This window comes from Silene latifolia, chromosome 2, assembly GCF_048544455.1.
Source record: "Silene latifolia isolate original U9 population chromosome 2, ASM4854445v1, whole genome shotgun sequence".
Taxonomy (NCBI): Eukaryota; Viridiplantae; Streptophyta; class Magnoliopsida; order Caryophyllales; family Caryophyllaceae; genus Silene; species Silene latifolia.
Window position 1 is genome coordinate 136,746,638 of NC_133527.1, and position 72,089 is coordinate 136,818,726.

Consider the following 72,089-nt stretch of genomic DNA (forward strand, 5'->3'; position numbering starts at 1 on the left):
CAAGAAAATGATTGACAATTATCGAGACTGGCCAAGTAAGATACCATTTGCCTTATGGGGATATCGCACATCCGTTAGGACGCCCACTGGGGCCACTCCTTTCTATTTAACTTAGTGCAACCAGTTGAACTAGAAGTTCCATCCTTGCGTATTGTACTCGAAAGTCAAATTCCAGAAGCTGATTAGAAGAGAGATAGGTATAAAGAACTCATCCTCTTGGATGAACGAAGGTTGCGCGCATTACACAATGTGCAAACATATCAGGCACGTATCAAACGAGCCTTCAACAAAAGGGTTAAGCCTCGAAATATCAAATAAGGAGATTTAGTCCTGAAATCGGTTAGAGCTCTTTAACATGTCGATCCACGTGGAAAGTTCAAACCCAACTGGGCCAGACCATTCTTGATCAAGTCAATACTCCTGGGGGGTGCGGTTAGAATCACAGACTTAGATGGGAATGAATTTGCCAATCCAACTAACCTCGACCAACTGAAACAATATTATGCCTAGAATAGGGACAAAAGCGCACCTCGCGTGACACTACGTGTCGCTCATGCGGCACGAAAAAAAAAAAAAAAAAAAAAGGCCCCTGGTCCGCTGAAAATAAAGCTTATGTCATTGTTGCTCTTGCATTCTGACAAATCGTCATCCTCATATCATTAAATAAATTGAATTGTGCTTTAGGAGTAAGTAAAGCTCATGCTCATTTTCTTGTTCATTACAAGCTCTTGTTTAGAACAATTATTCTTTTACATTTACTTGAACTACGTGCAAGGGTTTGATTTCATTTTTTAAAATGAATACGTAGGCAATCCTTCATAGGATACAACCCATAATTTATTTTAAATGTAAATAGAAGGACATTTGCATATGCATTTGGAATTCAACAAGAATAATAAAAGAAAATCACAACGGTTTCATAACCAATTAATCTTTTATTCATTTCCCTCCATGAATAATAATAGTACGCCACATAATATAAAAATGCTAAAATAAATAGGCTAGGATTCTAAAAACCCCACCATTTTATTACAAATAATAATAATAATAATAATAATAATAATAATAATAATAAATAATAATACGACTTAGGCTATTCTTCCATTTTTCCCTTGCCTTTGTCATTTTTGTCATACTTCTTATCTCGACCACGAGTTGGGCGCTCCTTCGCTATCTCAGACCTAATCACCAACGGTCTCTCTCGCAGTCTAGCCTTACCATTTCGACGACAGGATAAGTCTTCGGTTTCTTCGACGGATGAACAACTCGGAATCCTGCTTCTTCCTCTCCCTCGGTCAAATACTTCTCTTTCTCCTTCGCTGCATCACAAATCTTGTAATCAACAGGCTCGCGTTTCCTTAGCTTCTCACGCTCCTCAGGAGTAGTAGCCTTCCTCCACTACAAGTAGGAATCCGACACCCACAGTGAACTAACCGAAGAGTTTAGGAACCACATGTTTCTTTGAGCCCATTTGAGAGCCCACTCTCTACAACTCTCGGCGGTAAGTGCCACTGCAGTTTGAGGAACAGTATCGAGCTTAGGAAACTTCTGTTTTAAGTCAACCTACCTCATCAGTCTCTCCGAGAAGATGCATACCATGAATTCCAAGCCAGGAATGCGCACCGATCGAGTAGGATCCAAAGACGATACTCCAATAACGGACATAAGATGCCACCATGGTACAATCCATCTGATCAGGGGACCATCCTCATTCTTCAACTTGTTCTCCCAATAGTTGCAAACCCGGGTAAAGTCCACCATATAAAGCCTGGTCCTCATTGTAATAGAACGAGCATAGTACGCAGGAACATTAGTTGGGAGCTCGATCAACCGCAGACGCTCCATGAGCCAAACCTACCAAAGCATGAATTAATATCCAAAAAAAAAAAACAAGAAAAAAAAACGAAACAAAAAAAACATAAACGAAAAAAAAAAGAGAAAATAATAAAAGGTTGTATTTTTTACCTGCAAAATTATGGGACTTCCAAAATAAGGGAGGTCCCTGTTAGCTTTCCTGTTATCCAATCCCAATAGGATCTCTCCTAAACACAGGCAAGCTGGGCTCCTGCGCAGCTCCATTTGCTCAACCAAGCTTAAATAACGAGGATCACCTCTCACCTCCTCATCAACATGCCCTTGGAGGACATAACCATGCAATAGGCAAAACCCGAATGCCCTACGCCTCGCCACATAAGAAATCGAAGGGTCAGCCCTGTTTATAAATCGATCAATGAAATCAAGCATTCGGACTCCTTTTGAGGTCACAAGACGGTCAACCTCAGCTTTAGTCAGTCACAGCAAGTCTCTAAATTTGTTTTTGTACCCTTGAGAGCTAGAAGATATGGCAGGCATACTTTCCGGGTCCCATCCACCAATTGCAGCAATTTCTTCGGGAAAAGGACAGATATCACCTCCAGGGAAGGCAAACACGTGGAAATTAGGGTCCCAATATTCGAGACAAGCATCCAAGAATGGTTTCACAACTTTCACCAATTTCAAGCTCAAGATCGACCCCAAATTGAAAGCACCCATATCATGCTTCTCGACATTTATTCATTCGTTTGTCCATTCTTTGAGACGGATTTCCAAGGTACCCATGTTGTATGAATTTTCTATATAACTAGAGAGTTTTTATGTAATAGACGGAAGAAAGACGGAAGAATTGTATGAATAAAACCTTCATCGACGTCTATATTTATACCAAAAGTTGTTTCCAAAAATCTGTCAGAACAGACGCACTGGGGAAATGGCGCAGTAGGTGTTGCGCCTCTTCAAAGGGTCGCGGCTCATGCTGCGCCTCTTCCTAAGAGGTTTTCTGTGATTTTCCGCATGGATCTTTCCTAATTCATTTTAGCATAATTTCCTATTCGTATAGGTTATTATTTTGGTAATTCCGTCAAATTACCATAATTTCGAGTTTCCTAATCTTACAGGCACGCTTTTCGAGGCGAAATTGGCATTTTCGTCAACCAAGCACACTTACCCATTTTTTTTTATTTTCTTTTGGGGGAATCATTTCACCCATTTCATATTTTATTTCAAATTTACCCATTTCTTTTCATTTTCCTTTTTGGGGGAATCATTTCACTCCCGTTTCACACTTCATTTCAAACTTATACGTTTCTTTTTTCGTTTTTTTAGGGGGTAGCCCTCCCTACCGTCCGGTCATTTTCGGCAAATGTTTTGCATTTTCAGGTCTTTTCCTTGTTTTGCACTAGTTAGGCCATATGTACAAATATATGTTTTATGTGCAATTTCTATGTAAATTTCGGCAGCATGATGGCGTAAACCATCATCTACCAAATCTGTTCGAAGCTAACCTGCAGGTAAAAACAAGAAAACCCAACAGCAAAGGACTCAGGCCGTCATATATACAATCAAAAGGTCATATGTACATCAAACTGGGGGCTCGTGCCCGAAACAAAGTCCAAAAGTCCAAAATGAAAGTCCTAAAATATACAAATTGTATGCGGTACAGCCAAACAAAAGCAACAAAAGCAACTACTACTGGTCGACACCTAGCTCAGCAACTTTCGCCTCGAGAGCAGCAATCTCAGCGTCGCGGACCTCCAACTCCCTCAACAGGCGAGCCGCCTCCTCCTGGGACTACGCTAGATCCCTCTCCAGGTCGCGCTCCCTCTGCAAATAACAAAGTAATGACTCATGTCAATCATTTCAAATGCAAAGAAAATTAGAAAATTCAAAAATGAAGTAAACGAAAGGTTCATGCCTAACGTCCTCGACCACCAGCAAGTGCCTCGATAGCGGTAGCCCGTAGCCAGTTAGCTACCCTCCACAAAGCCACGAATCGAGATGGTACCACCTGCATTTCAACAAACAAAGATTCTCAATAAATGGAAAAAACAGACAAAAGTATTCTTATACGGAAGCTAACTGAGTCGGAAAATTTACCCTCCGAATCAAATGCTGCCACTCGTCCAGGCCAGCATCTGTCACCGCCTCACCAATGTCACGAAGCTCGGAGATCGTCGTCATCCCCGTCGCGTCAGTGTACTCGAGGGTCTCGGGGTACGCTGGGGGCTCGACGCCAGCCGTCTCAATTTCACTCAAATGCTCAATACTCAATGAAAATTCGAAATGCACACATGGTTATATTCCTTATACTACCAATTATCCATTTCTAAAGTCAATTTCACAAGGTAAGATCATTTGGGGAAAAAGCCCCAAATTTTCGACAATAAGGGTCAAAAATCCTAGATTTGTCTTCTCAAATCAAGACAAATATGGAAGTTTAATGCACAAATAAGACACATACCTCGATTAGTCATAATTAATGCAAGTTTTTGATCAAATTTTGACGGAAAATGGTTGGAATTTGAGAGAGTTTTGAAGAAATTGTGATTTGTTATTATGAAATAAAACACGATTCTGTCGAGTTTTTACTCGGACAGGGACAAACCCAGGAAAGGACGCAGCAGGTGATGCGCCTCTTCCATGGGTCGCAGCTCTTGCTGCGCCTCTTCCTCAGCTTCCCTTCAATTCAATTTTCGAAAATTCGTTACAAGTTTGTTATTTGTGGGCCCATCTTGGTGCGCCTCTTTCTCAACACCATATATCATATATTTGGTCCATTTGATGTTTATTCTTCATCCGGACCCGTATTTTCGAGTAGACTGTGAATTGTCGCAGTACTTTATCAAGACTTCGCTTGCCACAACGAGCGAATATTCTCTGACAGGTGTTTTGACACACCTCAATTATGATTCCCCAGCGAGAGTTCATGACATCCGATTGTTCTTCTCGAGACATGCAAATTCAACCTCAAGTTTTGCCGGAGTTCGCTTGAGACCGACGCAAGCAGATTTCCCCCAGCAGTTTCTACCGACGTCCTAATGCCCTTTAATATTACATTTTGTTTCCCCTTGGAGTCCGACAGAGTAAGAAGTCTCAAGGAGTCTCAAGTATGATCTCTTCTTATGGCTGGCGAGCTTCCTTACGTAGTCTAATGGGTTTTAAACGACCCTCCCCGATAGTCGACAAACTCTAAAATGTTCCCGACGACAGGTCCTTGGCTCAGACCCCTTGAGCCACCTCGCGTCGCCATAGTCGTCAGGTTGTAATCTTCGATTGACCAGATGGCTATACTTTGACTTTCGCCTTGTGCAAACCTCAGTCAAAGTGGGGGCTCTGTAGATACCTAATTTCTGCACTCCCGCAAGCCACCCGGTGATGATATGGCCGCAATTTTGGTATACGGAACGATTTATGACAATTCGTAAGTTTATCGTCAAGTGATAGCTCAACTACTTGTGTTTACCCCTTGGTCGTCATCTACGCGCAGTTACGGTCGTTTTGATAGTAATTAGAGTACATTTGGAGTCCGGGACAAAAACCGTCTTCATTTTCTAATAACCGTTTAAAATGCCGAGTCAGAATATTCTGGAATGTTCCGGATATTTCTATTCCATATTTCCATCTTTTAAATCTTTTGGCAAAGTATTTTCCGAAATTATATTTTAAATAATAAGGAAATTAAGATCAACCGCAATTCCATAATAGAAACGCGGAAAATCTTTCTTCCGCAGGAGGAAACCTCTAGGGAAAGGACGCAGCACCTGCTGTGCCTCTTCCAAGAGCCGCAGTGGTTGCTGCGCCTCTTCCCTGGCTCCTTTCTGCGTATTTTGAGATCTTTTCGGGATTTACTTCCAAAGTTTTACCGAAATCCTAATTCCTCCGTGTGATTAGTATAAATATAGGGACCTTCGTCCCTCATATTTCTCACGCGAGTGTCCGCCCTTCTCTTCTCCCTTTGCATTCTAAGACCGTGCTCTTGCTTATTGGTGTCTACGTGCTTGAACTTTCGACCACGTAAGCTCGGATCCAGGGCCGGCTGGAAGGGTGTACAACCCGTGCGATCGAACAGGGCCCCCGATTTCAAGGGGCCCAATATCTGGAAATTCATCGTGGTTTTTATATATATAGCATCTAACGTGTTATATTGCATCAATATTTCTTCGGCAAATTGTATGAAGTACTGACTTGTACACAGTAGTTCCCGAGTTCGACTCCTAACAGCTGCGTTTTACATGTTTTTTTATTTATCTCAAATAATGAGGTGGGTAGGATTCGAACTTGGGTCTATACGTAAAAAGTCTGAGGATTGAGGAACATACCATCTTAACAACTATACTTCATGCTATTGAAAAGATTTTTAATTTCAAATAAAATGTGTGCCTTTGTTTGATTGTTTCTTTCTTTCTTTCTTTCAATTTTCAGATGACATTTCTGGTTTAATTAATTTTTAAAGGGTTTTTACTCTATCTAACTCTGCCATATTCATCATGTTCATATTATTATATAAATAGCATAAAATAAGGCATATATGCCATCTTCACTATCTTCTACGGAATAAATCAAACAAAATTTTTAAAAAAAAATCACACAATATTTTGCTTGAATTTAAATTTTATTTCATGAATAACCTAAAACTATTAGGGGCCTACTTTTGAATTTTGCACAGGGCCTCGAAAACGTCGGAGATGGCCCTGCTCGGATCGTTCTGAATACCAGCCTCGTTTTGCATGACCGACCAATTTGACCAACTACACCATATTCAATCAATTTGTTTTTTAATTCCTTTTTCAAGGGCACTTTCATATTTGCATAGATCGAGTCGAGTTTACCACTAAAAGACGATTTAGTTAAATCTCGTGACGCTAACATGTAAGTCTGAGGGTGTAAATCCCACCTTTGATTATTGTATTTTTCTTTTGTATCAAATTATTGTAAGGTTTACGTCGAAAGCATATTTAAAATCGATTTATAAAACCTTTTATTCAAACCCTTTTACGGATTAATGGGAGACAGATGTCGAGAAGAAATGCAGCAACTGTTGCGCCTCTTCGAAGAGACGCGGCATCTGCTGCGCCTCTTCCTAAGGCTGCCGCAGTTCCTGCTTTTCTTCTTCTTCCTTCGTCCTCTGTTAACTTGTCTACTTTCTTTCGTCTTTTCTTATTTTTCCTTTATTCCGTTCCTATACTAATTTTAATACATAGTTCGTTAATAATTTATCACTTTTAATTTCCGACTTAAATCCCTTGTAATCAATATTTGCGGGTTTTTGTCATCAAAATCAAATCCGGGTTTTAGAGATTCGATTCATCCATATGAAGTCTCTGGAATTCACCTTTGTATATTTTCGTCTGTTCTTTATCACTTAATAATTTGTAAATAAACTTAATTCAATCGTATTAATAAACCTAATTAATTTGTTCTAATAAACTTAATTTGTAATTAGTAATTAATTTGTTCTAATTAATTTGAGTCCGTCCTTTATTGTTTTTATGACCCTCTCATATGTAAATAACCTATTAAATTACTTTTACTTGAGTCAAATGTCAATAATCGAGCATTAATTCATCAACGAATATTAACAATATGCAGTTCCGGCTTCACAGCCAGAACTCACCTCAGAAACAGACGCAGTGACCACTGCGCCTCTTCCAAGGGACGCAACTTTGCTGCGCCTCTTCCGGGTTAAGTTCTGTCTCTGAACTTCCGTTGTTGCTTTGACCTAATTCGTTAGTTTACGTATTAATCAACTATTACCCGTATTATGACCATTAATCATTATAATTATTGTAATTTTTAATTATTATATTTTCTCGTATTCTTTATTATCGTTTGTTTGTATGCTTACACATGTAATCAACCTTAAATCCTACTTCGACCTATTGTGTGCTAAATTACATGTTTCACCGACTTAGTTAATTCTCACATGTTAAGATTAATTTATTGGATGTTGCATTGCATGCATATAATCGACAACATATCAAGTATAGATGATTCTCCCTAATCATTAGTAGAGGCCGCTATCGAGGCGGGCGGGATTAGGTGTTCGATCAAAAGAGCTTCCTAATACGTACCCTTACCCCTTACTCCAGATCTCTGTGAACATCCGTGTTCATTGGCATCCACGAGAGTCATTCTAGACATAGAATGCTAAGGGTAACGAGTTCTTAGTGTCTATGTCATTACTTTGTGTCTTGACATGACGCGAAGTATTCGAACGGTTTCCAATTTTCCATAATAAACTGGTGCGACTCCACAAATGCAAACGCTTGTTTCCCAAGAGAACCCGTGGGCCCGCGTCCACACTTACTCGATCGAGTGGCCCCTACTCGATCGAGTACCCAAACTACTCGATCGAGTAACCTCGACTAGATCGAGTATCCCACAAACAAAGCTTGCCACATCACAAGACATCGCTCGTATTGTTTCCAAAGGTCAAGACATGTATCCTAGGACGGTCAAGGTTGGTCAACGGGTCCCTAAAAGGGCGGGTATTACAGCGTCCTCATCATCTACCTTAACATCTAAATTACATAAGTCAAGTAAAATAGAGTTAAGACGGTCTTGATGGTCTTTGAGAGACGTACCTTCTTGCATACGAAGACCAAACAAATGCTGCTTAAGAAGCAATTTGTTGGTTAGAGTCTTTGTCATATACAAAGATTCCAACTTCAACCACAAACCTATAGCAGTTTCCTCATCAGCAACCTCAACCATAATGTGATCAGATAAACATAACAGAATTAAAGAATTAGACTTCTCCTCCAAGACTACTTTTGCATCTGTCTTTGTTGTTTTTGCTGCATCAGACGAACTACCTGCTGAATTTGCCTTTGAGATAACAGACCAGACGCCTTACTGTCTAAGCAAAGCTCTCATCTTTAACTGCCACAACCCAAAACTATTTCTCCCAGTGAACTTCTCAACATTCAAAACATTCGTTCCCGACATCTTTTCACCTGAAAATAAAGAAACCCAAATAACGCTTAAAAGACAACTAACGCGGAAGCAGATCCCAAATCAGAATCTTAGCTCTGATACCAATTGTTGTAACGCAGGCGTCCCGTTACCCAAACAGTTAATTGATAAGGTGATAAGAACAATAAATAACAAATGTAATTAAAGTTGACACAAAGATTTACGTGGTTCACCTGTAAAATAATTGACTACGTCCACCCTGCGAGGAGATCAAATTTCACTATAGTGGAGAAAATAGTACAGCAGTAGATCGTCACACACGCGCTCAATATGAGCCAAAAGTATTACCATATTCTACCAACAAATATAGTAGTCTCAAAGGAACAAAAGAGACTACCCCAATAAGACGAAGGAGAAATAACATTGAGGCCTACCAAGATCTAAACAAACTCCTCCAATCTTCAAAGACAGACGAACAACAATAATAGAGCCCGGAACAAATTGAGTTTTCTTCTTCAGAAGGAACCTCATAAATCGGCCCTCTTTATTATGCTCTCAAATCTCTCAATTAATTAACCTAGAATAAAACTTGGATCTTTATATATTTATTCCACCCAAGATAAAATATGTAGACTAATAAAGAATAAACTAATAGAAAACTAGTTTTAAGCCCGTGCAAATTGCACGGGTCTGCTTACTTGAAATTGTTAAAAGTACATTATAACAAATCTAAAATTCGATAACTATTAAAATCTAAAATTCTAAAAATACATTATAACAAATAGAATTTACACATAGCAAAAAAAAATCTAGTAAAATTACAAACATTTTATAATTTGTTTGCAAACTATATTAGCTCTTGTATTAGACGTACAACTACTACTATCACAAATCAAAAACTTCAACGGTTGCTTATTAATAAACTGATATTTTCATATTTAAGTAAACCGAAAAAAAATAAAAATAAACAACATATACGTTTTCCTAAACATTTATCGAAATGAAAATCTTAACCCGGGACCAATTAAATATGATATAACTTTTATAATAACTTAGTTTTTATAATTATGTCAATATAATTAATGTAACCATTAACTATTTTTAAAATATTATTTGTTTTGAATTAAAAAATGGTAGAAGAAAAGGTGTTATAAACAATTTTTTGACTCGTATTTTGACACAAACTCGACCTGTATCACATATCACCCAACCTGTATTTGACCTAACATGTATTTGTCCTAACCCATATTCTGACCGAACTCATATGACCCGACCAACGTCTGACCCGTTTGAAAGGTCGACACCCAAGATATCGTCAACATAATTTACGAAAAAAAAGAACATAAACGAATAAGCCAAATTAAAGAGATCAACCTAATATAAAAAAAAAATTGGGCCAAACCAAACAACCTATAACCCCAGTCCAACAATAGTGTATTAATTATTTAATTTAACCCATCTCTCATCCTCCCTAAAAAGTCAATGCTCAAACAATTCTACCCTAATCTATTAGACCCGCCTCCTTCCCTCCTCGTCTCGCACAAATCAAAACCCAATATCAACTATTCGACTTGCCTCAAATCTCTAGTTCTCTCCCACCTACTCCGGCCTTGACTCACAACCATCATAAATTATTCTTGAGCTAATTTTGTAAGTTTCGACATACATGGGGTCCTATTTTTTCTGCACAAAATCGTTTCTTTTCAGTCTTTTTAAAATCAAGTTAAATAAGAGAAGGTAAGAAAAATGTGTTTTGTGTGGGGTATTTTATCTACGCAAATTTTATTTTCACATGGGACATTTCAGATCTTTCTTGCACTTTTAATTCATATGTAGATTTGTGTGGTTATATTATTTTTTTAATGCATTGAGCAATTAAATGTTGATTTTAACAAATTGCAACGGTATTGTTATAAAAGTCTCATCAAATCTGTCGTTTTTTAACAATATCATTATTATTTTTATATTTATTTTTAATTCAAAATCTACTTTTAAAAAACAAAATTAGTTGGATATGAACGTATTCGTTGCTATTAATTAAATAAATACAATCATATATGTTTATTAGATAAAAACCTAACCAATGTGACTTTAAACTTTGAAAAGAAGGATTTTTATGTTTTTTAAATTAAATTTAGATGTTAATATTTTTCAGGAATTTGGTTTGTTGAGACATGCAAATATCAAGTTGTATTGTGTTATTATTATTGTTATGCCCATTGACATTTTGATCACATAAATCACATTTTGATATATTTTTCACAATTTTTTTATAGCGGTGATTTAATTTTAAGGTGACATTAATTACTATTAATATTTGATTAATTGATGTCTTTTTGTAATTTGACCTACTACAAAAATCACCTAAACCGTTTTCAAAAGAAAAATCACATAAATTAAATATTGTACGGAGTATAAAATAAATAATTGCAAAATATGATAAAAGTAGAATGAATAAAACAATATGCGTGGTTATTCTTATTTTAAGTACCGGCAATAAATCAAAATGAAAGGTTAAACAAAAAGGAACAGTTAATTTAAATGTTGATGCATAACTGTAAAAATTGACTGGCCCCACAAAAAAAATGCAGAAAAATTTTGGTGATTGATGACGTGGGTCTCTAAAAATGCAGGAAATGTTAATGTATTTATTAAGATAAGATTAAGTAATTAATTTCCTAATCTCAAGCATACCTACGGAAACTTACTTACAAAGCTAATACAAACTAGGAAAAACTAAGAGGGCTCCACACGCACTAATTTTCCGAGAAACATAAAGCAATGTATAAGAGTGACTCGCCCGTGTTACGACTGCATCTTGTCTTACCTTATTTTATTCTGTCTTCGACCAGTGGCGGACCCAGGATGCAAATGTCGGGGATGCACTTTTCAATAGAGCCATTAAAACTGAAGCGAGCCCCGTCGATCAAACTAGGATATACAAAATGAACATTGAATCATAAAACATAAAAATTCAAAGTGCCGTGCTTACAAGTTACAGATTCACCAAAATTTTAATTGATTTAAAGTAACTAAACTTTTAATCGTTTCTAAGAGAGATTTCACCCAAAAGATGATGAAACTTTATTGGACTTTTTTAGTAAAATTCTAAAACGACTCTCCATACTTTCATCGATCTAAACTAAAACATAATATATATATATATATATATATATATATATATACTAGGTAGTATCCCGCGCTTCGCGCGACCTGTTTTAAAATTTTGTTATTATAATTGAAGAAAAATAATATAATTCATATATGACCTTTCGTATTACTTATAAATAAAAATAAGTTAATTTTTTTAGGTTTAATTTCAATGTTTATAAAATAAAAATACATACAATTTTAATTAAAACAAATAAGTGATAATTAATTATGCATGATCAAAATTTTATAAATAAATTTATGACTGATCAAATATCATATTAATTAAAATAAAACTTATTCGAATAATGCAACAATCAACATTAAGTTCTCAAATTATATCATTTCACGATACGTTAAGCTCCAAATTGATTAATATTTGTTTAAAATGATGTGAATATAATTTTAGGTAATTTTTAGTTTTTTATGTATAACGTATGATATTTATGTATCAAACATATAGGATGAAAACTCAACTTATTCAAATGATTTGATTTTATCTTGCATGTGCTACGTGTCAACATATCTATAAGAAATTTGTAACTTTTGTTTTCTTAAAGAAATATATATAATGATGTTTAAGAGTTTACTGTAAATAAAATAGGTTGAACTTTTCTAAAATATTATTTGTTTAGATTTAACTTCAAAATATTTAAAAGATAACATATAGATAATTTAACTAAAAGTAATATTTAGTTAGTCATAATCAATATTTTATACTTGACGTATATACATATTTAATTGAAAATATTAAAGAAAAATGTAACGTATTTTCTACTTTTTTATGTCGTTTATAATACTATATTACTTGATAATCATTACTTTTGTTTTGATTATTCAAATGTACTCGTGATCACTGTGTACATACATACTTGTATACATACTCATTTTCACACTGTTTAATCCTATCAAAATCTCATATGTATTTCAATTTCTCGCAATATAATCTTTTTCATTCCACACTACTAAAACTTATTTGCGAAAGTGGTAATTAAGCTCCTTACTTTGTTTAATTGTGAAATTAGGCCCCAATAAGTTTCATTTGAAGCAATCAAGCCCCTTGAATTTCACCAAAAGTGAAATTCAACCCCATTTCACCAAATTCTTATATTAAAATAATTGTATATTAGTATTAAACAATTTATTAAATACTAAAAATTACTAATTACTACTTTACAAATTTCTATATAATTTACTAATCATGGAAGAACGCTTTTACATACATATTTAGTAAATTGTTTACAATTTATATAGTATTCGCACATATATAATAAATTGTCAATATATTATAAAATTTTAAAAAAAAAATTCTCAGTATTTAGTATAAATATGAAAGTTCTAATTATAAAACAAATTTTTTTATATTTTATAAATTGTATTAAAAGTGGTTTTAATATAAGAATTTGGTGCCATTTTAAAAAATGGGGTTGAATTTCACTTTTTGTGAAACTTATGAGGCTTGATTGTTCCAAATGAAACTTATGAGGGCTAATTTCACAGTTGAACAAAGTTAAAGGGCTTAATTATCACTTTCGCAAAAACCTATCTCTTGTAATTTTCTTTAAGTTCTATTTTTAACAAATACAATAACTCTTCCAAATATGTTTTTTCTTAATGTATTTAATGGTCTAAATTTTATCACTTTCCCAAAAAAAAAAAAATTTTGCGTAAATATAAATCATTGTGAGACACTCACTTTAATCATCTCTAAATATCAAAATATTTCAATAAATATAATGAAAATTATACTCAATTGAAAGCATTTTTCGCAATGAACGTAATTATTTACATTTTAAAATTTCTATCAAGATAATTTTTTAATAAATGTAGGATCAGATCATCGTAATTGTTCTGCGTAATTTTATAATACATTTATTAAACTCTAATTAATATTTTGTTGAGATTTATGTTGCATTTATTATGTTTATATTTAATGTTCAGCTGTAATTAATACGTGTATTTAATGCTGGGTTGACACGTATCGCATCCACAATGCTTCAACCCATTTTATATATATATATATATATATATATATATATATATATATATATATATATATATATATATATATATATATATATATATATATATAATTTTTTGAAATTTGTAAAAGAACATGAGCACACGTCCGCGACAAAACTAGTTGTTCCCTCTACTTAGGGCTCTATAATTACCAATTTTGCAATTAGGTTACATAAAATTAAGAATATAAATTGTACTAACAATGTGGAGTAACTGGAGTAACATTAACACCGTAAATAGGCCATAAAAAATTTAAACAAAATTATTAATAAATCATATTCATCAAAAAGAAAACTTGAAATATATAAATATAGATTACAAAATTTGAAATTGGAAATGAGAGATGCAACAAAGTAGTAGACGGGTTACGTGACTTTTGGAGTAATTGAAGATGGAAAACGCAAAAATGAAAGGGGTAGGGAAAAATATATTGAAAAAGCCAAAACGGGTGTTGTGTAGGTTCGAACACACGAACTTCAACTGAAAACCATTAGTTCTATCCGTTGTGACACGCTGATAATAATGATTAATATGACACACGAATAATATAGATATCGTTTATTACGTTATTTTAAAACAAAAAAAAATCCAGAAATTGAGGGTGCGCACGTGCGGTGCTGTGCGCACCCCCAGGTCCGCCACTGTCTTCGACACAAATTCAAGGCACAAATTCCTAACAACTTCACATACAAAAGAAGAGCGCAATATTGTAAAACTCAAACAAATATAATGCATAAATTTGAGTCTATTTCTGACAAGGGTACACATAGGTTACAATGAATAAAACTAAATACATGATCCACCGTGTAAACAATGTTCTTTCTTAGAAAATTTCTTCACATCGCCAAACATACTATAAAATAAAAACGTCTCGTGAACTTCACGGGTACAAGTACTAGTGTTTCCTTAAATACTTTACCTCTTTTTTTTACAACTTACACCATTGCTTTTTTTTTCTTGTGTTGTTAGCTATCCTGTTAAGTTTTTTAGGACAATAGCTAAGAGAAAAGTAATGATAGTGTTGAACAAAGAGTGTATTTTCTAAAATAATGTTCTTGACATTTGGAGTCACATCTTTGATACCATTAACTTGCATGACTAGATTCAAACAATCGGTGTTGGTGCCATCAATAGGTAGAAAACCAAGATTGACCGCTTGAAAAATTAAATATTTAAGTGGCATAATCTCTGCTTGAACTGCATGAAAAGCCCCAAAACTTAGATTTTTCAATTTGCGAAATACTGGCATGCCATCAAGAAGAATCCAACTCGCGGTTGTTTTATAGCCTTTCTCCAGGCGCATCATATTTTTAATCTTATATGCGTAGCACTGATGCGGTCGTTTCTACACCAAAAATAAAATACCTAAATTACTGCTAACGAAGTCAGCGGCAAGTAGGGTCGATCTCCACAGGGAGGCGGTGTACTATCTATTTGTCGATTCTATCCGTCTAAATGTCACAATTGGGGGTTTGATTGATTTAACTATACTAATGATTGAGGGAAGGGAAATGAATAAACAGTAAGAGAAAGAAGTATGCTAGGAGTCGGTCCACCGTGGCAGCTATCAGATCTATTATATCAGGAATATTAAGGCGATTAGACTATTGATAAGAAGAGCTATGGTCGTCACCTTTCGGTCCTTAAACCGCCCTAGAGTGTAAACAGCTTAACTTTCGCCCTCACTGCGATACCCTATTGTAATTAAGCAAGCCTTCCCTTCCAATCTTTCGATCTAGGTCGGGGTTAACTAGAATTATGGTCTCCTGCATGCATACATTCGACCGGATAACAATTAAATTGCCTAATACAATTCTTATCGCAAATCTAACCTATTTAATACAGTTAAAGCATCGCTACCACGGCTTCCCTAATCCTAACATACTAAGGGGAAATTAGCTACTCATGGGAATGGGGGAAACGAGAATTAAAGCAAGAATAATAAACATTAAATAATAATTAAAGAAGAAGAAAAGAGAAGAAGGAAATACTGAATTAAGTCCGGAAAATGAAGAAATAAAAGTAACAATGGAAGTGACAGGGGAAAGTAACGTGTGTCGATCCCCCTGGATTATTGGATTCTGGATGATTACAAAAGACAACCCTTACTCCTATTTATAAGAAATTAGGAGTAGGATTAAACCTAATTAACGAATTAAAGCTTAAAAGCCCAACCCGTCAGCGAAGCCACTCGATCGAGTAAAGAAATCACTCGATCGAGTGAACTTGACTCAAAAACCTGCTCGATCGACTAAGGAAGTCCTCGATCGAGTAAACGCATAAGAAGAACTGGTCGATCGAGTAATCTAACCCCTCGATCGACTTATTATACCACCTAAAACCACTCGATCGAGTAATAAATCACTCGATCAAGTGAAACTTGACTTCAGCAGCTCGTATCCACGCTAGTTTGACTTTGACTTGTCCTTTTAGTGCCCGAAACACCTTCACGCATCCCAAGACAGCAATATTTCCCGCTCCAAATCTACTCTTTCTCCAAATGCATGCTAAATAGACGGTAAATGACTTGATTTCGCTACTTTCTGGTTCATTCCTGTAATTAAGACATAATAACCCAAAGTAGCATATTCGGGGCATTTCGTAGCATAAAACCACGATAAAAGCATAGAAATACGTGCATAAAATAGGCTAAAAAGACTATATAAAATGCACGTATCAAATCTCCCCAAACCAAACCTTTACTCGTCCTCGAGTAAACTCAAAACTATACGCTAATGGAACGGAAAAATAACTCAAAGCTAGCTACAAATGCCCGCTTAAGCCAATTTAATGCAAGCAAACTAACACTTATAGCTAAACAGTCAAATGCAAACGAGTCGTAAGATGTTTATAAAAGTAGCTGAACCGTCGACCTTGCAAGACCTTTAACAATGGACTCTCACGGGTCACTCTTCTCTCACGAAGCAAAGGGTAAGCAAATGAATGTAAGAGAGAAGAAGAAAAATAGTCGCTCACCTAAACTACGACCCACATAACATGCATGCAACTAATATGATAGACAATTCTAGCTACCGTACATACATCCCAACCAAACAAGGTCCGTCACAGCCGAGGGCTTACAAAAGTATGGTAAAGTGAGGCAATGGGTAAGAAAAGGCAAAACATTTATGGGAATGTGGAGGTATAGGCGGCCAAGCTAGTACCTAAACAAACCATATATCAACATCCGATTCTAACTCAATTATGAATTAAGCACATGCCCTTCGGTTGGCATAAAATCTCACCAAACCAAACTAGAAACACTCCTCAAATTATGTAAGATAGAACATAGGAGTAGAAACCGATCACCAAACATCAACCTCTTTTTCTTTTGATTTTCTTTTCTATTTTTTTCATTTTTCTTCTTTCTCATTCCTTTCGGTTTCTTCTTTTTTTTCGAATTCTTTTTTTTTCAACTTCTTTTGTTTCCTATTTTCCTCCTTTTCTTCATAAATTACCAACTCCAAAACAATAGAATATGCGCCAATATTTGATACAATGAAATATATACCGCAAAACAACAATCTAAACTAGCTTGACAAGGCAGGCTAAATTTGGATGTAGCTAAAGGGTCAACTGGCAAATTTGGCTAATGTGGAGTTAAATGGGTAAAAATGAAAGAAAGGGAATGTAAGCACCTCCCTGCATGTGACACCAACCACTAACCCGAATGTATGACGACAAAAAGCAATTGAATTTCATATATGTGCAAATTAATGAACATGTTATGCAAGGAGTAACTACTCACAATCCTACATGAAACTGGTCATAAATGACACCAGTTTATACGGCTCTAAAACTTAGAAATTATAAGTAGGTTGCCAAAATTTCAGGTCAAGTCTATATGTTCAGCTAAATTAAACATTAACTCGTAGATATGCAATAAGACAAAGCTAGAAGAATAATAGTTTAATGCAAGGCTTAAGCAAATGACAATTGCAGAGCAATATCATCATGGAAATCTACCGTTCCGACTCAACCTATATGCTAAAATAAACGTGAATTTTTTGAATTTTAACAATTTTTTTCAATTTTTTATGGAATTTTATGAATTTTCAACAAAAATAAACAACAATGCAAACATAAATAAAACGTGGTAACATAAATGCATTAAAAACAATATGCAGACACGGATATGGATGCATAACCTCCCCAAACCAAACTGTACAATGCCCCCATTGTACCCAAACAAGGAAAGGAAATGCAAACTAAAGGAAGAGAAAGTGAAAAGCGGAAAACTCACAAAATGCGCGAATAAGGGGACCTCCCCAAACCGACCATGAAATGGGAGGTTGTTAAGGCCCGGAAAACCGTCTCAGGAAGCTAATCCAAGTCAAATACACTCGATATACGTCCAACAGTGGTCGATCGAGTGAAATGGGCATTCAAAACTGCTCGATCGAATGGTGCACCAGTCGATCAAGTAGTTTCCTCTCTCTGCAGCACTCGATCGAGTGATTAATCGATCGATCGAGTGAATCCCCTTTTACGTTGTTCGATCGAGTAAGCAAAACCACTCGATCGAATGATGGTCGATGAATTCCTGCAAAATGCAATTGAAACAGCCCGCAACTAACCAAAACAAGCATACTGAGGAAGTTTTATGGTATAAAACCATTTATTACAACTTAAATAAAATAAAGAACAAAATAAAATCTCCGGGTTGCCTCCCGGGTAGCGCTAGCTTCAGTCAGGTCCCAGCTCGACCTTCTTTTTCTTCGAGCCACTATAATTAGTCACGATCAAAACAGCTCAAAGCGCGCAGCAACCTGTCAAATAGCTGCGCATGTGCTACACAGAACAGTAAGTAGCACCAGAGTGGAATAACAAAATAGGAAATAAAAATGTTTAACTTTTTAAGCCGAACAAATTTCCTATGGGCGCTCCTAAATTTATCCACAAAATAAAGGAGCGCGGGAGCAATCGTCAATACATTATGGTTTAAATTCAAATTAGCAATTTTGAGATGACATGTACGGTGAAAATCAGTTAAATTATATGTCCACATGGAAGGGGGTAAAGCATTAAAAGGACATGCATGAATCAGACGAGGTAATATACAAACAATAATAAAATTACCGTTTACTACCTCAGGTTGGTTGCTCTCAACCATGGAATCACTGATAAAAGAATGTGATACCTCATCCGTGCTAGGAGCAACTACCGTCTCAACTGCTTCTTCATCTACCTCCTCGGTGGAATCACCTGTCAAATCGCAGCTTCAAGTGTATCCGACTCGGCTGTGAATAGGGGAGGTTCACCGTAACCTTCATCATCGTCAAATTCGTCATCCAATATGAACCCAAGTGACGGAGTTAAGCTCCCAATGGCCAAATCAGTCGATCGAGCAGAATAATTACTCGATCGACCAATCTCTTCCCGCAGTTCACTCGATCGAGCAGAATAGTCACTCGATCGACCAACTCCCTCTTGAATCCCACTCGATCGAGCAGTGGAATCACTCGATCGAGCAAGTTCTTCTGGAAAATCACTCGATCGACCAATAATTGTCACTCGATCGAGTGATTCCTCCTGTACAGCGCTGAAATCCTCGTGTGGGGCAATGAAATGTGATAGAAACTCGTCGTCCGAGTCATAGAAGTCATCCTCAGCATTGGGCAACACGGTTTTTTCATGGGAAAAACCGTTCTCAGCAAGGTATACCTCTTCTCGGTTGCCAATTATCCGACTCACCGTTAATCGAGCAATTTTAGACTCCAGCTCAATGATTTGAGCATCCGCACGTCTATCACTCTCTTGCCTCACTCGATCATAATTCTGTATTTGAGATGCAAGTATCTCCATTAAAGACCTCAGTTCTGCAACCTCTTCTTCTTGTATCTCAGCTGCCAACTGAGCAATGTCAGTTTCGAGCTTTCCAAGTCGCGAAGAAGTGCGTCTATCATGATCTTGCCTCTCTCGGTCACGATCTTGCAGTTGAGATGCAAGTGTCTGCAGTAAGGATTTCAGCTCCGCAATCTCTTTTTCTTGTATATCAGGAGGATCTTGTTGCGGCGGCCATTGATAGGGTGGATGTGGCGGCACAACTACAGTGCATTGTGCTCGTGAGAACCACATCTCCGTAGCGGATCACCGGCTGTTCCATATAATGGGACATCGGTGATGGGTCAAAGGTACTCAAGCCTTCCCTTTGATTGTCTTTCACCTAGAACTGTCTAGGTAGTACCTGTAAGGCCTATCAAAACAGCACTAAACAAAAGATTAAAACTGCCTCAAGGGAAAAAATCCCCTGAGGCGAAAAACAGATAAAATTAAACAAATAAATAAATAGATTGCCTCCCCGGCAACGGCGCCAAAATTTGATGCGGTCGTTCTACACCAAAAATAAATTACCTAGATTACGCTAACGTGAGTCGGCGGCAAGTAGGGTCGATCTCCACAGGAGGCGGTGTACTATCTATTTGTCTATTTATCTGTCTAAATGTCACTAATGGGATTGAATTGATTCAGCTAAACTAGAAACTAAGGCAAGGGAAAAGAATTAACAGTAAGAGAAAGAAGTATGCTAGGAGTCGGTCCACCGTGGCAGCTATCAGATCTATTATATCAGGAATATTAAGGCGATTAGACTATTGATAAGAAGAGCTATGGTCGTCACCTTTCGGTCCTTAAACCGCCCTAGAGTGTAAACAGCTTAACTTTCGCCCTCACTGCGATACCCTATTGTAATTAAGCAAGCCTTCCCTTCCAATCTTTCGATCTAGGTCGGGGTTAACTAGAATTATGGTCTCCTGCATGCATACATTCGACCGGATAACAATTAAATTGCCTAATACAATTCTTATCGCAAATCTAACCTATTTAATACAGTTAAAGCATCGCTACCACGGCTTCCCTAATCCTAACATACTAAGGGGAAATTAGCTACTCATGGGAATGGGGGAAACGAGAATTAAAGCAAGAATAATAAACATTAAATAATAATTAAAGAAGAAGAAAAGAGAAGAAGGAAATCTGAATTAAGTCCGGAAAATGAAGAAATAAAAGTAACAATGGAAGTGACAGGGGAAAGTAACGTGTGTCGATCCCCCTGGATTATTGGATTCTGGATGATTACAAAAGACAACCCTTACTCCTATTTATAAGAAATTAGGAGTAGGATTAAACCTAATTAACGAATTAAAGCTTAAAAGCCCAACCCGTCAGCGAAGCCACTCGATCGAGTAAAGAAATCACTCGATCGAGTGAACTTGACTCAAAAACCTGCTCGATCGACTAAGGAAGTCCTCGATCGAGTAAACGCATAAGAAGAACTGGTCGATCGAGTAATCTAACCCCTCGATCGACTTATTATACCACCTAAAACCACTCGATCGAGTAATAAATCACTCGATCAAGTGAAACTTGACTTCAGCAGCTCGTATCCACGCTAGTTTGACTTTGACTTGTCCTTTTAGTGCCCGAAACACCTTCACGCATCCCAAGACAGCAATATTTCCCGCTCCAAATCTACTCTTTCTCCAAATGCATGCTAAATAGACGGTAAATGACTTGATTTCGCTACTTTCTGGTTCATTCCTGTAATTAAGACATAATAACCCAAAGTAGCATATTCGGGGCATTTCGTAGCATAAAACCACGATAAAAGCATAGAAATACGTGCATAAAATAGGCTAAAAAGACTATATAAAATGCACGTATCAAGCACCGAGATCGTTTTCAACTAAACAAAGTGAAATAATGTTTAAGTAAAGAAATATCCCCAAAAACAAATTAAGGAAAGCAGGGGCGGCCAATGTATATGGGAGGCCTTGTTCCAATTGTCAAAGTTGAGGCCCGATGGTTCGATATATGATTGAGAAACAAAGTAATCCAATGATAAGTTTTTTTAGATCTTACTATAACTATTGCGTGGAGATGATCTGGGTTTGTGCTCGGTAAACGTATAACTCATTTTGAGTTGGGTTTTTTTTTTAGAATAACAGCCTTAGGAAAACTTGCTTAAGTTTTTCCCCCAAAAACTCTTTTTTTAAAAAGTTCCATTTTAGGGTCCTGTTTGTTGGTAGGCTCCGGTTCTTAGAACCTAATCGAACGCCCTACGGGACGCATCTGAAGGCAAGCAAATATACTTTTTAAAGTGTAATCAATTATGGTTGATCATTACTTTTGCCATTGTTTAAGTAGGGGGGGGATCCATAGTGATTACTATAGTTCAAAAAATGCTTTTTATTTTGCGAAATTCAACATTTGGAAGGACCATTTACAAATGGGTTATTTAACAGGAATATTACAAACTATAGACACTCTTCTCAAAATACTACAAACTTCAATTTAACTCACAATAAAACGAACAATTGCCCCCCACTTCTTATATTAAACTAGATGACCGTCTACCTCTTTAGCAGGTTCCTCCCTCTAATTTTCCTATATCCATGACCCAGCCAACACTAATCCATCACCAACAATCCAACATCACCACCGCCACCTCCTTGTTTAATTATTGACTCGTACAACTCCTTCCACCGTCGAGCACCGTAACGGCAGTGACCCGAGCAAATCCGATTGCATATTCATACAAGACTCGAGTAGGCGAGTTGAGGAGGGGATTCTTCTTTGTACAAATGGTACCTTAAAAGGGAGTTGGATTCTTAAAAGCGTTAAGCCGATGCCAATCAGGCAAGTTACGCCCTCCTTATAAAAGCGCGAAATACCCTATATACAGTGGTCATAGACTGAAGTATCCAGTATCTAAATTTTGTGTTGTAGCTTAGTGTAAAATCGTAGAATTGTTATCTTGGCCCAGATCCACAACCGCCAAGGCTTCAACATCAAGGTTCAAATATTATGAGATTTTATTTCAAGCTTAGTCCATAATAACAGCATCCCCACAAACCCCCCCAAGACCTAAAATAAATATTTACCTCAAAATCCCTAAATTGATTAGGGGATCTAGGGTTTACCTTGACAATTAGAGGAGGGAAGGACAACAATGACGAAGGCAAAGAGGTGAGATGTACGTCTGGTAAGATAGACGAAGTCGGAGCCGCGATAATCGAAAGCGAGAAGGAAGGGCTGGATTTCAACTCAGATGCGGCTCGATGTTGGTGTTGATTGTGAATGATGGTGTTTTGCTTTGATGACGAACGAATTGTGGCGGTCATGGTGTGGATGGCGGTGGAGAAATTTGTTGTGAATGGGGCGGTTAGTAGTTAACTGTGGTGTGAGTGGTGGGTTAAACAGGGTGACTAATGGTGGTGGTTGGAAGGTGATGACGTGATGTCGATGTCGGATGTTATGGTGTGAATGACGAAGAAGGTAGTAGCGAGGTGTTTGAGATGGTGATGACAATGGGACCCACTAACATCTACTTGAATTTTAACCGGTTTTACAGGTTAAAATTAATCTAAGTATAATACGAGAAGAGGGAGGTAGTAGTATGGTTTATTGTGAGTTAAACGGAAGTGCGGAGTATTTTGAGAAGATGACCGATAGTTTAGAGTATTCTTGTTAAATAACCCTTTACAAATTTACATTTAACTTACGAGTTTTGAATAAAATTTATTGATCCTAAAAGAAAAATTATAAAATATCTCGTAGGTACTTTTTAATCATTGTATTTCTAAAAAAACAGTTGAGTATTTGAAACGCACATTTTTGTCTCCTTAGGATACTTGTATTTTTTATTGAACTTTGCTCTTTTTCTAGAATTGATTCCATTTCTATTTTATATATGTACAACTTCATATTTATTCTTACTGTAGCTTATCTTTTCTCTTTAATAAGATCTTAAAGCTTTACACTTTTATTACCTTTCTTTTTGTGCCAAAAGTAATGTGAAGAAATGACCACGCAAAGAAAGTAATTAGTATTTGTAATTACACTTGTAAATTGTTCTTTATGTTTTCTTCATGTATAGTGATCCATGAATCTAGACATTAGCTTTTGAATTTTCTTAACTTTAGAAAAACATATCTTTACCGTACCCAATCAACATTATGTTAATAAAACTTATAATGAAAATGTATTTATGTGAAATAGGAGTTAGTTAATGAAAATAGTTGTTTCTGTCGCTTAATGCTTGCTTTTAGTATTCAAAACTAGTGATATATTGTTGTTTTGTTACTCTTGTGGCACGCTGATAATCATCGAAAATAGGATTTTGACACCTTTCCAAGATCCTACGAATAGTATAGCTGATACCCGTCGTTGTGAGTACCAAAAATAAGATTTATAATTTCCTATTAAGACTAACTTAGGTTAGTGGTAACAAGGTCGAACCACAAGGAGGCAGATGTAAATTCTAGTTGATTTATATTCAGTCTAAGGTAACGATTGTGCGGGTTGAGTTGAGATGGTCTATAGCTAAGAACAAATAAAGATAATAAACTAAAAAGACGGTTTTACAGATAAAGAAGGGGTACTAGGATGATCGGTTCATTATAGCTTCGGCGGCAGCAAACTAAATTGGTCTGAATCAAACACAGGCGAGGCGGGAAATAAAGAGGTCCTCTCGGTCCACTCTTAACAAATAGCATCTTTCGATCTCGCTATAGGTCCCTAATATCACTAATACTAACTTTCGTTCTGAAAAGTGACTAACGGTCTAAACTATACCTATCTTTCGATCTTAGCACAGTTTAGTCGATTCAATTGATGGTCTAACAACTTTCCCTATCTTTCGATCTATTGGGTCAGTCACGAAGGGGTATCTAACTGGTCGCATGCATTCAATTCGTTAAATACAACATTAAAATCAATTAAAACGAAATAAAGCTCACGAGGTCAGTCGATCGACCGGGTAAGGTGGTCGATCGACCAACACGCGGGTTCAGGCCGTGTATAATCTAATGCCGCCTATGCTACAATTCGCCTACATCCTAGCACAAACTATTTAGCTACTCATGCTGAAAGTGATAATAACAATAATACTAGGGCGTAAAAGAATTGAATTCATAATTAAAGCGATAGGGCAAACAATTAACATGCAACAATAAAGATGGTTTCGGGAAGCTACTAGCAATTCTAATCTAATAACGAAATAGATGAATTGAAATAGGGCAGAAGAATACCGAGAATAGCAGAAGAATGATTAAGAACAAGAGCGAAAATTCCAATGCTTACAATATTCCAAACCCTAATTCTTCCTAAAACCGTATGTAAACTTAATGTAAAACTTACTGAATAAAACTTAGGTAAAAAACCTTTTTTTTTCCTGAATGTTTCTAGGTTACGTTATATAGCAATTAACGTAACTTCTTATTTCCTAAACCTAGCATCATGGGCTTGCGCTCCCTCAGTCTTCTAATTCTCGTCTGAAATAGCAGTTGGGTCGATCGACTGATAGGACTGGTCGATCGACTGGTCCTCAGCAAATAGTAGCTTCTGGAACCCGATAGTTGGTTGATCGACTAAAGGAGGTGGTCGATCGACTGGATGAGCTGCTACTTGCCTCTTATAAACTCGTGGATTTGTCTTTTGGGTCTTGGATTGCGCACCAAGCTCGTTCCTTAAGTGATTCCTTTACGTCATTTGCAATGCAGGATACTCGGGGACGGATTTAGCTTGATTTTCCCGTTGAATTCTTCACATTTCTGCAATAATGTACAAAACACGGAAGTAGACGGAAATAGGGAGAAATACAGCATAAACTACACGAATGAGCTCTGAAATGCGTGTAAAATGGGATGTAAAACATCATATAAAAGACACGCATCAAACTTCCCCAAACCAAACCCTTGCTTGTCCCCAAGCAAGAACTAGAATCGATCTAATTACCTAATGGAACGAGTTCAATCTCAGAGCGAATTGTCAACTGTAAAGCCTAAACCAATTTAATGCACAACCAACAATCAACTAGCAAATGAATCATGCAAACGAGTTATGTAGTCGTTAAAAACATGCTGAACCGTTAACTATGGAGACTTATCAAATTGGACTCTCGCGGGTCGCTCAAATCACTCAATAAGCACATGTGGATATAAAGAGGATAGAAAGAATTAATTTTATAGTGACTCTCACCTAACTACGACCTATGAAGACATGCCAGCAATAAAATATGAAAATGATCTCTATGACCGTACATATGCATTCCAACCAAACAGATGACCAATGACACATGCCGAGGTATAAATATGGAAATGTGAGGTATGGGTAAGAAGAGGCAAAACGTTTTATGGTAAAGTGGAGGTATAGGTGATCAAGCTAGTACCAAAACGGAACCAAATGGCAACATCCAACTTCTTGCTCATAATCAAACGAAACGGTGCTATAGCAAGCATAAAACTCACAATCTCCAAACTAACAAATCAATAAACTCCCCATAAAATATAAATGAAACATGGGAGCAAAAATCGCCAAAAGATAAGGATTAAATTATGCGAATTGATTTCTTTCTCGGATCTTCAGTCGATCGACTATAATTGGCAGTCGATCGACTGCTTTGAACAGTACAAAACTCTTTTTCTTCTTTTTTTTTTTTTTTTTCGAATCTTTTTTCATTTTTTTTTTCTTTTTCTCCTTTATTTCATTTCCCAACCATCATCTCAACAGAGCATATGCCACCAAAAATGAGTAACAACCCCAAGAACACGGACTACTAGCTTGACAAAGGACAGGCTAAATGTAGGATGTAGTAAATGGGACAAAAAAGGATATTTTTGGCAGTGTGGAGTTTATGGGCAAAATGAATAAAGGGAAACCTCTACCACATGTGTCGACAAACCACAAATCGAACGCATACAGGTATTAAGCAGATTAAGTTCATATTTATGCAAAATTAAGGAAACATGTCTCATAAGGAGTACTACTCACATTCCTAGATAAACCGGTCATGAATGTCACCAGTTATAGGCTCTAAATCTCAGAAAAATGATGTAGCTTGCCAATTTTCTAAGTCAAGTCTCAAGTCCAGCAAGTAATTCAACGAGAACTCGTAGGTATGCATAAACGATTCTACTAATAACATGTTAATCAAGCAAGGCTCAGGCAAAACAGGTGCAAATGCAAAATCATCATGGAAATACTACCGTTCCGACTCGACCTATATGCTAAAATAAACGTGCATTTTATGGAAATTTTTAAAAAAAAATTTCAATTTTTTTGAATTTTTGTATAAATGGATGAAATGGAATAAAACAATGCAAAACAAAATTAAACGTGAATGCAAACAAATGATATGCGACGCAAAACCCTTCCCCAAACCAAATCGCACAATGTCCCCATTGTGCAAAATCATATAATGAAGAAAAGAGAAATGGGAATTTGCGTATATTGAAAGAAATAAACATGACGTGAAGTGAAATTCGGGAACTTACAAGACTTTAAGCGCGACAAAGGAAACCTCCCCAAACCAAATGAGCTAGGAGGTTTCAAAGAGCAGCAGATGCTACTAAAAAGAGTGCCTGAAAGACAAAAATTACCACGCATAAGACTGAGAAAACAATTTTGAAGCGGTAAATATGTGCACAAATGAGAAAATTAGAAGAAATGAATAATTGGACGGAAAAGAAAGCGGAGTAGAAAACTCCCTTAAGTCCGCATATCGACCAAACACAGCAGGGGAGAGGTCGTGAATAAGTACAGCAGCAGCAGCGGTCAATCGACCACTTAACCCAGTCGATCGACCAGGTAAACATGAACAGTGTCTCCTGGAACCTGCAGATCAGTCGATCGACCACTGGAACCAGTCGATCGACTGAAAACACTGCTGCAACCTCATATTTCTTCGTAATTGCTCAATGATTTGAGCTAACAAGCTCTAAATACCTGCAAGTGCACAATAATACGTGCCCAAAATTGCGCAAAACCCAGAATAAAGTCTAAAGTGCATAAAAATCCTAAGCAAGCGAAATAAAATGCGAAGTTTTCGCGCACACAAAAACAATAAAAAAAATAGTTCGAAAGCAATAAAATGTTTGTAAAGCTTTTGATCAACTAGTAGTTGATCAAGAAAGGCCAAGGTATGGCCCACTTCGTCGGCTTCTGGCTACTCGAGGTAGCCTCAACGGTGCTTATATTATCAGCTGCACCCTTCTTAGCTTCAACAGTCGGAGAGCTCAACTGATCAACTTTGTCATCTCCCCAATCAAGGACTTCCTCGGACTCGTCAGAATCCAAATCGGACCTTCTCACTCTGGCTGGCTCGTCGTCCACTTCCTTATCAGTCCTATAGCTTAAGCATCTAAGACCGCCTCTTTGAATGATAGGCTTTGTCGCAGCTAGAGTGACCTGCAGCTCTTCCTTCCCCAAACCAGCTCCTGCAATGTCTAAAACAACAGATTCTTCCTCCTTTCTGCTCCCAATCTGGGGCGGAGGGGTTAGCACAGGAGTAGTAATAGAGATAGGTAATTCAGGGAGCACAAAGTACGATTTCTTTTCAGAAACCGTATTACAAGTAACAGGCCACATGGGGTCCTTCTTCTTAGCAGGTTGGGCAAAAATGATAGAATGTTTTCCAACTTTGAAGGTCAAAGTTCCAAAGCCTACGTCAATAACTGCACCAGCAGTGTGCAGAAACGGCCTACCTAGGATGATCGGTATATGGGCATCCTCAGGCATGTCAAGGACAACAAAATCAACAGGGAAGAAAAACTTCCCTATTTGGACGGGCATGTCCTCTAGGACTCCTATAGGCTCGACCGCAGATCGGTCAGCCATCTGAACTGTCATGTCTGTGATAGCAAACCGGGTCAACTTAAGCTTCCTAGCTAGACTCAAGGGCATGACACTTATACTAGCCCCTAAATCACACAATGCCTTCTCAATTGGGAAGGTACCTATGTTGCAAGGAGCAGAAAAACTGCCCGGGTCCTCTAACTTAGGGGGTGCAGTGTGAGACAGATAAGAGCAAGACTCCTTAGTAAGTGCGACAGTGTACACTGTTTCAAGTGACCGCTTTTTGGACAACAGTTGTTTCATAAATTTAGTATAAGCGGGTACGTGGTTTACTAACTCAAGGAAGGGGACTTGTACATTCAGACTACGGATAACTTTTTCAAATTTGCTGAAAGATACCTGTTCCTTGGTCGGCACTAGCCTCTCCGGGTAAGGGGCTGTAAGAAGTACCTTAGCCCTTTCCTCCAAATCACGCGTGCCGGCATCCTTGGACTTAGGCTGAAAATCCATTACCTTCTCTTTGTTGAAGCTAGACCCCTCTTTAGACCGTCTCAAATGTGAGCCATTAACCGTCATTGGGTCGAACTTCGGGACCGGGGCTGACCCATCAGCACTCGGGTCTCGTCCTAAAGTCTTCGGGACTGTGGTACCCCGAAACAAGTGGTCTCGCAGATTATTTGGCATTAAAGGACGAAATTCCTCAAGATCGCAGCGATCTCGGTCGATCGACCACTCGTCCTCGCCGATCGACCGAGATGTACAGATTCAAGCTCCTCAGAACCCGTGTATCGGTCGATCGACTAGGTATATCGGTCGATCGACGATATACCCGGTAGACTATTTTCTTTGATTTATTCGTTGAAGCTTTCTTTTGACTTGTTTCCGGCTCATCTTTTTCGACAAATATTCCTCGACCATGGCAGGACCCTCAAGGGTGGACCCGCTCCTCAAAGTGATGGCATTTAAGGTCTCCTTTTGGTCAGTTTGGGTCGGCAAGTGTCCGGGAGCTCGAGTGTTGCTTTTGCTAGCCAATTGAGCAATTTGGCTCTCTAGTAGCTTCATCCCGGCCTCTCTTGCTTGGGACTCCTTTAGCAACAAGTTCTTAAGCTCGGAAAATTCAGAATTCTGCGATTGTTGTTGTTGCGGCATATAGGGAGGTTTCGATATTGTTCTTTTGATGATGGGGGCACATAGGGTTCTTCTTTGCTGCGGAGCTTGAGTTGGGTTCAGGACATTTTGGCTCCTCCAACTCAAGTTTGGATGGGTATTCGGCTCGTAATAGGTGTTGGTCTGCCTATAGTGTTGAAAGGCAGCACAAGACTCAAAGGGACTAGGGCAGTTTTTCGAGACATGGCCCTCAGCTCCACACCTTTCATAGACGAAAGGACCGTCTGACACAGCATTTACTTGGTACATCCCACCTTTAGAAGCTCCTCCTAGTTCATACTTGTCAAATCTCGCAGTGAGAGCCTCAAGCGCTGCGACAGAGGAAGATTCAGCAGCTCTCCTCTGGTTCCCTCTTGAATTCCCATATTCGGCCTTGTGGGTAGCTAGATCGTCAATGATCTTCCACCCCTTGGTTGCTCCCAAATTCTCAGCAAATCGACCATTGGCTGCAGCATCCAAAATTGCCCTCTGATCGTCGTACAACCCATTGTAGAAATGATTGCACAAGCTCCACTTTTCGAACCCATGGTGTGGTATGGTTCGCACCAGTTTCTTAAATCGGACCCATGCCTCGTGGAAGTTCTCATCTGGCCCTTGTTTAAAGCCCGTGATTTGAGCTCTAATAGCAATCGTCCTTGAAGCAGAAAAGTACTTCTTGTAGAATGTCAATGCCAATGAATTCCAATCGGTGATCCCCTGAACGGTTCGGTCCAAATCTCTATACCACTCCCTTGCAAAAGATCACGAAGGGAGAAGATGAACATGGTCTCCTTGATCTGGTCTTGGGTCACGCCGGCTGGTGGGGGTATGGAACAGTATTAGTCAATAAAGGTCTCCATATGCTTAGTGCATCTTCATTTGCGCTCCCCAATCGGTTCTTCTCAACCATGTTAATGTATGAAGGCTTTGGTTCGAACTTCCCGGCATCTCCTGGTAATTCGAACCCCTTATATAAGTTTTCACCTTTGTCGGCTCGAATGACTAGCTATACTTGCTTCCTCGGCCATGACCGGAATTTCTGGAGAAGTAACTCGTCTCTGAAGAAGTGGAAACGGGTGAAGATCAGGGGTCTTCTTGAACAGATCGTTCTCGTAATAGCTTGACAGAGTACTCAGCTCTTCCTCTGTCGGTAGTACTCTTTGTGTTCGTCTCAACTCGCGCAAGGATTTCTCTATCTCAGGGTCAAATGGCACTAGTTCACCACCCTGTGACCTGCGCGTAAGAGGAAACTACAAAAAGAATATAAGAAAAGTTTAAGGAACAGAAGTCCCTTAAACTAAGAAAGACTAAAAATAAAAACAACTAAAATTAGAACTATTGCCTCCCCGGCAACGGCGCCAAAATTTGATACCCGTCGTTGTGAGTACCAAAAATAAGATTTATAATTTCCTATTAAGACTAACTTAGGTTAGTGGTAACAGGGTCGAACCACAAGGAGGCAGATGTAAATTCTAGTTGATTTATATTCAGTCTAAGGTAACGATTGTGGGGGTTGAGTTGAGATGGTCTATAGCTAAGAACAAATAAAGATAATAAACTAAAAAGACGGTTTTACAGATAAAGAAGGGGTACTAGGATGATCGGTTCATTATAGCTTCGGCGGCAGCAAACTAAATTGGTCTGAATCAAACACAGGCGAGGCGGGAAATAAAGAGGTTCTCTCGGTCCACTCTTAACAAATAGCATCTTTCGATCTCGCTATAGGTCCCTAATATCACTAATACTAACTTTCGTTCTGAAAAGTGACTAACGGTCTAAACTATACCTATCTTTCGATCTTAGCACAGTTTAGTCGATTCAATTGATGGACTAACAACTTTCCCTATCTTTCGATCTATTGGGTCAGTCACGAAGGGGTATCTAACTGGTCGCATGCATTCAATTCGTTAAATACAACATTAAAATCAATTAAAACGAAATAAAGCTCACGAGGTCAGTCGATCGACCGGGTAAGGTGGTCGATCGACCAACACGCGGGTTCAGGCCGTGTATAATCTAATGCCGCCTATGCTACAATTCGCCTACATCCTAGCACAAACTATTTAGCTACTCATGCTGAAAGTGATAATAACAATAATACTAGGGCGTAAAAGAATTGAATTCATAATTAAAGCGATAGGGCAAACAATTAACATGCAACAATAAAGATGGTTTCGGGAAGCTACTAGCAATTCTAATCTAATAATGAAACAGATGAATTGAAATAGGGCAGAAGAATACCGAGAATAGCAGAAGAATGATTAAGAACAAGAGCGAAAATTCCAATGCTTACAATATTCCAAACCCTAATTCTTCCTAAAACCGTATGTAAACCTAATGTAAAACTTACTGAATAAAACTTAGGTAAAAAACCTTTTTTTTTCCTGAATGTTCCTAGGTTACGTTATATAGCAATTAACGTAACTTCTTATTTCCTAAACCTAGCATCATGGGCTTGCGCTCCCTCAGTCTTCTAATTCTCGTCTGAAATAGCAGTTGGGTCGATCGATCGATAGATCGGTCGATCGATCGGTAGCCCTCATCAAACAAAGAGCTTCGAACCCGATAGTTGGTCGATCGACTAAAGGAGGTGGTCGATCGACTGGATGAGCTGCTACTTGCCTCTTATAAACTCGTGGATTTGTCTTTTGGGTCTTGGATTGCGCACCAAGCTCGTTCCTTAAGTGATTCCTTTACGTCATTTGCAATGCAGGATACTCGGGGACGGATTTAGCTTGATTTTCCCGTTGAATTCTTCACATTTCTGCAATAATGTACAAAACACGGAAGTAGACGGAAATAGGGAGAAATGCAGCATAAACTACACGAATGAGCTCTGAAATGCGTGTAAAATGGGATGTAAAACATCATATAAAAGACACGCATCAATAGCAATGAGCGATCCCTCACTATACTTGACTTTCCAACTAGTATCATTGTCGTGATATAAAGTAATGATGCGCTTTACGTTCAATTCAAAGTCTCGGACAATCAAGCTATAAAATAAATAGACTTGACAAAACCAATTATAGCCGAGATCCAAAATTGATAGAAAGACAATTAAATGTTACATGAACCCCATTAGACTCATCCATAAATTGACCCAAGCTCTAGTTGACCAGTATTTGAGCCAACTCAAAACTAACCTTATCCGAAAAGGCATTAAGTGATTCACAAAATAACTAATTTGAAATCACATTTGCATTATCTCATCAAAGTACATTATCATCAAACATTTCCTTATAACTACATAATCCTTCAATCTTCATATATAACACTTTTTTTTTTTAGATTCTTTTTTTAGTAACAGTTATAGATACATTTCCTCTTAACCACTCAAAAAACTAACTCCCTCCTAAACAACCTATACCCAAAATGACTCAACGTGACCAACTTGTGCCCAATAACAACACACACGAAACTTAGAATGTCGCAACTCAAACCGATCCGACTTGAATATATTACTAACCCGATATGACTGTCCAAATAGACTCCATCTATATCGGTGTAAGAAAACATGGGATGTAGTGTATGGCGAAAGAATTTTTTAGGACTTTTTATTTGGTAAGAAAATTAGAATGGTATTATGGGATACACAAAAACGTTATTGAGAGACCTCTATAACATCCGCTTATATCATCCTTTCAGATAAAATAGGAGAGTAGAAGTCACTAACTATCAAACCACCTCGACAAAAATTACCCAATTAAGTCCATAATGTCGACGAATTTTTTTGCCCCAGGATTTTGACAACTACTTCCTCTAACAAGTGAGCTTCACATAATTGATAACACTCGAAAATTTTCACTGAATTTGGATGTACTTTGAATTGAGTTGATAATATAAAGATTGTCTCTTTCAATTATTAGGTTTGAAATTTGTAACGATTTAGGAATTAAAATACCTTCTATAAATGCAAAAATTTATTCAACAATTACGTTATTCAAACACCAAGTTTTAGCTCCTAACAAAATGAAATGATAGTAAAAGTTGGGTACCAAGTCGCAATAGCCGAGAAAAAAGTCGAAAACATAAGTCTCTAAAGTAGATGTTTTTTTTTTTTTTTTTTTTTGTGTTGACTAGAAGTATCGCTTACCAGTTACCAACGGCTGCTGAGGCAATCTACTTGGGATACTTATTCCTCACCACTTCTTTAAGAAATAAAGTATTTACCCTCATATTAGTCAACTTTAATTAGAGTAGAGGTTTAAAGCCACTTAAAATATCACTGGTATAGTGGTATAAGTATTCGTTTAAAATCGTAGTGAGAAGGAAACAAAAGTTCAAAATCACACAATTTTGGCGGTTGTAAAGTATTGCTCATTTTCGCACTTCCGACGATTGTTCGTAATCATCCGGTAATCTTCTTTCTCTCTCTAATTCTTGATATGAAGTCGTTCTTCAATTGTTCACGCAAATATTCTCTGCGCACAATTTTTGCTCCAATTAGCACTCGTTTTCCGCAGATGCTTATTATGATCAGCATTCAGCTCGGTGATGACAACTAATTCTGTTATCTACTCTAATTATACAATTTTTTTCACTTATTTTTGTGTTTGATTATGCGAATTAGTTTCGCATTGTGCTGCGAACTCTGAATATCACATTTTCCAATTGAATTATCGCGATAATCTGAAGAACGCAATTGAAATGATCTCTGGTTACTAGAAGCTTTGTGTTCAATCGCAGGTTGTTGCTTTCATGCAAATTTCTTCACACACAATTTTTGCTCGATTTGCGCCGATGTTCATTTGAATTAGCTTAGTGATTAGATTTGTCAGTAATCCACCAAAATTTACAATAAATCTCGATATTAATTTACTGTTTCATGATGCGAATTAGTATTACGTTGTGCTGCATTATCTGAATATCACATTTTTCAATCAAAATATCGCGATAATCTGAAGAATGCAGTGAAAATGATCGCTGATTGCGGTTGAAATTTTACTGTTTGTTGCTTTTAGCTAGGGTTTTGATTTGGTGAAGAAGCATGGAATCATACAACCTTAGGTCTGTCTTGGAGTTGCCTCCTCTTTTTAGATCAACCTTCAATTTCAGGTACACTAACTCGATTTTTGAAATTTATGTTTAGCTGTTTGAGATAACATGATTATATGAATAATGTACTTAATTTGTCGCATCTCCTGCTCAGTTTTTTTCATAAGAATCGAGGATCAACTATAATGTTTTGTCAAATCGTCTTTGTTTGCATCCTAGTGTTCCTAGGCTATATATATTCATATCTTGTTTAGGCCCTTAGAGTGAGCCGCTACAGCTAGTCAGCTTCACTTTAGCTTACGGATGCTTCATCGATGTATTTTGCATGACTTGTTTGGTTAATTTTGTAAGCCTGGTTTTTTCTTTCTCTTTTCAACATTTAATTTGTTTGACCTTACTACTAAACGTAGGCATGTAGGCATGAATTGGCGGTAATGTGTTATGTACTGCTTTCATCTTTAGTTATTATCATGAGGTTTGGCCAAAGATGACCTTGCATCATAGTCCTTTTATTATCTTTGATGGTAATCCAGTGCATTATCAGCTTTCGCTTTCTGTCTTTGATTATAGTCTCATGAGGTTTGTACGAAAACGACTTTGTTATAATTGTTTTATTACCTATATATGCCTATATGGGTGTCATTTAGTGCATTACGTTTTTTGGTAGATAGTTATTTTTAAAGCTCACTTATAATCCATTTCATGGTAGATATTTCAATTCGCTCCAGAGCGAATGCTTTCCTACGTGTTTCCTGTCTGATGTAAACATGGTCGTCTCTGCACCAACTGGAAGTGGTAAGACAGTGCTCTTTGAGTTGTGCATTTTGAGGCTTCTCTCAAGGTCACTTGCAGCAGATGAGAAATTTGTTCATGTCAATGGCACTCTTAAAACGGTATTTTCATTTACCTATATTTTTATGCATGCTGAACAAGTAGTCGTTCTTTCGACATATATACACAGTTCTTTGCATTCGCTATTCTGACAGAATTTTCGGACGATGGTTATAGAGGGTTCATAGACTTTATTAGGAGGACACAAATTTTCATTGCCCAATAAGAAATCTTTCACTTTATCTGAAGTGAATTTCGGTGGGTGTCACTTTTTTTTTTCTTATGGATTGTTTATGATCTCAGAAAGAAGTAGTGATTGTTTTCTCAATTATTGTAGTCTGCGTTCAGTACACGCAGCAACTTCATTTGTGATGATCTCAACAGAATATCCGTCATGTGTGTGCTTCTTTTTGACAGATCTATATAGCGCCTTCCAAAGCTTTGGTACAAGAGAAACTTAGGGATTGGACCCAAAAGCTCGGTGCCTTGGGTATAAATTGCCTGGAGATGACCGGCGACAATGATTCTTACAATTTAAGGAATGTTCAAGAAGCTGACATAATTCTGACAACCCCAGAGGTGCTCATATGCCTCACAGCTCTTATTAACTTGATGGCCTGCACAAATACTACATGATATAAAACTCGGCAACATTCTACAACATATATTCATGAGGGGGCACTTAATATTAGAATGCTGTGATGCTTAATGTATTCCCGTTGTATTTTTCAGAAATTTGATGCTGTGACTCGGTTTCGCATAAGAGATGGTGGCTTGAGTTATTTCAGTGACATAGGACTTCTACTTATTGATGAAGTTCACCTGTTAAATGATCCTCGTGGAGCAGCTTTAGAGGCTATAGTAAGCAGGATTAAAATGCTGTCGTGCAGACCTGAAATGAAATCAAACACTCTGGCTCATGTTCGTTTTATAGCTGTATCAGCAACAATTCCCAATCTAGAGGATCTAGGTACATTTACGTCTAACATTGTTCCTATCCCTTAAAACCCAATATTTTAAAGGTCTTCCACTTTGATGATGTGGTATTGAACATCTCTGCAGCTGATTGGCTAATGGTTCCTCCGGAAGGAATGAAAAGGTGCATTATATCTAACCAGTTAATTTCTTATCGATTAAGTCATCAAATCTCTCTTTTTTGTTTATATTCTCTATGTTGCTCTGTAGGTTTGGTGAAGAAATGAGACCTGTGAAGCTGACTACTAAAGTTTTTGGTAAATACTGACATAACTTGTGTTATTTATGTACATTTGTAATTACACTGTGAAAAAGAAGCTAGGATTCTTTATATAGATCTGATATATAATTAATTACGACCATACATGATCTTTTTGCGCGAAAGACTAGCTCTGGCTCATTTTCTGTTCTATAGGTTACTTGTTTATCTAAGTTACAAATTTGATCCGATTTTCAGTCTTTTTTTTGATTATTTTCATTTCATTTTTTTATTTCTCAAACCTTTTCCTCCTTTTCTTAGATGAACTCTTTATTATCTTTTCTTATATTGTGTTACACCTATTTATCTTGTTTAAATTTTTTTATGTTCCACTCCGAAAGATATTCCACATTTTTCTTTCTTTTTTCGTTGATGCTATTCACATGTTATATTCTCACCATTTTTCTTAATTTCCCATGTTTGTCCTTCTCTATTAGGATTCTTTCAAGTTTTACATTACCTTTTGTCAATGGTCTTCTACGACTATTCGTGTTAGCTAATACCAAATCATTTTCGGACTAGGCCTTAGTTGTTGTCGTTCTTCTTTTATTTAATCCCTTCTATTTTTTTCTCTTTGTTGCTTTTGCATCCATTTAGCACTGTTATTCATGCAAGTATCTTATCATACAGGTTATGCAGCTGCTAAGAATGATTTTCTCTTTGAAAAGGTAATTTATTATCTAAACAAGAGTGAAATTACGGCATAATCAGCTGCTAAGAACGATTGTTTACTTCTATCGTGTTAACTGGCTTTTCTTATAATGTTACGCCTTCTAATTTCTGCTTGTTTCCTCAAACAGCGCCTCCAAAATTATATTTTCGGTAAGTTTCTTAGTATGTCAACTTATATTTGCCTACATAAGGTCTGCCTGATTATATATGCTACATGTTTGCTTTTTATTTTGATGGTGCATCATGTTAGCTTAGTAAGGTAATGTCATGTTTTTCAGATATTTTGATGCAATATTCTAGAGGAAAATCTGCCCTGGTTTTCTGTTCAACAAGAAAAGGAGCACAAGAGGCAGCTCAGAAACTTTCTCAGACAGCTATGACCTTTGGCTATTCTAACCCATTCATTAAAACAACAGAGCAACTTGAACGACTGAGGGATGCTTCATTGTCATGCAGTGACAAACAGCTGCAATCATATATCCTTTACGGTGGTATGTCTTTAACGTAATCTGAAAAGATTCACTTCTGTGAAATTCTCTTGTTCGTTGCTTTTGTCACATCAGATTATATTGTCTGATTCTGCAATGCATTCCGAACCTACAGTTGGTTTTCACAACGGTGGACTTTCTTTAAAAGATAGAAATCTTGTTGAGAGTCTTTTCCTTGGTGGGGATATTCAAGTTATATGCACAACAAACACATTAGCACATGGAGTCAACCTACCAGCACATACAGTGGTGATCAAATCAACACAGAACTAGTATGTTTATACACCATATGGATTTTCTAACATGTGCAGTTTCAGTACGTCTCTGATTGTTCTTTGGGTACCCTTTTGCCACCAGCAATAAGGAAAAGAGTGGCTACACAGAGTATGATCGATCCACGGTACTGCAGGTATGTTATACAGTGATTGTTTTTCTGAACTGTTTGAACTTGCTTACAGCTTCATATTGATACAGCTACCAATATTATGTGGCCTCAGTATTTTCTTGTGACCATTCATTTGGCCATAATTTGCATTCTTTTCCTTTGGGAGGGAATCACAAGGCATTTTTCTCTGGGTCTTGGGGATAATATCAATGGGATGGAGGGGATACTATATTATGGTTTCAAGCTTTCAAGATCCAGTTTATTGTTTTTAGCATGATACATTTGGTCAAAGACCTCCATTTGGGTCATTATGTGTGGAAATGCCTGAATTCTATCTGGTATAATGTCCTGTAGACCATTCAAATGTATTAGCTATATTGCTTATGCAGATGTGCGGCAGAGCTGGACGTCCTCCTTTTGACGATACAGGTCTGGTTATAATCATGACAAGGAAAGAAACAGTAAGTGAAAAATATCTCTATATGTCAAGCTCAGAGTGATCGTTTTTCATCTTCAGTTTCCTTGTCTATATGATGCATCTAATTTGCAAAAAAAAACTCGTGTTCAACACTGATAGGTACATTTGTACGAAAATCTTCTGAATGGATGTGAAATTGTGGAATCACAGTTAAGCATGCGCCCACTGAAGTTCTTTGTGTATAACTAATCCCGCGTTTAGTAATATTCAAATCTCATGGTTTTTCCCAATTTTAGATTGCTTTCATGTATGACGGAGCATCTAACTGCAGAAATCGTCCAGCTAACTGTCCCCGATATCACACGGGCGATCGAATGGATGAAGTGCTCATACTTGTATGTTCGAATGAAAAAGGCATGTACACTGTAACTTACTGACATGTACCTTTCATCACTCTGCACCCGGCCTTTTTTCTAAGTCTTTTAGGATCTTCAGAACCCAGAGACTTATTCTGTGAAAAAAGGGATCTCCAAAGACCGTATAGAGAGGCACATGCAAGGTATTTAATGTTAACTGCTCTCCTTGGCTTTTTTTTTTGCCATGGTAGAACTACATCACATTTTGGCACAACCTTTTTATAATTTTTCCTGTGGTTTCCTATGATTTAGTTACTGCTTGTCGTGGCAGATATATGTGTTAAGAAAATTAATGAGCTATCAAGCAACCAGATGATATGGACTGATGAAGATGGTTTTCTCCTCAAGCCTCTAGGTATGCTTGACCAGTATCTGTTTAATTGAACTTTTATACTCCATCCTGTTCTCACAGGTTGCCTTGTTTACTTCTGATACAATTATTAAGAAAAACAGGTGGATGATTGGGTCTCACCAGTAAAGAATTTATTTGAGAATATTATAATGAAATATTGACGACTTGAGGGCAACATTAACATTGCACACACACAAAAAGATGTCAAAAAAAGAAATGGACCAAATCCGAAAGATAGGGTAACAAAATAATGGGGCAACTCTGATAGTAGGAGAGAGCAGTTGGTAACGGTTGTATCCCTAGCTCTCAACAATTACATACAGGGAAGTTGGGGACTGATGAGCGGGTCATATCCATTAATCCATTATGTACTCTAATTTAGTGTTTTTTTTTTGTCGTGATGAATCCCAAGAGCCTGGACGATTGATGACAAAGTATTACTTGAAATTCGACACAATGAAACATATACTGCAGTCTCAATCAAACTGCAGTCTTGAAGAAGCACTTCATACTATTTGCAGAGCAGAGGAATTATCTTGTATGTATTTCTTTGTGTTATACTTACGGGCATATCAGAATACAGAGACCTTATTCACAATATACTTTTGCAAAAGGGATACAGCTCAGAAGAAATGAGAAAAGGCTTCTAAATGACATTAACGCTGATAAAAATGGCCGGCTTCGTTTCCACGTTCTCGGAGACAAGGGGAAAAAGAAAAAGCGTATCCAGAGCAGAGAAGAGAAGATATTTATTTTAGCCAATGACTGCTTTACTGGTGATCCTTTGATTCACGATTTATCCCTAACCCAGGTCTGGCCGCTTTTACTTCTCAGTAATTCTCATAGAACTACTTCGCATAATCTAATTCATTGACGTACAGGACATGAATTCTATATGCTCAAATGGTTGTAGAATTGCCAAGTGCATGAAAGAGTACTTTATCTTTAGAAAGAACTACAAGGGAACATTGAACTCAATTATTCTTGCAAAATCGTTGCATCATAAGTTGTGGGATGAAAGTCCTTTTTTGTTGAAACAGTTACCTGGCATTGGAATGGTCACTGCAAAGGTAACTACATATATCGGACATATGTAGTTTGAAATTCAGACATAACTCTTAATTGTGTTACTAAAAAGTGCTGTTTTTATGCATAGGCATTGCATTCCATGGGAATTACTACATTTGATAAACTTGCTGATGCTGATCCGAGAAGAATAGAAATCGTAGCTGGTAGAAAGTTTCCATTTGGCGATCATATTAAGGAGTCTTTACTTTCATTACCTCCAAAGATAGAGATGAAGTTAGAGGCAACTGAAAACCAAAGGCAAGGGAAGCCTATGCTGGCTATCACTTTGACTAGGTTGACACAGGCTCAGACCAATAAACGGCATTATGGTGACCTGGTAAATGTCAAGTATTGAAGACATTTTCTCCACAGGACTTTTTTTTGTATGTGAATTGAAATAAAATGTTTTCAGGTTGTTGGCCTGGAAGAAGAAAATGCTATAACTTATCATGAAAAGATAAGGTGAGATACCAACAGCCCTATTTCTTTTTCAGAATTGTAATAAATGTTTAATATACCTTTCAAGTCTGAATTCTGTTAGTTCTTTCAAGGCATTGTTAGTGATTGACTGTTTTGTCTAAACAAAAAGCTTAACACAATACATTTGCTGTTGTGGCAGGCTCGACGATTTTCTCAGGTAATGACCGACCCCCCATTCTCCCTGCATGTGGTGCCGTTTCAACTACTCCTAGTGATAACTTTTGTTTTCCTTGAGGTTTAACTTAACATGCTGTTAGCATATGCGCTGTTATATCAGATGTACGGAGTATCATACTGTGGGCATTATGTTCTGCTATGCTGTATGTTGTCAGTTGACGATAGTTTGATGTCGAGGACAGTGGATGGAAAAGTACATTCTTTAATAATACTAAAGATGAATTTCTAGATTCAAAAAGAAAATAAGCTTTAGTGTACTAGTACTATCTTCAATTCAAGGTCTCGAGTTTTGTTGTGTAAAGTATAATTATTGGCCTCAAAAGGCAAGTTTATGTGGACTAGTCAGCGACAAATATCCTCATGTTAAGAGTTGTCCTTGCTTTACGGAAATTGATACTCAATATTTGCTAAGGTTTGACTGTGTAATGGCATTGGCATACAGTTTGGTAATTTGTTTGTTTTCAGCCCATATCACACAACAGTGCTTCTGCCAAATCATCAACAAGGAAAGCTTATTGTCAAGGCTGATCTAATTTTTGAAGAATTCAGTAAGTGTTCTGCATCTTCATTTTCTTTACTCAGAAGTTTTGCCAAATAAGTAAACAATTTTTTTTCACTGGTATCCTGTAACACCCTAAGGTGGGAGAGGAGGGGGATATTGGAATCATAGATCTCACCCTCTCTTCTCTCAGGTAATTTAGTAATTTCATTTCCAAAGCGTTGCTTTGTTTGCTCTGGTATGCATATATAGAACTACAAGCTACTAGTGTTAACCATGCAGTTGGTGTCGATCTACACCAAAAAATTGAACTGACTGAAGGAAGTAAATCAAGTGAGACTGCTAGACTTGGCAGAAAAAAATTATCCTCGTCCGTACATCCTGAAGAAATTAAGAGTCCTGTGAAGAAAGGGAATGATGTAAACACAGCTTTATTAAAGAAGCAACCTAACATCAGGGCCAATGAAGAAATTGATGATATGTGAGTGTTACTCCCTTTGTTTTTATATATTTTGTCCTCATATTTTGAGACTGGCATTTGTCTCTCAGATATCTCTCAAAATATGTGAGTTGATATTAAGGCAAGTACACTTATGAAAAGCCTTTTCTCTAAAAATTTAATGCTACAAGTCTCAAAATAGTTTTTTCTTTTTTTTGTTTAATAATCAAATTGTCTACTCAAAAATCGAAAATATCATATATAAAAATTGGATGTAGACATGTAGTAGAGTAATTTGGGTAGTGGCATTGTGAGTTTGGGACCTCTACTCTTTGCAAATTGAGCAAATCGAGGGTTTTCATCATCTGATGTTTTATAGGTAATGGACTTTTGTTTTTCTTGACAGGCCCAGCTTTAAAATTGTAGATGATGAGCTAGAAGGTACAGTTACTAACTTACTAGCCATAATGGAATTGTGTGTGTGTTTTTTCTGCTTCTCGCAACTGGGATCAATTTTTGTGATTTTGTCTTGAAGGTGTTCAGCCAAATCAAGCTGAAGATGACGAGTGCCAAATCATCTCAGTAAATAAAATATTTGATCACATTCGTAAGAAGGCCAAGGATTTTCCCGTGATAACAACATCAGGTCCAATTCAATTCCCTGTGTTGAAACCCCCAAAACCGCCAAGAGTGCAAATTTGTGCAGAGCAAGTGACTGACCGTTGTACTTCAAAAAGAGAATATTCTGAGCATCTTGACAATCAAGATGCTGAAGAGCATGGGATAGCATCCACAAGTCAGCATACCTCTGATGTAGTGAACAATAGTCTTTTGGAATCCACAGGTATGATGAGTTGATAAAGTTTCTATTTTGCATTTTATGTAGGAAGAATTTGCCAAGAATGATCTGAATCATGTGCATTATTTTGCCTTGGAGGATCCCCAAAGGATCTATGATAAATGGATCTTCATTGCACTGCCTAGACAATACACAAAGTACAATAGATAGTGTAAGATGATCGTTTTCCAGTAAAATAAAATTAAATGAACCAAAGTTTGGATTGTCTTGGAAAGAATCAAACTTGGGGATAGATTTTGTCAGATGAGACAAACTTAGGATTATTCTTTTCAATTTTACTTTTATGTACGATCTTGTTTCCTGACATGGATTTATGCTAAACTAGACATGTCTCATTCTCGAGTTGCTGAAAAAAGAAAGGATAACCAGATGATGGAGCCAATATTTGATCATGTAAGGAAAAGATCCAAAAATTCTCCAGTTATCGTCAAACCAAGCAGCTTTGAGTATGGGTCTTTGGCACAGTCACAAGACCACTTTTCAGTTAAGGAGGCTCATCTGAGCCACATGGGCGGCATTAAAACGGAAGAACGACACTCAGGAAGATCCCCACTTTTTTCGACGGTGATTGAACGGAATCAGTCTTTGCTTGTTGAGACCATGAAAGACAAGAATCATCTGCCTTCAAGTAGAACACTGGATCTTCCATTTGAGGTGCTACACGGCAATCAATGCAACAAGGCATGTTATGATCAGATTACCCGCGACTCCTCACCATTGAGAAAAGATATTCGATTTGAACCTCCAGGAAATTCTGCTGGGCCTCAAGGCAGAAGCTCAACAAACCATCTTATGGAAGTTATGAGAGGAAGCTGGTCTCTGCAAACCGATACAGGAAACAAGAATGTGGATTCATTTCTCGGTTACAAGAGTGTGTTTTCATTTCTCTGATTCTATTTCTCTAAAAGATAACATTGGTTGACTCTGGTACTTGGGGCTGAAGGAAATCGTTGCAAATGTATGCCATCAGTGTCCAGTATGAATTATCTTGCTCGCTACAGATTACTAGGCAAAGAACTCATGTACAGTGATTGGAGACGCACTCAAAATGCTGCTGTGTTTGGCTTCATGGCTTGAACATCATATGGTACATGGCATGCATATATATAATAAAATCAGGTATGAAGTTTTAGAGATCTGATGGATGGATGAGAGAAAATGAGGTGTAATGAGTAAAATATGTACTGCGAAAATGAACACCCTAAAAAATTTGTTTTGGTTGGATATTATAACCATATACGCCAATTTGTGATTACCAGTCCGGAATCATTGGAGCTATTGTCATACATTTCTTTCAAACTGTCACCATATATAGTTGGTGAAACTGCGAATATAGCTGTGCTGGGAAAGCTTCGGCTCTTCCCTGTAGTAGTGAGATTTGTTTTAGTTTTTGACAACAAATTATTTCCCGTGTACATATAAAGTTTCATTGATGATAATTTGATTGGGAGTTTTTCAATTTCCAAGGATGACAACCCTTATCTGTTCCAATTTCATTGATGAAAGTTTGCTTAATTTTTTTTCCGAAGGGTAACAAAATGCTGGTATGATTTCAGAATCAATACACTACATGAACTATAGAGTATAAGTAGCCACTCAAATTGAATGCTTTCCGTGGGTAGAGGTGAAGAAAATCGGATATCCGATAAGATGTTTAATTAGAAATCGGGTTTTTGAAATCTTTATTTTAAGTTTATTTTCGGTTATAAAAAAACCGTATATACACTATACAATATCTGATTATCAGTGTTAAGGATTGTGAGTATGGTCCGTATGAGGAGGATGAGTTGCAGTATGGGGATGGAATGAGAGCTCCACCCAGAAAAGGTGGTTCGGTGGGAGTCGCAGAAGGGAGGAAAACGGCGCGTGACTTACGTCCTGATTTTGAGGAGGAGTACAGGCGGGATGAGCAGGCGATGATTAAAAAATTACAAATGTTTACGTTGTCGGGGGGTGGCAAGAAGAAGGATGGGTCAGGAGAAACGGTGGTTCGTAGTGTCTTGGAGGTTGTGGAGGATAATGGGTTTGGGGCGAGGAATGTTGGACGGATAGATGGTGGGCTTCCTAATGGTGATCAAGGGAGGGGAGAGGGGGGTGTGGCGGGTCTGTTGAGGGGAGATGGGAGGGTTGAAGCTATTGGTGTTGTCAGGGAGGAGGGGGTGAAGGCTCTCGGGAAAGACGATGGAGGGTGTGTGGCTAGGGAGAAGGCAGCCGGGGTTCTGTGTAATGTGGAGAGGCTGAAGAGTGGGGGTCGGGGTTGGACGAGAATTGAACGGGAGGTAAATGCAGGGAGTAGTGCTCCTTCCTTATTGTGTGAGCAAAGTCTGGTCAATGAATTTAATAAGCGAGAACGGGAGGAAGATGATAAGGATGGTGGTATAAAGAGGGCAGCTGTACACAGGGATGTGTTGATATCTGAGGCGGAGGTTGATGGCCATCAACCCCGCCGGGCCCAATGAATTGGTTGAGCCTTAACTGCAGGGGGCTGGGCAACCCCGATGCAGTAGGCGGGCTTCGGAACCTTATCCGACGGGAGGCCCCGGCTATGATGTTTCTGTGTGAGACGAAATTGAGTAGTCGTGAAATGGGTAGGATAATTAGTAGAATTGAGGGGTATGATGGAGTGGCTGTAGATAGTGTGGGTCGTTCTGGCGGGCTTGCTTTTTTATGGAGAAGTGGGGTGTCGTGTGTTATGCGGGCGGCTTCGGTCCACTTTATGGACTTTGACGTCGAGGTTACTGGGGTGTCCTGCCGTGTGACTGGTTTTTATGGGTGGCCGGTTGTGCAAGACAGGCATCTTTCGTGGCAGCTGCTGAGAGTTTTGGCGGGGGAGGGGGATGGTCCTTGGTTATGTTTAGGGGATTTCAATGAAGTTCTATATTCTACTGAGATGAAAGGGGGGTCGAGGGCGCAGTGGCAGATGAATAACTTTCGTGATGCTGTGGATGAGGCTGGTATTCGTGACATTCCGTTGGAAGGTTATGAGTTTACTTTTGACAATGGACAGGTCGGTGAGGATAATAGACAGTCTCGTATTGATAGAGCTATGGCCAATGAGGCATGGTTTGATCAGTTCCCATATGCTAGACTGTATCATCTTAATAGAGAATGGTCGGATCATTCACCGATTAAAGTCGTGGGGGATGGCCGTATGGGGCAGGATGGAAGGAAGGACAAGATCTTCCGGTTTGAGCATATATGGGTGTGCGAAGAGGGGTGTGAGGATGCAATTCGGCGTGGGTGGGGGAATGGGGATGGTGACCTGTTGGAGAATATCGCGAGGTGTACTAGGGAGTTAGTTGCTTGGAAGGGGGTTAGTATTGGCAAGATCCTTAAGACTCTAGTAAAGAAGAGGGAGAGGTTGAAGGTGCTTAATGAGGGAGATAGGAGTGTGGGAAGGGTTCGTGAGAGGAAGCAGGTGGTGGCGGATATTGCGAATTTGTTGCGGCAAGAGGAGTTGTTTTGGAGGCAGAGGTCTCGAGCGATTTGGTTGCGAGATGGGGATAGAAATTCTAGCTTTTTTCATAAAATTGCTAATGGGCGTAAGCAGAAGAATTTTATCTCTAAGGTGTGTGATGAGCAAGGGAGGGTGTTTGAGGGGACGGAAGCGGTCTCGCGTTGTGCTGTTGCCTATTTTCGAGGTCTTTTTGAGTCCGAGGCTCCCGTGGGATATGATGATATACTAGGTGTTGTTGGAGGGCGGGTTACGGAGGAGATGAATGCGGTCTTGGCCGCGGCTTATACAGGGGAGGAAGTGCTTTTTGCGTTGAATCAGATGCATCCGTTGAAGGCGCCAGGTCCAGATGGTATGAACGGTCTTTTTTATCAGACATACTGGCACATTGTGGGTCATGCGGTGATCAGGTTAGTGTTAAGTATTCTTAATGGTGCCCCCATTCTGCCTGGCTTGAATGATACCACTATTGTCCTTATTCCAAAAAAGAAGGCTCCTGATAAAATGTCGGATTTTAGGCCAATTAGTCTTTGCAATGTCCTTTATAAGCTGGTGTCGAAAGTTCTAGCCAATAGGGTGAAGCAGTTTCTCGGTGATATTGTGTCAGAAAATCAAAGTGCTTTTACTCCTGGACGGCTTATTAGTGATAATATTCTGGTCGCCTTTGAACTCTTTCATCATATGAAGAATACAAGGAGTAGTGGGGGACACTTGGCTTTGAAACTTGATATGGCGAAGGCATATGATCGGGTGGAGTGGGATTTTTTGGAGGCCGTGTTGATTCGAATGGGTTTTAATGAAGGTTGGGTAGGCACGGTAATGCGCTGTGTTAGGTCGGTTAGATATTCAGTACTGGTTAATGGGAGGAGGACCGATCCATTTTCGCCATCTAGGGGTCTCCGGCAAGGGGATCCGCTGTCACCATATTTGTTCATATTGTGTGCTGAGGTGTTGTCTGGTATGTTGAGAAGGGCGGCTGAGGTGGGTTCGATACATGGAATTAAGATCGCTCCAGGGGCTCCGAGTGTGTCGCATTTATTCTTTGCAGACGATAGTATTATATTTGTCAAAGCTAAGGAGGCTGAAGCAAGGGAGGTTATGAGAATTCTTGATAGGTATCAACAAGCTTCGGGGCAATTGGTGAGTCTGCATAAAACTACTGTCTCTTTCAGTCGTGGGACTAGTGCGCTGAGGAGGCATTTGATCGGTGGAGTGCTTGGGGTGCGGCAGGTGGTGGAGCAAGATCGGTATCTGGGGTTGCCTACGGTTCTAGGGAGGTCTAAGAAAGGTCTTACGGACCTGGTTCGCGATAAGCTAAGTAAGAAGTTACAGGGGTGGAAGGGTTCGTTGCTCAGTAAAGCGGGTAAGGAGGTGCTTATAAAGGCTGTGGCCCAAGCTATACCTACTTATGCGATGAGTGTTTTTCGAATTCCGGCTAATTTCTGTGATGAGATGAGGTCGCTTGTTTCGCGGTTCTGGTGGGGGACTGAGAATGGTAGGAGGAAGATTCCTTGGGTGGCTTGGAAGAAGCTTTGTTTGCCTAAGGGTAGAGGGGGATTGGGTTTTCGTGATTATGTGAAGTTTAATGGTGCAATGTTAGGGAAGCAGGCTTGGCGGTTGCTCACGGATGAGACTAGTTTGATGACGCGGTTGCTTAAAGGTAAGTACTTTCCTTCTACGTCTTTCCTCGAAGCAACGTTGGGCAATAACCCGAGTTATTCCTGGAGAAGCATCTATGAAGCTCGGTCGGTGTTAGGATTGAGGATGCGGCGTAGGGTGGGAGATGGGGTGTCTACTTTGGTATGGCGGGATCCGTGGGTGGCAGGAACGCATTCGGGGAAGGTTATTTCACCGCGGGGAGGGGCTGATCAGGGGTTGCGAGTGGCGGACCTCCTAGTGGAGGGGAGTAGGGAATGGAATGCGGTATTGGTTGGGGAGTTGTTTCTTCCGTTTGAGGCTGAGCGTATTCTTAAAATGAGGGTGTGTGAGCAATTGACTCCGGATGTGTGGTGTTGGTGTGGAGAGCGCGATGGGACTTACTCTGCGTTCGCTCGGCGTATAGGCTTCTCGGTCAAGCAAGAGGGGAATCGGAAGGAGCGTCGAGCTACTCTTCCGATGGGTGGCTTTGGAATAAAATTTGGAAGGCTCCTGGTCCTACCCAGGATTAAAGTTTTCTTTTGGCGGGTGTGTAATGAGGCCATTGCTACTAGAGGCAATATTTCGTTGAGGATGGGGTCGGTTGCAGGGGAGTGTGTGCGGTGTGGGGATTGTGTGGAGTCTTGCCTACATGTTGTTCGTGAGTGTGGGTGGGTTGGGGGTGTATGGGATGCCCTGGATCTCGATTTGCCATCAAGTTCGGGTTTTGCAAGGGTAAGGGATTGGGTGGAGATTGCTATGAGGGAGATGGAGGTGGAAGAGCAGACGAAATTTATGACTGGCTGCTGGGCTATTTGGGAGAGGAGGAATAAGGCTATTTTCGAAGATGGAGAGTGGAGAGCTGACTTGGTTGTAAGAAGGGTGAGGGATTTAATTTGTGAAATGGCGAATAGTGGAGGTTTGGGGGAGGGGAGGGCTCGTGGTGAGGTGGAGGACGCAGGAGGTTGGAAGAGGCCGATGGGTGAGGCGATGAAGGTGAATATCGATGCCGCGGTGAGAGCTGGTGTGGGTGTCGGATTTGGTGCTGTGTGTCGGGATGAGAGGGGGGAGGTCGTTTGGTGTGCGGTCGAGCAGGGGATGGTTGAGATGGATCCGGCGGAAGCTGAAGCAGCTGCTATTCTGTATGGTCTAAGGGAGGCAAGAAGTAGGAACATTTCAAGAGTTATCTTGGAAGGCGACTGTTCGACTGTTATCCGCGATATTCAGAAGCAACGGAAGGGACGTAGTAGTATTTATTTAATTTATAATGACATTTATGCTTTGTGTAATTTTTTCGATTCTATTTCGTTTAATTGGGTGCGTAGGGATAATAATAAGGTCGCTCATGAGCTGGCTCATTTGAGGCCGTGGACATTAGGTTCTCGTAGGTGGTTGGATTCCTTTCCGTTGGAGATTGCTGATGTAGTTGGTATTGATTCTATTAATAGTACTACTTAAACCTTCGGGTTTAATTCAAAAAAAAAAAAAAAAAAAAATATCTGATTATCAGTTTATTTGTGTAATTTTTTGTTGATAAATATTTTTCTTAATAACTTCATAATGAGTATTTAAATAAGTATAAAAGAGTAAATAACTTAGTCACTAACATACATGTTTTATATTATTTTCTTTAATAAAAGAATCAACAACTCTTCTATAGGACCGTCCTATAACATAGGACGGACCCAATAGAAGAATTAGCCCACCAAAAAGAGTTAATATCAAAACAAATAAACAAACCCGCCCCAACACTCGTTTAAGTCCTAATAACAAATGCATCCCCACCACCTCCGATCGCCGTGAACTGCATCGCATCCCGACCACCTCCGCAGTCCCCCACCCTCATGACCCATCCCCACCACCTTCATAGAAGAATGCCGACAACCAACGAGCCACGGAGCAACGATAATGACGATGACCAACAACCAGGTTATAGAATTCTGATGCTTTTAACATGATTACTCATGTTTGTATATTGAAAACTTCACAGTGAAGATTGAATCTTTATTTTTGATTTTATGTTGTAAGCTTGAAGTGTTAGAGTTCTATGATGTTTAGTTTAAGAACTAGTAATTTTACCCTGATAACTTTGTATTTCAAAATACTCTTTCTAGTTTACTAAGTAACTGTTTGACAATTTAGTATTTTAAGTTAATAACCCTGATTGTATGATGATATCTGCAGTGAGGTTAGTTGGAGTACGATCGTCGATCATTGATTTTGGGCGGAACACACGGTGGGGTCTGGACGACGAAGAAGTATTTTTGGGCATTGATACGGTGGTCTAGCGTGGGGTAGGGAGACTTAGCAAAAGAGAGGGAGTACCAAAGAAGATACTCATTGAGTAAGGTGAAGAGAAGGTTGGCCCAATTTTGAATTGGGCTCTTGTCTTATTATAAGAGTAGTCATAAAGAATAATTAGTGTGCTGTTTTTATCGAATATACGGCAATTTGTATAATTAAAATCGTAGATCATATTGTATACATATAAGAAATCATATCGTACTAGCAAACATGTTAATAGTTTAATACCCGCGAACCTATAATCAGGCTTGACAAACAGATCGGGTCGTGTCGAGTTTGTGTTCATGTTACATGTAAACGGGTCACAAACCCTCCAACCCAACTCGGCCCAATTGAATCTCGTGTCGTGTTCGTGTCAACCCACTTACATAAATGTGTCATCAAGCCTCAACCTTAACCCGTTAATTTCGTGTCGAGTTCATGTCGTGTTTTCGTGTCATGTCCATATTTGGAAAGTTTAAGTATATTTATGTGATAAGATGATCGGAAAAATTATGATTAATTTAGTAAACATGTCATTCGTGTCGGGTTTGTGTTTAGAGAGCTCAACTCAAACCCAACCTAGTTAAATATCGTGTCATGTTTGTGTCGAACACTTACATAAATGGGTCACTAAACCTCAATCCAAACCCGTTAATTTCGTATCGGGTTCATGTTAGGTTTTCTTGTCGTGTCATTGTTTGCGAGTTCTACCTAGAGTGAAGGAATCATTGATTTAACCATCAGTATCCCAAAAATGCAAAATAAGGAATCTTAAACTAGTTAGTACTAGGCGAGGCCATCATTTCCGTTGTGAATCATCATCAATCAACTCAAGAAAAGGCAGATATGACCGTTACGCGGAAAATAAAAATAGCCGTTAGGCAATAATTACACGGCGCTCCCCATTAAAATGCCTATTTACATTACACACTTCCCCTCTCTTAAACTCCCATTTCTCAACTTTCCTTTTCTTATTTATCACAATTCTCAGATTAACTCCCTTCTTTCTTTGAGTACTCTATTTCCCCATTTCTTTCCATTTTTAACAGCTCAATCTTCATTTTGTCACAACAAGGGTTATTTATTTAGTTTCCAAAAAATATAGAAAAATGGGAGAAACAAAAGGATCCCACTCCCACATAGTAGAAATCCCAGTTGAACAAGAAAATACAGAAAACAATGTCCTTACAATTTCATCAGCAATCCAACAACACCCAATGATGGAAATATCTCAAAGTCCAGGCCATTTCTTACTCTTAAAACTCTGGCAAAGAGATGAAGACCTTTTCGCTCGTCGAATCACTATGAAAGAAACAAGATTAGACTCAATCAAACAAGAAATATTCCAACTTTGCTGCATTTTCTTCCTTTTTCATGGCTTCTTCTCCACCATACTCTTCATTTCATCAGTTAACCATGCGGAAAATGAAGAGCACATGAAATGCAGGAAATGGTGGATTCCTTCTCTTCTGTCAATTATGACATCAATGGTGGTAGCATTGTTGGTGCAAGTGAAGCTTTACAAGTACTGGAAGGTGGCGTGTCGACTGAAGCGAGAGGCGGGTGATAATCGGGCGCTAACGAGGTGCACTCAGGAGCTAAGGATGAAAGGGGCTAGCTTTGATTTGTCAAAGGAGCCTCAGATTAACAGCAAGAGGATGAAAAGTTCGAGTGTCGAGATTAAGTGGAAACCCGTGACTTGGTGTTGTCAGTATTTAGTGACAGTTTGCCTTGTTGTGTTCGCAGGACTTGTATTTCCGACACCAAAGTTGTTCCTCTGTATATTATGATTCAGTTGCAGTTGCAGTTGCAGTTGCAGTTGCGGACAACACTTATCAGTTTTTACTAACTCATTCTTTAGTTAAATATTTGTAGCACATTCGAGTGCTCGTCTTTTATCATCGGATACTTTTGCAATTTACCGTTCAGGTGTTGTGTTATTTTAGGATAAACGAGCAATGCTTCGAGTATAGCCCTGTTTTGCAGTCAACAGAATTATTGATTTTAGTAGCCGATAATAATGTCCGTGGATTTTGATCAGAAGGTCTTGTTTGCAACCGTCACACAAGCTTGTGATAAAAAGTGTTCATCACAAATGAGAATTTGTGGATTTCGATTAGCACAATCTAAAAGCAAGTTTTCATCCTCTTTTAAATATTAGCAAAATTACAAAGACGGATTTGGTAATTATTAAATACTTGAATAGATGAAACGTGTCGAAAATGTTACTCCATAGGAGTATATGACTATCCAACAAGCCCCATGGCAAAAGGAATTTATAAACAGGTGTGTTAGTCACAGAACACCACATAATTTAACAGAAGACACCCAATGTCATTTGTACAGTTGCTTTTCAGCAGCTAAAATTTACTCTTCTACTTACTTCTTCATTTAATAGGTAAAAGGCGTTTCTTCAACAGTGTGCAAGGTAAGAAATACTCCGTAAGTGTTTTCTTGCATTCAGAACCTGTTTTGCTTGTTTATTCTTAAGAACCTGAGTCTGTCTTGTTGGGACACGATCTCGCATGAGACGGCCTAGCTCCCTTTGTATAGTATCTCATATGATATCACAAAAGACAGGTTTGAGTCATTCTTCCAGTATGCATGCTTTGTAGAGATCTGGAGAAATTTAATCAAACTAACTTTGTACACTCTAATAATGCAGAAAATAGAGATGGTTTCTCCAAAGATTTTGGACATGCAGCTTCAGGAAGCCCAAGCGTGTTGAAGGAGATTGTCTACGGGATTAGCCTCGGCATTGCAGCTGGTCGCTCTACTGTGGAAGATGCACCATTGGAATAATCCACCTAACTATCTTTCTATTTCTCCTAGTCCTATCATCCTTTCTGAGCTGTATCCATCATTTGCAAACTCGACTTTTCACGTTGCTTGCCACACATAACACCATAACCTTTCCAATGTTAGCTAAATAATACCTACTTTCGAGCAATGTAGGATATAGGATGACCATTGCAAAAGCATACCTACTTTCGAGCAATTTAGGATATAGGATATACTGCCTGAATAAGCACGATTCTTTTCGAAACCTATGTTTGTTTACCTTCTAACATTACTACAGTCCCTAAAACACTCATGGATTAGTTGACCTTAAAAAGAAGACGAAAGAAAGAGGTAACTTTGTATATTTGTTTCATACCTTGATCCGTGTTGGAAACGAACCTAATAAACTCCCTGACGTAAAAAGAACAGACTAATCCTTCATTGCAAGGACGGAGGTGAATAAGCATAGTCTACATTAAGCTGCCTGGGCAATAGCCAGACTACTATGTTTCAGTGTCTATTGGCCGGGGACATCGTCATGCAATCAAATGAACAGCGACAAACAATCAATTTATTCAACCGTAATTCCCAACACTTGACTGCTGTTCAACCAGCACTAGTTCCATGTTTAGGGCACATCAAGTTCACAAAAGAACCAACGTTCTGCAATATTTTGCACGATGTTTACCACAATTAATCTAAAACCACCTCTCAATTTATGGATGGTCCGAAAGAATTAGGCCAATAATGACTGATCTATCTGGATTACACAGAATAAATAACTGGAATCTATCAATGGGCCTAAATACACAAACAGATTTTCACCTGAGGTTTATATCATAAATGACAAAAGAATATGATTGTAAAGTTCAAAAATTTAATTTTTACCATTTTGGTGTATAAAAGCAAGGCTTAGCAGCCCAGTGCTTTTATGTACAGCAACGATTTCTGCAGCTCTAACAACCATACAGCGACGTGCATTCCCATCAGTCGTGCTTTTAAAATAATCATTTCCAACCACACAGTTATCCTTGTCAGAAATGAGCTCTTCTTAAATAATTTCGCCTCAATGACCGCTTCAGAAGAGACTTTGCCAATAATTAAGAATGTATCCAACGATGATCGTTGTAGCTGAGAAAATACACAATTAAAAAGAAATACGTATTAGTCTGCTGGGAGACTGCCGTATTAAGATTATTCGAGACAGACCTAAAACTCAACTCAACTCCCCACCTGACACCCGTATACTAATTCACCCACTAAAATCCTTAAAACAAGAAATAACTTCATGGAGTATTGGATCAGAATCATATTGGAAATTGGGAATTTAGGTACAAACAAGAGGTATCATTTGCAAGATAAAACTCAATGTCAATGAGAACAATTACGAAGGATATCGCGTTTGATACTCCATAAATACCTAATTGCAACTCTTACAGATCTACAGAGAGTATCGAATGGTTAACAAACCAGCCCTGATTTGGAAAAATGATACAGGGATTTTCATGGCTGACAAAGCAGTCAATAAACTCCCGAGAATATAATCCTGAACAAGCCAAAGTTAAGCTACCTGTGATTAACAGAACTTCCTCCTTCGAGAAAATTAATGAGCTCAATAATCAATAGTACCATGATGGATCTCATTAATTAAAGAATGTCAGGTGGACGCGTTTACACATCTTAATATATTAATTCTGAGACATTGGAAGTCGAAGAAGACAATTCAAAATTCATTGCTTAAGCTAAGACTGGTGCAAAAGCACAAAACCTATGGTCAGATCTGCTTAGGGTTAGGGTTTACCTGACATAATAAACTGGCAACACTTGGGTACAAGAGTCATATTGGCGAGCAAATCACTGACCTCTCTCTTTTTAGGAAGTAATCTACCAAATTCATTACTAACACCGGGGATCATTGTCCACCCTTTTTCAGAACAGAGAAAAAGAGTATTTTGGTTTTATCAAAAAACGCAGAATTCATTTACTGGCCACGATTTAGTCATTTAGGCAAATTTTCATGGTAACATTTAAAAACACGAGTTCACTTCAGTTGTAAGTTGCACAACTGGATGGGTATATGACTATATGCTACAAGCTTATTGAACTATCAATCAACCAGAAAAAGGAAATAAACTCAGGCATCTGAAAAGGAGAAGTTTTGGTCATACCAACGAATTATTGACTGCACGCAAGCAATCATTAGTCTTCAGCATCAACAGAATTACTCGTGGCAATCTCCTTAGAAGTTCTGAGATCTGAGGGAAGTATTGCGACGCATACATCTGACACAAACAACTTATACAGTGTGAAAAATCAACAGTTACTTAGCAAAAGTAAAACATCGTAAATTAATCCACGTGGGAGAATTTTCAGTTTTTAACTGAATGAACAATGTCAACGACAAGTCGACAACTATGAATAAATGAACTACAATAGAAATTCTCATCGGCATTTACTAATATATACTTATATAGTGATATGCTGAAGTCAGCTGGTTCACCTGCAGTTCTGATCGATCGCTGTCTGTCCCTTGTACCACTAAATGGTCAATTGATGTATCAATGACCCTATTCCAAGGCCTCATCGTTAGAATGCCCGCGAATAACACATACAGGTCCTCCCCGGCACCTAGTTTTTCGCAGTTTTCTTTTATTGCTTTCACATCGGAGAATACCAATCCCTGCAAAGCACAACACAGATCACACTGAGAGGAGTTATTTCCCTACTCTTCTTAACGACGTCAAGAAACACGGGAAAGCAAACTCCAAACCTTCCATAGTGAAGCATAGTTGATTCTCATTGAGAAATCAAGTTCTTTATATAGACCATGGTCCAGTAATACCAGTTGTGGTTTTCTCTTGCCTGTCAATTGGAGCACAGTCAAAAAAATGTGTGAAAATTAAAAACACAGGACAATTCAAGGATCAATATAATAGCCCGTGCAAGACAGAGCGATCGACGCCCAGTGACATAATGCAGTTATATCACTTAGATCCATAGACAATCTCACCAATAGATATAGGAAGATATAGTCAGTGCCAGTACATTTGTCTCCACTTACATTCCTCCCACAATGCAGAAGTGTATTTGTGTATTACTAAATTACTATTACAATATGCTTTCTTCCCCTCTTTGAAAAAAAAATTATAAGATAAAGAGTAAAATACATGCATTTGGCATGTGCGTAAAGATAATATGATATGAAATAAAACCCCGAATGTCTAGACCATGTAGGGCATGTATCCAACACAATGACATGACATGATTTCCCACGTATAATCATTTATATTAAGATAAAAAGATCAAGAGACCAAACTTATATATGTCTCAAGGCTATCAGATTCTAAGTTAAAGTTTCAGAACAAAATTTTTAGAGCCGACAAGTAACCGGGATGCAGCCCGAGGTTAAACCAATTAACCAATAGCAAGCATACTTGTCACGCCTCGACCCCAACCGAAACATACCTACCTAGTACTGACTCAACCCTAACGAATTGACTTAATAATGAACTAAAGAAGATCAATTGACATTTAGCTTAGTTTTTTACATTGGAAATGCCCTACATAAACCTGTTTCCACCCAAAAGATGACAGTGATCTGACAAAACCCGGGCTTAATATAACCTGACCTATTTTAAGTCTCTAATCCGACATAACTACATAAGTCACCAGATTGCCATCTTTATGAGTGTGCATGTGCGAGTGCATGTGCATGTGTGTGTAAGAGTATGATTGGTCATATTTACTTCTGACTGTGAATGATAGAGTCAATCACTTCAAACACCAATTAGCAAAGTAAAGCTTTCAACTCACCTAGTATATTTCTCTTGCCAGTAGGCAATGGGCGAACAAGCAAGTTAGCTGCATGTGGATCACAGTGCACAAATCCATGTTTAAACATCATCTGAGCAAAAGCTTCACTGACCTGTTAAAATTAATATTTCATTAAAAAAATAGACAATAATAAACTTCAAAGTTTAAACTTCAGCAATTAGAAAAATGAATATGGAACACATTAGAGCAGATAAAAATACATCCTTTAAAACTAGTTCTCAAACTTCAACAATCTGTGCATAAGAATAAAACTCCACAGAAACAACTTTAATAGGGTGACGATACTGAAGAACATAAAAGGAGAACAAGTGACCCAAGCCAAGAGCACATAAAGCTGAGCATTTTACACACCAAAGCGTTACAAGAGCAGTGAAGTGCTAAAGTTGTCACTTACCAGATTTGACACTTCATGTGGTTGGATTTTCATCTTGTGAATGCCCTTCACGTCACTAACTAACACCCCATCAATATACTCCATAGTTAAAAGTTTGGAGGTACTTAAGTTCCAAAAGACCAATGGAACATATACACTATCTGCTATATGTGGTGACAGATTCCGAAAATTATCCAAACACCTCTCACTATTCTTTGCTTCCACCAAGAAGTCTAGTTCCTGATACATAGCAAAGTCAGAATACATGCATCAGCCGTGTTTACTTAACTTAACTCACAAGGAAAGACAATTCTGGCAGCAAAGATAAATCCCACAAGTGAAAAGACAAGCCAGCTAATACAAATCAGAAGTACTTCTGGGAAAAATAAAGAATCGTCTCAAAACGAGGATCTCGTAAAAATATCTAGCAATTGAAAGCATCATAAAATTTATGTATTCATATCATCATATGAGCCCTAAAAATTATAAAAAGACATTTGAGACGTACAACTCATCTTGCTATATATTAGAGGCCTAAAACCTACCTTAGGCAAGCTTTATATATTTTAGTATATTAAAGGTTTTGGCCTCAAAAAGTCAGGCAAGAAGATCGTAATGAAAAGGAGGGAGTATATATTAGAGGTCTGAAACCTACCTTGGGCAAGCTATCACGCATTTCAACAACCAGCCACCTAGGAATTACAGAAGATTAGCATACATAAGTAAAACCCCTCGAAGCCTTATTAATTCTAAGAAATTAATAACAAAAATGGACAAATCATTAAGAGGTATGGTACAATCAATGGTTTTGGTTTTCCGATAAATTTTATGAAACTGCCCAGCAACTCAGCAAGAAACATGACAAGACTTCTTATAGGCAGAAAGCATAGTTACTCATAGTACCTATAATCAAAGTTGGGAAAGAGGCGGTGAAGAGTGTTCACGAGAAACTCCACAGTCGCATAATCAGTAGCCGCAGTATCAGTCATATGAGTATGTTGAACCTAGATTTAACACGGTAATCAGGATATGTAGAGAAGAAAAGGCAACCTAGAAAACAGCTCACATATACGCTGAAACTTCCGAATTGACTAATAGGCCATCCTTGCTTGTTACCTTTACAGCAACCTTCTGGCCATTTCGTAAGTGCGCAACATGAACTTGCGCAAGAGAAGCACTTGCTATTGGTACAGGGTCAAACTTGCTGAAGATCTGAATACACCATGCAATAAATCAGTTCGAAATGACGTGCCAGAATAATGAACTCGTTGATGTAGTTTCACAGAGAAGCAAGGATTACAATAAAAGAGAGTCAAACAGCAATTATTGCCCCTCCTTTCACATCTCCTCTTCTATTCCCTCTCCAATTACCCTACATTTTTCTCTTCCTATATGTTTTTGTCCCTTGCTTCCTTGGGACTTTCACAATCTAGGATTCCCATAAACACAGACTAGCTCAACTCCCAAAAATGTGGAAAGCAGATGAGATTTTGTTCAGTGAGACGGGACTAATGTAGATAATTGTTTAATATTCAAACTGCGTTCACTAGACAACTGGGAAGGAAGGCTTGACATGTCTAAGCTCATAGAGTCAAGTGACTCGCCTCCTTCCCATATTTTGAGAGCAAACTGCTGGCCAGATGAGTGTTTGGATAAGAGAACAAAGAAAACAAGAAAAAGTACATACTTCATCTGGTGTCCCTCCAAGCTCCTTTCTAATGACCTCGCGAACTTGATCATATGATGAAACTGGACATCTGTTCAGCATAGACTCCCTCATTGTTTTTACATACTCTTCAGGTACCAAATATTCCTATCATAGATGGATGAAAGAACAGCATCAGAACTGCAAAAACCAGAAAAAAGTTCTTTTATCGCCATGTAATGACTGCTAGTGTCAAAGATGTCACATGATAGTAGTGCAATCTTCACACTTGATTGAAAGCATTGAACATACCAATTGGCCTATATGTTGACCAAGCTTGATATATATTCCTCCATTTTTAAAACATAGATCTCTGAGCTTTTGAGCACTTCTAAGATGAGCTTCATGCTTTGCTTTCGCATACTCAGTGCTACCTTCTTTCAAGCCCAAAAGAGAGTATTCATAATCTGGTTAATACAGGAGGGTGTCAGGCACATGTCCAGTAAAAACACGTGACTTAATAAACACTTTTCAACAGTTAAAGATCACATATAATAAGCAATATTTTATTTTGCAACTACTCCAATATAGCAAGGCTTATGACTTATGAGTCTTTAAATGATTTGAATAAACTGATTTTATGACGAGAAACTCCAATATGTCAGTTTACAATCTATTTCAAAAGAAGTTATTAATATGAGGGTGAGATAGCTCTGTTACAAGGATAGCAATCAACACAGTATACATCACTACAGTAAATTGTGTGGACGTTAATACATCAGTGATCCAACGTCCAAACTTTAGAAAGAAAGAGGGATGAGATGAAGATCTAACGTAAATCAGACATATATTACCAGTAACAAATGCATTAAACCAAAAATCAAAATCTCTTGCCTCAAGTTCAATGCTAGAATTATCAGGTCATCGAGAAAAATTCCATAACCATGTGCATCTTAGCACTTCGTAGCATGGTTTAAAAATATAATGGCCAACATCAATTCGCGACCGAGTTATCAAGGATTAGGAGTTTACTAAGACTGCATTTGGAGCGTTGTTGACAACATTTAGCGAAATTAGGCCGTGGCAATCGACACAGCGTCCATGCCCGAAATCCAGATTCTAAACTATGCTCCATAGCCTTGAAGCTCATTAAGAGAAAAGGTCATCAAGAGCATTCTTATCTATTCATGGTCTCAAAACTTCACTTCACAAAGGACTATGAAATGCTCAAAAGTGAACATGCTGGAGGTGAAACTCCTAGAAACATTATCCAAAAGGCATTCAATTGAAAGTGAAGAACCAAGCACGCATGTTAAATATCCTGCTCTATACGGAACAACACTTATCTTGCACTATGTGGAAGGTCAATCCTAAACTATGGGGAATAACACTTGTCCTGCAATATTCAAGCAAGATGAAACCACACAATATCGCAAATTACTGCTTAATAATTTTTCAGCATTTTTTGCATTCCATATACTCGATAAAACAGATCTACAACTCTAGCTAATGATGTTAGCTTTGGCATTACTACTTACAACTGTTGTAGGCCTGTAACATAGCTAAGTCACAAGGAAAATAGTTGTTACAGGACAAATAAGACCTTTAACATTAATGCCCTCGATGACTAACAAGGACAAACAACTTGAATCACACTAGATCATCCACCAGTTCAAAACGAGTCGACAATCAATAATGCACTAAGTGGTCGTAACTTCTCTTCGAAATAAGAATTAACTCCAATTACAACTAGGGAATATATCCTTGCTCATTAATGGAGTAAAAATAATTCCACATTGCTTGTAAAGTGGAATAACAATTTTTTCTTCCCCTTTCATAAGCTTACAATTGCAAATACGCAGTAGATCAAACAACATGATCTAAAAGCTGCAAACGGTACAATTACCGTGAAAACTAGCTTAAGCTACATTAAGTATGATTACTAGGGTCAAAACCATAAAAATATCTAGGTCACCGGATTCGCTTAGTTACCTAACAAATCGCGAATCTATTCGCACGAAGTAGGAATCCAAATTACATCGAATTATGGTGTTTGCTACAATTTTGCCAAATTATGCTCTATTTTGAGCGAATCGCGAATTAGTATTACAAATTCGAGGTGGACGTATTAGGAATCTGGTAACCCCGAAAAATACAAGCATAAAAATCAATATATATAATGCTACAACAAGTGATTTACAGTTTTAAAAAATCAGATATAATCAAGAATACACTAAAATCGCCAAATTTATCGTAAAAACATAACATCTGCATAAAACAGGCGCAAATCGATCGCAAATAACTGAAAGGAAGGGCATTTCTACTACATTAGAGTCAAAATTAAGATGATTTCAAAGCCTTCAAGCTAAATTAAGGCGATAGAGGACACATAATTTCCCAGAGCTATGAAATCCCCAAATTAATCGTGCAAAAGCACAAAGTGCAGAAAGTAAATCAAAAGTAAAACAATTGCGCAAATTGCTCACAAATAACTAAAGAACTATATCTCGACTAGTAAATGAACACGCAGTGTACCACATTATCGTACACCCTATCCAATTAAAAGCCTCCTTTTTTATTCTACCTTAAATTCAGTTTAGGTATTTACGGAAAATGTCGCCAATTCCAATACTCTCATTGGCTAAGAGGGTGTACGATGACGTGCTACACAAGTTGTAACAACAAAATTCTAAACTAAACGGATAGAAATTACATGAAAAGAAATAATTTGGAAAATTGAGGGTGGAAAAATACCAAAGACGATACTAGCGGCGGTAATAGTGTCATGGAAGAGGCGTACGGGAACGTTAGTCCAAAGTTTGAAGGTCGCAGGCGGATCTTCGGAGGTGATAATGGTGGCGCCTATGGTTCCACCGCCGAGAGCGGTGGCGGCCACCATCAGCTTCGCTCCTAAACCCCATAATGATCGTGTCGCCATTGTTTGGTACGCGTACAAATTATGGGACCAATATTTGATACGTTTGGCTCAACGGTTATAGGGGTTGGGCTTACAACAACGTAATTAGCCCAACTATTACCTAACTTCTAACTAAAACGGTCTATTGGTTTAATGTTCCAAATATACCTCATCCCGTCCCGGTCAAAAATTTACACTTTCTTTTTTTAGGTATGTTTTATTCTCTATTTTATTTATAATAATATTAAAAATAACTTTTTTCTATTTGTATCTTGTCTTTGTATATAAAGGAGTCGTTTGGTTGCATGCTGGAATTTCCATTGCCTAGGAAGTGAAAGATCACATGAAGTTAGAATTCATGTGAATTAGAAAATGTTGTTTGGTTGCATATAGGAATTGCAATTCATGTAGGCATTCCCACTTACCTAGGGGGACCTAGGTAAGCAACTTCCTCCATTATGGAGGAATTAGAATTCATGGGAAGTTCCAATTCATGTGAATTGGGGTAACCAAACAAGTTACCCATTTTGCAATTCACATGAATTGTACTTCCTGTGTTTTTTAGTGGGTAACCAAACGACCCCAAAGTGTATGTGAATATTTCGTTGAGACAGAATGAGTAATTTAAAAGTTGGAAAGTCGTGCTATTCACGGGGCTCCCTTTAAGATCATCTGTAAAAATATACTCCCTCATATTCTAAATAATTTTCCCTATTTCTTTTTTCGTTGATTCACAATACTCTCCCTATTTCCTTATTTGACAAACTTTTATACTTGTTTTAATCACCCTACCCCACAACAATACCCCACAATACTCATAATTTATCTTATTTTAATCACCTTACCCCACAACAATACTTATTTTAATCATCTTACCCCATAACAATCCTTATTTTAATCACACAATATATTCCCTCTCTCCAATCTCTTACCCCACTACAATACTTTACCATATAATTCCCGTGCCCCCCATGAAAGGGGAGGGTTATTAAGAATAGGAGGGAGTATGTAATTTGATAAAAAAAAAAAAAAAAAAAAAAAAGTCCAACCATGTTGAATCATAATGAAACAAAATTTCGTGGTTGGTGTAATTGGTTGTCGATAAATTATTAGGCTTTTAGCATAAAACTTTGTCATTCAGTAGTAATCATATCAGTTGTATAACATCAAGTGACATAGTGGTTATATTATGTAGTTAGTTTTTTCATTGTTACTAGCACCACCGGTTTCTAATTAAATACAAAACGTTATTTTCATAAACATGGTGCAGCTGGCCAAAATGAACTCTTGATAACTGGGACAGATCTTTTTTAGTTTTGCAAATTATTTTAACCTCAAACATCTACGTAAAACTAAATGGTGTTATGTAAAATATCAGATATCATAATTATATATATTTAGTGTATTTAGAAAAAATATTGGATCTTATCCGCATAATTTTACCTTGGCTATCTCCAATTAAAGAGTATTTTATCCCTATAAACTTCGCAAAATCATATCCAAACGTAATTCCTACAGAATTAGAAACCTATAAACAACAATCAAAATTAAGATCCAATATTTATCCCTATAAACTTCGCAAAATCATATCCAAACGTAATTCCTACAGAATTAGAAAGCTATAAACAACAATCAAAATTACTTGTCATTCTATTACATAGAATGCACGGGGTACCTAATAGTAATGAGTAGGTCTCCTGAGAGACGGTCTCTTAATAAGCTTTATTGAGAGATCATTGTACAATTTTAAAAGGTGGTATTAAAGGTAATAAAATAGGTACAAATCATGATTAATGATTAAATGGGTACATTTATTATGTAAATAGGTACGAAATTACTATGTCACGGTCAACAATAAAAGAGGTAGGAAATACAAATAAAAGGGTACGAAAGATTGGTCTCTCAATAACTTAGTGAGAGACCGTCTCTCCCAAGTTTTAGTGAATAGTAATATAGTATCATCTATGACAACATTAGTTATTAGTTTATGGTATCATTGAAATTGTTGGGTTACCAAGTTAGTATTTATGGCATCATTGAAAACAATTAAGTTTACCAAAAAGTTCAGTTGTGCTGAAAATGAGAGCAAACAAAATTTCGGGGGTTGCTTTAAATGACGACTAGTTAGTCGTCAATTCCTATAACAAAAACTTTGTGGCATTTAGAATTAATATACATCAGTTGTATAATATTCACAACCATAGTTGGATTAGAGTTACCGTTCTAATTGTCGCATGCAGTTTCGATTTTTAACCGGAGTAGTCTTTGACTATTCACAACTAAGACTACTTGTCCTTAAAAACTTTACGTAAAATATATAATATGACGCCTAATTTAGCAAGTTTTTGCATGAAAACTTTAACAATGTCTTTCATGCGGCCTTGATACATTTGGTCTCTCGCATTGATGTAAAACCTTAATTCCTCGGGCAACGTTGTTCTTGACGCTCCTAAGTCCTACGTAAAGCTTGCCATTATTAAAAAGTAGTTTCAATAGATAAACCCCAACATGATTAAGTTATTGTCCTGACTCTTATTTATTGTCATGGCGTAGATAGCATGACTGTAGACACCGAAATTTTATATTTTGGTATCTATTTAATTTATGGTATTTTTAGTATTGGATATAATAATAAAAAATGATTGTGATAATATCTTAAGATACTATAGAATATATTTTATTATTGCCTTACCCTCTAAGCTGCTATACTATAAATACAACTCCGTTTTTAGGGTTAGAAGAGGAGCAGATGGATTAAGTCTCAAATAAACGACCCTGTCTTCCTACTACCAAATTGTAGGTAAATGGAATAAGTCACAAAAATAAAGACCCCATCATCTCCCTACGAGATTAAGTCGATAAGACCCTCGTAGCACTATCAAAAACCCAAACCCTTAGAGATGGAATCAAGAGAGTTACGGAAATTGTAACCTTCAATCTTTCAATAATAAAACTCTTGTTTTCCGTATTATTTTTGTCCATCTTTAATTATTATTGTAGGTATTAAATTTTTATGGTTTACAATGACCTTTATGTATATTGTCTCTGGTCGCTTAAGAACGAAAAGGATTTTTGTATATGGGGAAGCCATCATTATCCTCAGGTTCAGTACCTTTTGCCGACTTTGGAGCCCAAAACTATTTTCCTTTCCACTACGAAATTTTTAAGGCAATTGATAATAAGACGGGTCTCGTTACATAAGCCTCTTACGGGGTTAGTGTTTCTCGACAACATAACTAACATACCACAATTGGTGGAGCATGGCATTATGAGTTACATTAAAAAAATCATCATATATACTCTATTCCGTTCTTAAACATCTTCCACCTTACTTCCTAGTATAGAGGTCAAAATTTATACAATTTTGAACATTAACTAGTTTTGTGACCCGTGCAATGCACGAGTTTTATCAAGACGCTTCCTTAAAACCTTTCTAATACGGAAATTTAATGAAGGGGAAGGAAAATGAAGACCAATTTTTTTTAAATATAAATAAAAGATTTTAAGATAAAATGTAAAATGGTTGATACATGTGAAATAATCCATGTTGTGGTAAGATTTAAAATAGGGAAGAATTTAGTTTGAGAAGTGCGTTAGTTAATAAAGAGTATAATCCTTCTTAAAACTTATTCATGCATATGTTTGTTCAAAGTGGGTTGCAAAATCGAAATGTCCTTTTTTGTTAGTAAGTCGACGTGTACTTAATGTGATGACATTATAAACAAAGAAGGAACACATACTTTTATTTACGTGGAAATTCTTTATGTCAATGATCGACAATGTAAGTAATAAACTTAAATTCATTTTGGTGGACTATCTTGTGAATTTGAGTTGTATTACAGTTATAATCTACGCAACATTCTAAACATGATGATGTAACTTGTTGCCTCAAGTCATATGCATAATCATTTTTCATTGTATTTGATTACTTTATAGGGTAACAACCAAATATTCTACATCAGGTTTCAAACCAAACAATTGTTGTGACTAATCACATATTGCAAATCTGTCGGAATCTTAAAATTGGACAAATTTGTCTTAGCAATGTAAATCAAATTACTTAATTAATGCACAACATCTTCCATATTGGCTTGTTCAATTACATAATCTATACGTATTACCTGCATGTCAACAAAAAAAATACATGTAAGCAAGTTAATCACCTTATAAGCAGATTACAAATACTAATCATGTAGTTTAGAGATTAGCAAAGAAGGAACCAGAGTTGGTTATTATTTGACTTCATAACTATGAAGATGAACTTTTTTTATTTTACGCAGAACTTAAATATTAATTTTTTAAATTTGTAGCTTTATACTATGAAAACTATGAACAATCAGGAGACATCAACATGCAATCAAACTAAATTGTTTAAACTTTAGTAGCAATGTAGCGCCTAAGATCCAAAATTTATATGAAATTGAACCATTGATTTTCAAAGCACAATAAAACGGGGCGGATGGAATGTTTGCCTTCAATGTACATTTCACATGACCCATGGAGAATTAAGGATGAGTGATATAAAAATGTGTTTGACTTTGAAGAGTTACAATATTGATTTTGTATTTGCTTGGTTCTAAGAAAATTGCTTAACATGACAATAAACCGTGGCACTTAAAATTGCTTAACATGACACACGTCAAATAATAAACTACTCATCTTGCCTTTTATTATATTGTATAGATACTGATAGTTAAGTCATTTATCATACTAAATTTCAAAAAAATAAATAATTTGGAATAAATTTTAAAGGATAATCAAACAATAAAAGTGGAATGGAGAATGTCTCATTTAAATTCACCATGAACACAAAATTATAAATATAATTATTTTAGTTTTACTTACTAAATATATTACTAAAACAATGCAATTTTTTTTTTACAAAACGTTATCCTTTACATGAAATAATTTCATGAACTAAATACATGGTATTACAGATTACTACCCTTTTAAAATTCTATTATTAGTGTTTAATTTAACTTAATTATTTACATAATTTGTTTTTAAATTAATTAAATAAAATAAATATTTTCTTTTTCATATATTTTATATTTTCCTAAGAAAATATTTTATATGATCTTTAATACTCATCTGTCGATTAATTAGTTTTGTAAAACATCTTCTATATACAACAAAGTTATTGTATATTTTTTTTTATAGTAACAACAATAGTGAAATAGTGCCTTTCAAAAAAAAAGTAGTGAATTAGTGACAATACAATTTTTTGTTTTGTTTTTAACTTCATTTATTCTTCTTCGTTCTTAATTTCTAATGTATTTAGTTTTTTTATTTCAAATACATATAATACTACTCCATATGAAATATTGATTCGGTCGTGATGTACCAAAAATAAATACCTAAGTACTACCAACAGAAGTCAGTGGAATCCAAAATATAACACGGCTAAAATACTCTACCAAGTCTCGCATAATGAAAATAAAAAATGACTCCTAAAAGTAAGGATGTCATGAGGAGGGGACAAGACGGATGATGTAGGCTTTCTCATACCCGTAATCAACAAAAACAAATTATGTGCTCGTACCCGTCGCATTACCTGTCAAAGGTAAAACATTTCAAAACCATAATCGTCTCAAATTGTGGAGATCTTAAAACAGTTTGGTTCCATTCAATTGTTATCTACTCGTTTATTCTATAACTTTCTCAAATAAATCTGATATAGTTCTATCCTGGCCATGCCTAACATTCATGCTTGACATGATTTAAAATTCAGTTCGTGCCTAAAACTTTATTTATATTTGTTGCTCCAAAACAAATGCAATATAGTTGTACACTTTTGATAGATTTTCTTTTTTGATCAAATTTGCGTTTTCTTATTGTAAAGCTAATAATTTTTATTCTTTTTATTTTGCACCAATTGCTTATTTATTCTATTCATCATGAATCAGGATTATGAAATATATACTACGTACCTTTCATGTCATTATCTCATATTATCTTCAACTAGTTTGACAAATCACAAAATTTTTGGAGAAACGACGTCTCGCTAAGTTATTGGGAGACAATTTTTTTTTTTTTTTGAAAACCCCATCAGCGGGATTAAATGCTTTCATTAATATCAGCAGTAGCGATATCAACAATCCTACCTGGAATTGTCGAATTATCGAAGAACAAGCTACATCCGACCTTACAAAAATGAGCTAATTCGTGTGCTACCATATTAGCCTTTCTACTTTGGAACGACCAAACAACTGAATTAAAATTACAACTAAAACTATTATAAGTGAAAACGAGTTAAATCAATATCTCAAACTACCGAACCGTCGACCTTGCAAGACTCATAAATATCGGACTCTCGCGGGTCGCTCATCGCACAAATTAAGCACAGGGTGAGTATATAAGTAAAAGACAGAAAGAAGTATAGACACTCACCTAACTCGACCTATAAGAACATGCATGCAATCTAACATGAACAAAGTCTCTACAACCGTACATATGCATTCCAACCAACTAACGACCAAGACACACGCCGAGGACTTACATTTGGGTAAGTGAGGTAATGGGTAAGAAGGGGCTAAAATGAATTTGGAGATGTAGAGTTAATAGCCAAGCTAGCAACAACGGATCCAAATTTAGAAACACTTCCAAACTTCATACCATTAAATTAATGCAAAACAGTGCTGTTCCGGGTGTAATTCCAGAGCAGGTATAGTTACCACCCGTGGCTAGTTGAATGATGTCTTGAGTTGGAATCTCCTTTGGTCTTAATCGTTCCTCTCGGCCTCTCCTGCAACAATGAACGAACTGAGGGCTTGGCTTTGTGCCAAGCGTACTCACTCCGACGCTCAAGTCAGTAAACTTAAAGGATAAGTTGTTACTTGGCTGAATGTATATTGTAGAGAGATAAGGAAGATATTACCAGATGAATAGTGTATTTAGGTTTAGTTGTGTATATGTTGGGATCCTTTCCTCAATGAAGGTTGAGAAGTATTTATAGGCTTTCACCTTTTGTCACGTAGTGGCCAAGTGGCCAAGTGGCTAGCAGGTGGAAAGACTGATCTACCCCTCGGCCGAGGGACCTATGGCAGGCCGGCGGGCCCTGTTGACTCACCGCCGAGGGGTCTTGGATGTGAGTACGCGGGTATGTGCCCCGGCTGGCAAGTTGCCATGCCGAGACCAGTGACAGCCGATGGGTCGATCGGCTAGGCTATCTAAGTCGTTGACTTGCTGTGGATATCTTTGACCTTGCTCAATATGTTGACTTGGTCAGCGGTGCAGAATATGCCCCATCAATTTGCCCCCAGCGTAGTCTATGCCGTGGTATGGGCTCCGATGTACGTTTGAGCGTATATTCTGCTAAGTAATTTGCGGAAAATTTCTGCATCGGCTTCTTCTGCGGCGGCTTCTTTTACCTCGGCCTGGTCTTTCTTAGGCCGTACCATATCCCCCCCTCCACATGGATGTGTAAAGGGCATCCGATGTGGAAAAGAAAGTGACGCTGGCCGAGACCAGGATTGAGTGTGCCGGTTGTTTTTGATTGCCTCCCGGCCGCTTACTTAGCTTGGTTGACCATGTGGCCGGCGGAGAACAGATGCTTGGGAATTTGTTGAGGGAGGTGAATAGGCGGAGAGATGTGAATAGGCGTGTTGAAGACGCTTGGTCACTGTTGCATTGATTGACGTCTAACTGTTGCAACGATTGACATCCCGTGGTTGCATGTCCGACACGTGTCTGCACGCTGATTGGTTGACGCTCCATGGGCTGCTCTCTGATTGGTCCTTCTTCATGGGCTTTTCCCTATAAATAGGGCAGTTATCCCGTGAAATTGGCCACCAATTTCATTCTCCAAAATTTTCCTCTAAATTTTCAAGGGTTTTCTGTCTTCGATTTTTCAGAATTGTTACTCCGGCGAGTGTTTTCTTTAAGGTAAACAAACAAACTTTCCCATTTCTTAATTTTGTAAGTCTTTATGGTAAACATGTCTTCTGCTGATGCCGGTTCTAGTAAGCCGGCGCCTGGGGGTTCCCCGTCGTGTCTTGATGAGGAGGGGAAGTTGGACGCCCTTCTGATAAGGCCTGGGAGCCCCAGGTCTCCTTCTCCTGAAGTCGATCCTCGAATTTTGGAGGAATGGGAGGATGACTCTGATGTTGATGATGACGCAGACGATTTTGGTGATGATGCTGAAGAGGCTCGTCCCAAAGAGGTGAGGCAGTACGTTATGGATCATGGTGACGTCTGCAAGGTACGCGTTGACCGAACTTGGACCCATAAGTTGGCGATTGTTCGGTGAGGAATTTTTCGAGGGCCATTTCTTTTTTGGCGGGGGTACAAGATTGTTATCCCCGAGGAGGGTCAGGCCGTCTGTTGCCCTCCGCCGGGCCATACCGGCGTATACATGCGACACTTGGAGTTCGGGCTCCGGTTTCCGCTGAATGAGTACGTCATGGCCATCATTAAGGCTATGAACGTCGCTGTGGCCCAACTGCATCCGTTGGCCATGAGGACGATAGTCAGCTTTGTGTGGCTTTGTCTCTTCAAGGGGGAGGCTCCGACGGTGAATTTATTCCGCCGGCTTCATTATCTCCAGCCGTCAATCGCTGGCCGCGTTGGTTGGTACAGTGTGCACACGGAGAAGGGTTATGTTTTTGTTGACAAACTTACTTCTTGCAAAGACTGGAGAAACCGGTGGGTGTATGTTAAGGTGCCGGATGACTATCCGCTGCCCCTCTCCTTTCAAAGACCAAGTGAATTTGCGGTGTGAGACTAAGGCGGAGCATGACGGATGGGTCACCGGAAGAAGCTCAAGATGGATGCCGCAGGTCCTTCTTACGAGGGATGAGAAGGCGGCGATGAGGCTTTTTGAGGCGGACAAGGGTGGGGTGTCGAAAAAATGGATTCCCCCAACGCAGATCATTCTTCAGGATGAGCCGCTCTGCCATGTCGGCCTCATACCGGCCCTAGCACAGGGTGAGTGGGGTCGGTGTGAGGCCCATCACCGCTCTTAATGTTCCTGTTTTTCGAACTTCGATTTATTTCTTCTACTTAATTCTTGCTTTTATTTTTCTCGCAGACCACTTTGGACGGGACTTGTCTGAGGATATCCTCCGGAGAATGGGGCTGCACAAAGACAAAACCGTTGCCAACCTGCACCCCAAGGCTCTGGCCCATGACCGTAGGACGTCGCCGAATGATTTTATGGACCAAATGGCGGTGAAAAGCTTGAATGCGGTGGAGGCCCAGGCGAAGGTTGTTAGTAACATGCCGCGCCATACTCGAAAAACAAAGCCTTCGGCAGTGATGGCGTCGACATCGGCTCCACCATCCATCCCCCCTGTTCAGAAGGAGACGGTGGAGATCGTTTACATCTCTAATGGGGATGACTCTGACGAGGAGGAGGGGTCTCCCCTTGTCCGTAAGAGAAAACAGACAGCCTCTACCGCTGCGGTTGCTTCTGCTGCCGACGAGGAGATGCGCCCTTCGTCCAAGAAAGCCAAGCACGGTACTGATCTATCCGGTGGCTCAGATTTAGCCGGTTCATCGGTAGCGCCGATGACAGCTCTTCGGCATGTCGATGTATGTTGATACGATGCTTTCTTTAAATTTTGTAGATCAACCGCGATCGTCCGCCGCTCTTGTTGGGCGACAAGTGGTGGGGAATTGCATGCGGTGGTGATCAAGACGTCACCGTGAACCCTTTGTCCCGAAAGCTTCCCTCTCCCAGCTACAGGCCGGTGATCAAAATGTCACCACTGTTTCCTCATCCCAGAAGGTTTCCCTTTCCCGACCGCAGATTAGCGATCGAAACGTCACTGCTGACTCCTCATCCCAGAAGGTTTCCCCCTCCCGGCTCGTGGCGGGAGGTGCGAGGTTGGTCGAGGAGCTGGCGAGGTGGAACGAGCTGGCCGGTGCTCGCATTATAGAGCAAGAGAAGGCCGTGGCTCAGTCCGCTCTTGAGCTTGATGTCACTAAGAAGGTGGCCGCGAAGGCGAGGCTGGATCTCCTCAATGAGCAAAGGCTTAGGGGAGATGTCGAGAAAGCGCTCTTGGCTGAGAGAAAGCTTAGGGAGGACGCTGAAAAGGAGGTCCTTGCTGAGAGAGCCAAGGCCGAGGCTGCTGCGGCCGAAGTTTCAAAGTTGCTGGAGAAGTGTGACCTTGTTCAGAGGCACGCCGACCTTTATCTCCAAAGAGAGGAATGAATTTAGGGGCAAATTTCGAGATCCGGGGAAGGTGATCCGGAGCAAGGAGGCCATCATCAGGCAAAAGGAGGAC

General features: G+C 38.2%; 3 protein-coding genes across 5 annotated transcripts; 2 read left to right on the forward strand and 1 right to left on the reverse strand.

The window, feature by feature from the left end:
- Positions 1-33,873: 33,873 nt before the first annotated feature.
- On the forward strand, positions 33,874-44,394 carry LOC141643023 (DExH-box ATP-dependent RNA helicase DExH17). 3 transcript variants are annotated; one of them, XM_074452042.1, is made up of 28 exons: positions 33,874-33,980; positions 34,587-34,680; positions 35,330-35,513; positions 35,869-36,030; positions 36,184-36,421; positions 36,514-36,550; positions 36,637-36,683; positions 37,316-37,353; positions 37,486-37,507; positions 37,636-37,848; positions 37,961-38,117; positions 38,203-38,254; positions 38,620-38,691; positions 38,808-38,857; positions 38,945-39,062; positions 39,144-39,207; positions 39,336-39,419; positions 39,829-39,954; positions 40,031-40,227; positions 40,298-40,486; positions 40,573-40,821; positions 40,897-40,946; positions 41,104-41,121; positions 41,607-41,689; positions 41,923-42,121; positions 42,486-42,520; positions 42,615-42,923; positions 43,264-44,394. In XM_074452042.1, the coding sequence occupies exons 2-28, from the start codon at positions 34,613-34,615 to the stop codon at positions 43,827-43,829; spliced, it is 3,627 nt and encodes a 1,208-aa protein (XP_074308143.1). In that variant the 5' UTR covers positions 33,874-33,980; positions 34,587-34,612; the 3' UTR covers positions 43,830-44,394. The 3 variants fall into 3 exon arrangements, with proteins under 3 accessions (XP_074308143.1, XP_074308144.1, XP_074308145.1); XM_074452043.1 differs by having other exon boundaries at positions 33,898-33,980; positions 34,591-34,680; XM_074452044.1 differs by lacking the exon at positions 33,874-33,980 and adding an exon at positions 34,202-34,311 and having other exon boundaries at positions 34,591-34,680.
- Positions 44,395-51,298: 6,904 nt separating this feature from the next.
- LOC141643025 (uncharacterized) lies at positions 51,299-52,479 on the forward strand. The gene has a single exon (XM_074452046.1). The coding sequence runs from the start codon at positions 51,423-51,425 to the stop codon at positions 52,101-52,103; it is 681 nt and encodes a 226-aa protein (XP_074308147.1). The 5' UTR covers positions 51,299-51,422; the 3' UTR covers positions 52,104-52,479.
- Positions 52,480-53,644: 1,165 nt separating this feature from the next.
- LOC141643024 (putative ABC1 protein At2g40090) lies at positions 53,645-61,950 on the reverse strand. The gene is made up of 12 exons (XM_074452045.1): positions 61,701-61,950; positions 59,259-59,413; positions 58,989-59,114; positions 58,418-58,513; positions 58,205-58,305; positions 57,957-57,993; positions 57,323-57,541; positions 56,908-57,019; positions 55,865-55,956; positions 55,595-55,774; positions 55,263-55,376; positions 53,645-54,225 (listed from the first exon to the last, which is right to left on the reverse strand). Exons 1-12 carry the CDS (start codon positions 61,882-61,884, stop codon positions 54,007-54,009), a joined length of 1,635 nt encoding a protein of 544 aa, XP_074308146.1. The 5' UTR covers positions 61,885-61,950; the 3' UTR covers positions 53,645-54,006.
- Between the last annotated feature and the right edge of the window lie 10,139 nt (positions 61,951-72,089).

Bases quoted from the DNA above. Each gene is read 5' to 3' on its own strand.
- LOC141643023 (XM_074452042.1), top strand. From the start codon at position 34,613: ATGGAATCATACAACCTTAGGTCTGTCTTGGAGTTGCCTCCTCTTTTT. The intron at 35,514-35,868 runs GTATTTTCATTT...TCTTTTTGACAG, and splicing joins TCAATGGCACTCTTAAAACG to ATCTATATAGCGCCTTCCAA. The intron at 37,849-37,960 runs GTATGTCTTTAA...CCGAACCTACAG, and splicing joins ATCATATATCCTTTACGGTG to TTGGTTTTCACAACGGTGGA.
- LOC141643025 (XM_074452046.1), top strand. From the start codon at position 51,423: ATGGGAGAAACAAAAGGATCCCACTCCCACATAGTAGAAATCCCAGTT.
- LOC141643024 (XM_074452045.1), bottom strand. From the start codon at position 61,884: ATGGCGACACGATCATTATGGGGTTTAGGAGCGAAGCTGATGGTGGCC. The intron at 59,115-59,258 runs GTATGTTCAATG...CATCTATGATAG, and splicing joins GTCAACATATAGGCCAATTG to GAATATTTGGTACCTGAAGA. The intron at 58,306-58,417 runs GTAACAAGCAAG...TGTTAAATCTAG, and splicing joins GCCAGAAGGTTGCTGTAAAG to GTTCAACATACTCATATGAC.